At 46.9% G+C, this 72089-nt stretch overlaps 1 protein-coding gene across 1 annotated transcript; it reads left to right on the top strand.

Moving 5' to 3' along the window:
* The first annotated feature begins 16882 nt into the window (after positions 1-16882).
* Positions 16883-43259, top strand: LOC8029361 (ATP-binding cassette sub-family G member 1). Its single transcript, XM_042294799.1, has 11 exons — positions 16883-16992; positions 22899-23085; positions 24015-24160; positions 24935-25058; positions 27605-27719; positions 29287-29426; positions 29870-29971; positions 33823-33991; positions 34863-34967; positions 36229-36380; positions 42763-43259. Exons 1-11 carry the CDS (start codon positions 16898-16900, stop codon positions 43105-43107), a joined length of 1680 nt encoding a protein of 559 aa, XP_042150733.1. The 5' UTR covers positions 16883-16897; the 3' UTR covers positions 43108-43259.
* Positions 43260-72089: the final 28830 nt, after the last annotated feature.

The raw sequence follows: 72089 nt of genomic DNA, 5'->3' as shown, positions 1-72089 counted from the left end.
GGTCTGCATTGGCATTGCGACCGCAGCATTAGCCTGTATATATCCTCTCGCGTCCCGAGGCGATTGCTAGGAGATATTTAGGTATCTGTGTCTGAGGAGCATCCGTCAGGGTTGCTAGTGTATTGAGAAAAAAAAAGCGTGTGCGAAGTCAGGCAAGCACCATAATCATATACCAAATGAAAGTGAAAAACGCAGGCAAGCTGGTGGACTTACTCCGTACTGATAATCTCGAAACGTTTATCGCCTCGAAACAGAGCAAAGCAAAGCAGCTCGAGACACAGCTCGATTTCACTTGCTGTACTTCGCTTCTTTCTCTTTTTGATTTTTATTTGACAAAAGAGTTGTTTTTTTAGATGATTTATGCGGTTGTCAGTTTTTTATTTGTTCCCAGTCTCGAATTTATCAATATAGCATTGTTATCATCATCGCTAGCGTTGGGAAAAAAGGATGCCGATGCTGATGCCCGTGCAACTTCGCTATGGTAGGCTAGAAGGGGGAGGAGGGGGGAGGTGTGACGATCGCGCTTGCGGAAGTGACTCAGTGATTCAGCATGCGGAGATGCTATGGTTATAGCGGAGCGGAGCCATCGATAAGTGGATATCTGCGCCACCCTGCACTACAGGGAATAGATTATGAAAGAAGAAATACATCGAGGGACTTCACAAGCCCACCATAACTTCACTGTGTCCTGTTTTCATTGCGTCGAGCTCAACGTGCCGTGCTCAATTTCGTTATGGCTAACAAGGAAATATTAAATGTGCGACACTTTACGACAGTTATCAACGGTCTTCTTCTTTAGTGATCACAGTGCAGCGAAGTGCCGTTGTCGCCCTTTTGCGGGTATACCTATGCCAATGCTTCCTGCTGAACACCCGTGCCATTTGCTCCCGCTGGACGAAGCGAGCGATTGTCACACCTCGCCTTCTAGCAAACCAAAACTTCGCGCACGCTCTTTTGTCGAGAAACAAAATGAAGCGCAGTAAGTGAAATGTTTTTTAATCTCCATAGGGATTAGTTTTGATTTCTCCTGGCGGTAAAAGCGAACATCTTATTTGAGAATGACTTGCACATATTGTTGCCGATACACGCTGACACACAGTCCTTTATGGAGTGTACAAATGCGGCGTCAAAGGCAGTACAGTTTTGCTTCTCCACAACTACTGCAACTTCCCGGCAAAATCTACCAGTGCAAGATAAGGCATCACGAGCTTTCAGCAATGTATCTTGAGACAGTGAACTGGCCAGATAACGAGGACGCGCGTGCTTCGAAATAATTCAAATTCCTACGCACGTAAATTGTCGCGAGCGAGCGGACGTGCTTCGAATTTTCCTAGTTGCTTGACCTCCACCTCTCTTCTGGAAGAGTATCGCCGTCAGCGGGAGCCTCGTGCGTCACTGGAACTTCCTCGGAAAACGAAGATAGTCGATCAGCCCACGTAATTAGTTGTATTTTTGAAGCCAGGCATCGTTCACCAATCACTCTTTCTTGTGTCTCGTTCACTGATTTTAATCGAGTCAGTCGGCCCAAGGGGTTCTCCGAAAAGCGCGCCAGAAGCAACAGAAGCTATCCCCAAGTGCGCACTGCACCGCCTTGCACTTGGGACATCAATAGTTAGTTTTTCTTGTATGAATCCAACCACTGAGAATGGAGAAATTAATCAGCCTTTTTTTACCACTGAGATTGCATCACGCGCGCGCAATATTGGCGTCGTCTGCCGGAAGGTGAATGAGAACTGGTTTAGGGCGATCGTTTTAGAAAGGACGAAAGCTCAGTACATAGGTTCCCGTTACTTTCAGTGTAAAGCGGATTGAGACTAAATAGGTGTATATCGGGAGAGCTTTTATTGGGGAAACTTCAGAGAGAGTTCAGGACCCCTTCGTCCGTAGACTTGTACAAGGAAAATGAGGCGAACCCGCATACTGCGTGACTTCTTAGGAGCTTTGAAATATTTGACCCGAAAGCAGCCAGTTTGTTTCGCGGGGGGAGTGCGCGCTAAAAAAAACTGTGTCGTTGGAAACATATTCAGGTTGCCAAATGTATTTGTTTTCGGGGATTTATCGATCGTGCGCTGGAACTAAATAAGCTAAAGTGTTGCAATGCTAGAACGGTGAGGTAAAAGCGGTTTGTAGGTTTGTTTACGCTGAGTAGTACGCGTCCGAACTTTCGCTTGGCAGGAGACTAAAGGGCTTCCGCTGAGATAGAATGTAAAATCTACGACGATCTTTTTGGTCACCGAAGGCACGTGTGAGGCATCCTAATTAATAATAAAGCTTGTTAACATTAATTATTATCCAACGCCGAAAATAACGTGGTTAAGCTGCGGATAAATGATCTGCTTTATTATTAGAAAAAATATGCCAATGCTACCTTACTGCCTCCGGCATGGTTATCGCTTACTGGTTTACTAACGGTTACTTATTTATTTTGCATAAAAACCTAGAGAAGCCTCATTTTTATTATGCTGTGCACCTTAAAATCAGAAGCACGCATTTAGAATAAGAAGATTACACATTTTTCTCCCAACCGACGTAAATAAACTCTCTCACTAAATCCGCATTGGCGCGACGACGCCAACGCGCAGTTGCAAACTGGGTGCTGGGCAAGAGCAGGAACCATATTTGCGTAACGTAAAGCGATTGCTCATGCGACATGCCGACAGCAGCACCACCGCAGTGACGTGACATCGAAGCCGCGCGTTGGTCTAGAACTCTAGATCAACGAGGTAGAGGGATTTAGAGCGATAAACTGGAACCTGAAAGTGACCCCCACCCGGCCGTCGCCATGTTGCACATCTTTGACCACCAGACACGTGCCCTTATAGTTTTACGTCTAGATTTTAACGAAGTACCACGAACAAATAATTGCTTATTGAGCTTTAGTAACAGTACCGACGAGCAAAGTTGTCTCGTTTGCTTTAAGCCCAAAATGTGCTTTGACGACAAACACTCGGGCGGCTTCGCAATGCCTCCGCAAGATGCCGTCAGCCTCGGTGCTGTATTTCAGGTTTTTATCGAAGCTATACACTGATTTCTGGGGCTAACAGTATTAAAAAAAAAAGGGGTTATGTTTTTTAGTTATCGCAATATAAATCTCGGCTCAGTTTTGCGTAAAAGCCTCAGGATTTGGTACGGTCACGTGCCTAGTATTCACAATTGTACAACATGGCGGAAGACAAGGGGGAGGGGGGATCACATTTGCCTGGTGAACGGGATACCAGTTTATCACTCTAAGCCCCTCTACCTCGTTGGTCTACATATACTGCATTTTTACTGCAATCGAGACAGCTTTATTCAGTCTTGCAAATGAGAAGGACGAGCTGTGTCGCGCTCCAATAGGCATGTCGTCCTATAGTGGCAGAAGGACGTCCAGACACTTTTGCGACTGAAACCCCATTACCCTTGGACCATAGCACCGATCCTTTTTCTCATTGCTTGAACCGATAAAGGGAAGCTAAATAATGGTGCTTTGAGTGCTCCGTGGGGCAGTTTGCACTGGAGGACATTTGGAAGCCTAGTACAGCTTTTTGCTTAGAAAGAAACGACGCATTCGAGGGTAGAGCAGCGCGTTTGGTTGATGTAGAAACAACGCCCGAAATCCCCTGGTTTATTGCGCTTTCTTTTCTGCATAAGCCCGGGGCCATTCATTTTGTTCGACTTTTAGGATTTTCTTTAACGACTCTATTTCCTTCCGCTCGTACTTTTCCCCGAAGATATACAGTCTCGACCCATACGGAGATGAACAGGTGATCGTAGACTGCTTCGTACTGACAGCGTGATAAAGCGGCGGCCGTGCTAGTCTGCGCGCTTCGCGAACCAAGCGTGGAAAGTTGCGAGATAAGCCACGCAAGCCGCCACTGCCGCCGCTTGACGACGTTGCCAGCACTGAGCTGTAGGCGATCGCGTGTTCGCTTTCCTATGAATTGCGTCCAGACACGTGGGCGTCCAGTTCATGTAGTGATCGGTCATGGCCGTTTGCTAAACACGTGCCACGTTGTACGTTATTACTGAGGTCGGATTGCGACGCTGTTTTGATACAATCGGCGCTATAAAGTAAGCATTTTTATTAGTTCATTCGAATCCGCAGCCTTGGCTGGAGGCTACGTGTAGGGATGCAGGAAAGAATGGAGGAAATAATGTACTAAAATAGCGGGGAGTTTTAAGAACGCCAATAGTTCGCTCGTTTTGTGTTGACGCATTACATATAAAACAACAATGACGCTATCTTGCGTGTAAATTTCTTCACATACTGGCACTACGATTGAAGATACCATAGAAATCCGCGCGCAGCGGCGCCAAGAAATCTTGTACCGTTGCTTTCCCAGCAATGTTTTACGCTAAACAGGGAACGTCCGATTATCATTATGCATTGCAATATTTCGCACCAAGACCTCTGGGTTGTTCCTGGGCGCTGTATAATAAAGATTGATTGATTGATTGATTGATCTTCGTATCGGAAGCTCTAACGCTCAACATTCCCTGCGTCAACACAATTGTGCGACGGATATATTTTTTCTACACCAGAAGCCACCCGCGTCACAGCTTTCCATGGGAATCTGGAATCTTCAAATATTACTTACTTAGCCATTCACTTCAAATACCTCCTTACTGCATCATGAACCAACTAGGCCAACAACAAGTTTTAATTCAGAGAGTGGTGGCCTGTGCTATCTGAAAGTTAACCATGTTGAATTAACCTGAGACTGGGGCAGAGAGGGAACGTCAAAACGTGGAAGAGACTGAAAATCGACAGGACGACGTCTCAAACTCAACTAACTCGTTTATTTAGTCCACATCATTATATAGTTTCAATCTCAAGGTCGTCTCCATCAAAACAGAAACATGAAGTCCGTACAGTTCAAGCCTCATAGCCCTCATCACACAATGCATGAATGTGTACACCCTTACAAGTTGGCGCGGTAAGGCAACATCCATTCAAACTTGAACAAAAAGATATCTTCTCTTCCTATTCTGAACACAATTCGCACTTCTGACTCAAAAGAGAAAAAAAAAATGCCCTCTCCACAGACCAGGCCCCCCCCCCTCCCCCCCCCCCCCCCCCGCAAAAAAAAAAAAAGAAAACAATTTTAGCACCGGAACAATTTTTGGGTCAACACACGTCAACAAAAAAGTGTGTTTTACAGTTATTTTGAACAGTCACAGTCCAGGTCGCGCTTCAAACAACCAAGGTTTCACAGGGAAAAAAAGAGATTGACATTACATTTTTAGAAAGTTTCTTTGATTGCTTCCGAACTGTAGCAAAGCCTGACTTATACAGTTGCCTCGACGTTTTATGCGCACAGTTTGCCCCACTACTCTCTTTGAATGTCGGAGAAAAGCTTACCGGACTGCAGCTCACTCTTTGAATGCGGACAAAAGCTCACCGATGTTTTCTAAGACTCAAACAAAAGCTCATCAAAAAAAAAAAATCTTGTTGGTATTAACACGAGTGCGGATAACTTAGGTGAATGTGTGCGACACTTATATACAACGATAAATGAAATCGAACACGCGAACGTTTTTTATTAGAATGTAAACAAGTTTATTTATCGATTGGTTAGAAGCATATGTAATCCCCTACTACCTCCAGCAGTCTTGGTAGAGCTCGGTGTACCGGGAACCCTTCGCAAATCTTTTTCAGACGATTATGCAGGTACAGAGCGCTTTTTTCGCACCCGCTTCACTGGGGGCTCACCTCTCCAGGCTTGTGGCAGTGCCGTGGCAACAAGCGCCTGATCTTGCTGTAGCCATTCAATTAGCCTCCAGACGCCTGGATGCTCGTGGCCGAGAAGCTTCTGGATCCCGGAACTCCGTCCTTCGGAGGTGTTGCGCGTCCGGACTTTATCTTGTAGAGTGGCGTCGTGCATATTTCACCGTTCCGGGGCGAACTCCGGTCGCGGTCGGCGCACAGTCAGGCAAAAGGAAGAATTCGCTCTGGGTGCCGCAGCATAAGGAGCACAAGCATAACGGTAGGGGTCTTTGACATACGTGCAATCAATGTAGGCCAGCAGGTCGCCGATGTCAGCGGTAGACTTTCCCCTGATGTACCTTAGTCCTTGGGGCACAAGCTGTGGTGAAAGGAACGCCAGCCTATCCCAATTCCCGCAAAGTTTTCTAAAGTGGTCATCTGTCTTGTAGGTCTCCTAAAAACCAAACTCCCGTTCCTTCAAAATAATTTTTTTTCTAAATTCACAACTCGATGGATTGTATGATACAGCTTTGCTTCCGTCTCCCTTTCACATCACCCTGAGATAATCCTTGATTTCAAATACATTTGCGACGCACAATGACAGAAACAATTTAGTTTTCGTAGCCATTCACTTCAAATATTACCCGGAACCCCAAACAAACCCATGCCTTAAAAATGAAGAGACATCCTGCCTAACTTTTATCTGCGCGTTTAGCGTGACATAAGCCACGGCCAGTCTCCATGACGCGCGCGCTCAGCGAGCGCGCGCGTCGAGACCGGCTGTGCATAAGCAAAATCAAAAAGCGAGGTCACCAAAGGGTGTCTTCGCTTCTTCGGTCACTCCCGGGTTCAAAAACCTCGGTTCACGAAGTTTCTTGGACGGGCACAAGGGTGCTCTGGCATGCCTTTAGTCAAGCAAGTTTGAGCTTATAAGCTCCACTTAATTTAGATAACCTAAAGTTTGAAACCAAATCGTTGCATCTCTGCCTGTTGTTGCTTATCTCTCCACACCTTTGCATGGGATGAGGTACCAGTTTTCTTAAAAATAGTGCAATGTCCATCACATCCGCACTTTATCCCAGCCAGTGTTCTGCTCGGGTAGCCCCAAAAATGAGATGAGCTTTTGTCCGTGTCTGAAAAAACGGTGAGCTTTTGTCCGGTTACCGTTTTCTTCAGATCGCTCTTCTGCTTGTGCATGATTACAGTCTCCGACCACTGCAGGGCGCCGTGCAGTTGTTACATTCATGAATATGTTTCGCGATTTCCGAGTTTTGTGCGTTGTTCTTCAAATTTCTTTTAAGTTCGTTTAATATGTCATTGATGCAGCTGGATGTCGGTCCTACATACTTAAATCCACAGCCCAAATGTATTTCATACGCAACACCAGTCTCGCAACAAACCGTTTTTTCCCGATGGGCCTTTTTGCACCCACTCACACCTGTTTGAAATGGCGTCAATTTACCTAACCTAAAATCTGAACTAAAAACTGTGTCCATTCCAAACTGTCTAGCACGTGCCTTCAAGTTGTGGGAATTTCATGAAAATATGGGATTACAGCAAAGCGGTTCCTTGATTTTTGTTCCGTTTCTCTCCAGCCTTTGATTAACATTTCTAATTGCCGTTTGATAAAACTGTCATGATATCCTACACTAATCAACCTTTTCCACTGACTTCCTGCCGATTCAGTGATATGATGGAGCCACGACCTTTCCGATGCATTCCTAACCGATGACTTTACAATCCCAGCCTTTGCGGTCTTCGAATGACGACTCACTCTTGGCCAAACCGGTTTCGAATTTCTTTTTTCCGCATTCCAATTTCCAACATAACCCTCGATTCACGAGAATGCGTAAATCTAGATATTGTAGAACATTTTCCTCCGGTTTTTCCACTGTAATCTTTAATTCTGGAGCGGTTGATCTTATCACACCTTCTATGCTATCTGATATACCGTACATACTAGGATGTCATCTAAATATCTTCTCATTATTGCCATACCCGGGGACAACCCCTGTAGGTTATAGTGCACTGCAAAATCCGAAGTGTTTAAGTAAACTTTGGCTAAGATCGGTGCTACTGATGACCCCATACAAACACCTTCCTTTTGTGTATACTTCCTTTCTTCGTACTGTACTACCGTTGACTTCAGATAAAACTCCAGAAAGTTTCTCAACAATTCCGGAGTTTTGTCTAAAGTCAACGATAGTAGAGTACGGAAGAAGGAAGTATACATTGGGTGGACTGAACAATCGATCTGCCATGTCTGAAAATGTAGTTAGAAAATAGCTCTTTCTTAGAATAGTATAATTTAAAACAAATAAATCTGATTTATTTTATTTTTTTTAAACAATCATTATTTTATTTACCCTGAGGGCAAGTGAAGGCGCGCGCGTGCGGTTTCCCAGTTGCCAAACCTAAAAGACAGAAATCGACCTTGAGACACTTCTTGCACCATTTCTTCTTCAATCGCAAACGACCGTTCGTATGTTAATGGCGACCTTACGCGTCGCTCTAACAGATGAACTACATAGATGGTGCAATTTTTGCCTCGTCCTTATCCTTGTTTCTTTCCACGAACTCTAGCTGTCGAAAAGCCGTTGCCCGGAAACAGTCCTTAAAAAACTCATCGGCACTGCTGATTTCTCTTCTTTATCCTATCCGTAGCCATTGGCGCAACTGGGTTGTAAATACGCACACAGAAAAATGACCTTGCACGTCTGCTTTATTGCAAATAACTTGGAAGGCGAATAACTTCCTGGTGAAATGTTGTATAGCTTCCCGATCCTTCTAAAAGTCATAGTATAAGTTAATTCTATAAAGATAAGAAATATCTAACTCCTATCCGGTCCAACTAATAAGAAATACAAACAGTATTGCGCTTTAATGACCATGTGGCCTCTCGTTAAAAAGGGTGGACACATATTTTTCACTGCGACAATTTAGGCTTTGGTCATTGTTAAAGGTTAAAGTGATTACAGGAGAATTGGTGCTTCAAATAAATCGTGGAATAGAGTAAAAGCAGGAATTTCTCAGAGTGTAGTTGTGGCCAAAGCAGTGGGCATGACAGTTTATATACGGAGGAAAAAAAAACAGCGGCGAGAACTTTTTCTTATTCGGACGTTTTAAGGTACAACGAATAGGCAACCAAGTGAGCATTCAATTTAGCTTAGTAAAAAAAAGGTGCAAATGCCGTTAAGACATTTAGCAGAGACCTTATGCTATGGAGAAATTCATAAACACTTGTTCACACACCTGCGGCTACTTACGACCGAGTGCGTTACGACCTCTTGTGACCTAGCTTACGACCAAATAACACACTGGCGCCATTTATCGGGTAACCATGAAACACGCAATTTCCGTATATTTCCTATTTCTTCGAAACACAATACTTTCACTCTTGAGTTATAAAAGCTTTTGACAATGTTAGACAAAAAAATTGTCATGATAGTATAGGTGCGTTTGATCTCGCAAACACTGCAAAACCTTCGCTTTGGTGAAATTCAGTTACACGGGCACCTCATAGACGGCATCTGCGTACCAATGTATTCTCTCGTCGTAAGGTATCACAATAGGTCGTAATGCACTCGTCAGAAGCGGTCGCAAGTGCAGTAACCCTCCATAAAAAAGAAAAGGACCCCTTTTTAATTTTTTGTTCTCGTTTAATGCTTTTGTAAACTGATATAAAAAGTTTTGTATCCCTCTCCTCGCCAGTTTCGTGCAGCAGCGTTAAGTGCGAAGAGATGCGGCCGCAGCTCAGCAAAATGCATTATTTGCACGAGCACTTTCACGAGGAAAGCAGAGCACTTCCTCTCAATGCAGGTGCCGCCTTCGTGCGTTTCACAACACCTCACGAAACCCTTGAGGTGGAATTAAACACGCCAACTAAAATGATAAAATAATTATCAAAGCGAAATATGCGCTTCTGTGTGTCATCGCATTAAAAAAGGTAGGAACAAAACCAGTATACTGTAAACGACTGCCGTGTGTCATAGTAGTCGGTAAGGTGGAACCTGGTGCACTTACGCCGCATTCACACTGGCAGCTGAACCGCATTCGGAAAGCAGTTGCGAACGCGGTTGCTTAAAGAAGCGGTACAAATACACGCACATTTGATGATGAACTAGAGCGTGTCCGCTTCGCGGTTGCGATTCGAACGCCATTGTGAGTGCAGCATTAGAAAGGGCGTTAAAGAACGGGAATGACGAATTGTAATTTGTTGGAAGACATTGTCATCTTCTAGTTTATTTTGCGGTGTTATGTTATCTCCTTTCTAATACCTGCACCGTCACGCAAATCAGTACGTTACGAAGAAGGTCGCTATGGTAAGAGGCAGGGAAAGCGCAATCGATCAATATAGGGTGCCCCAGACAGACATTTCGCTGTAAAACGAGCCGGACAAAGCGGCGCCTGCACAGAAAACTCAAACTTTCACCGTATGTGCAATGAATAGGTCAGTTTTGCCTTGTGGCAATTTAAAGCGTAGTTCTCTCTCTGTAAAAATAAAATTAGCAATAAGCTTGTCAAAGTCAAGGTTTGGCGCGTTCGTAGACGACCTAGTTAGCGAAGATATTATCTTGTGGAGCCATCATGCGATAGGTGCAACAAGCAGTCGAGGCACTGTTGTTGACTGCTCGCTGCACCTATCGGCCGATGGCGCCCCAAATAAAATACGTCGCTAACTAGGTCGTTGGCGAAGGTGTCTAATCTTGACTTTGGCAGGCTTTTTGCACTCATTGCTTGTTACAAGAAGATAACCGTGCCCAGAAATTGCGCACTGTAAACCTCGCCTTCCCAGTGTACATTTGATGAAAGTTCAAGCTTTCTACGACCAGGAGCCGATTTTTCCGGCTCGTTTTACATCGGAATTTTCGTTTGGGACACCCTATACTTCATTTTATCATAAGCCAGAGCGCAGTCGAGAGCCCGACCACGTGCAATCAGACACATGTACTACAAGTGCAAGTCACGGGGCAGTCAACGCACCTTAAGCAACCACAAGAACAAGAAATTGAACGATAGGGGGCGTCAACCAACTGGGCCAAATTTAACGTGGTGACAGCGTTTATCGTTAAACACGTACAAAAAAATAAGGAACATAATTTTTTTTTCTGCAGGTTCTCTATTTGTGTCGCGCTTTTGATGTTGTTCAATTGGTCCTATCGGCTCGAAGCGTCAACTTAAGTTAAAAATAGATGTCCACCTTGCAAGCGCTTATCACTTATGCGAGAAATCATGTCTAGCGTCAATATTCAGAAAAAAAGAGCTAAAGCATGCGCTCAGAACGCGTTTGAAAGCCCAGCAGATAAAAATGCCAGCGCGCAAAAGGCGATTATTGGAATGGTGTATGGGAGCTTATGTTCGGTGCTTTCCTCTAGGCTGTGTACAGCGTGCGGTTTGTTGTTCACGACATGTTTTGTCGCATAGCTTTTACGAAAAATTAAAAAAAAAAAAATTATATTGTGTTGCAAATAACACTATGAAAGCGACTTTCTAGTAGTGTATGCTGCTAAAGGGGAAATTCTCAAACTATCGTATCGCAACGGCCAGGATGGGCATAGACGCTAAATAAACTCCTTCAAGATTTTTTTTTAATAGCATATTGTGGTATTGGTTTGTCCTTCCCACTTACGTTTCTTTATACCCGCGTCCTCAAAAACTCGTTTTCGGTGACATTCGCTAGATTTTTCCACTGGGTCACCGTCAAAGGGTGGAAGTTTGCCGCCTTCGAATAGCTGTGGAGGGGAGAAAAGGATTAAGAGAGAGAGAGAGAAGGAAGCGCTTTCAGGCTAGAACGGCTGAAGGGTATGAAAGATACCAAATCGTTTCTGTCTGTAATGGTCTCCTTCTGAGAAGGGAGCTGTCCTTTCCGGCGGTTAACAAATAAAGGACTTAAATCGATGTAGTAAAAGTAAAAATATATATATATATATATTGAGGTTGATTACTTTCAGCTAGACATTAAGTTCGCGTTAGTGGTCGTCGTCACGTCCCATGCCTGCTCCCAACTTCCATCGCAGTCTGTGAACTTCATTGGGAGGAACCGGCTGAACATACATTTACAGGAAGACTCTACAGTTGAGAGGAGATTGAGAAATTCACAAACCAACGATGGACTATCTAACTGTTTTTGTGATAAACGTCTTCTTCAACTAGTTTTTTCTCCTTCTTTTTTCTGCTTTATTTGTTTCTGAATCATTACCTATACGCCTCCTTCTTGTATTTCTAATCACTAAAATGGCCGTAGCCTTGCAGGAATGTTTTAGTTGTTGTTTAGCGAGCCTTATGAGTAGCTAGCGAAATTTTATTTCTTCTCTTTTATGGCTAGGGCTAGAGCCACTAAATGAGCAGCGCTTAGACTATCGGCGCTCTGTTCCCGGACATCGTTGTGGGCGCCACCATTTTGGTGCTTGTGCAGAGCAGACGCAACTGCCGATCGTCATGATTCAAAAGTGCGACTTCCTCCGCATTAATTAGATTCCGTGTTCAAAAGCTCATCTGATTATTTTGCAGCGAGCTTTTTGAACAGTTGTGGAGGACGGAACAGCGTTTTCTGTGATTTCAGACAAACCTTGAGATAACTGGGAATCACGATTTGAAGACACAATATGGACAAGTGTCGTTACTCTGAAGCGTAGCTTATTTAGTGGCACTAGCTAGGGCCTCCAACATCTTCCGTGCGACAATGTTTCTGTGGCGTCCTAAGATGGGGACTTGATTGAGCTCGGCATTGCACGTGCATTCACGACAATGAGCTGCCAAGTGTCCTGTTGTTGTGAAGCTTTTACGGTTATTTTAATGTTTCGTGTTCTTTCGTTGATGCACCGCCCCGTTTTTGTGACGTAGCAATGTCCGCATGTTAAGCGAATGTTGTAGATCACTTCCTTATTGGACGGGGCGTATTTTGTCCCATGATTTGTGCCGCATTCATTTTTATTGTTGATTCGTGCCTGGTTCGCCTTGCGGCACATCGAATATGCTTTATTAGGCGCCGAGCACACCACTTGCGCATCTTGTTGGCTCGCAATCTTCGTTTTCAATTTGTCGGTGATCCCGTGCATATGTGAGACCACCACAAAAGGTTTTCGTGTCTTTTTTTGTGTTGCGGGGTCTTAATCATCATTTGTCCTTTTGACGTTGTGGCGTAATCTTTCACCTATGGAGGCCGGTACGTATCTTGGGTAGCCAACTTCTTGAAGTCTGATACTTGTGTCTCGAAGCTTCGTGTAATTTGATGTACATATGATTTGTTTATGCTGAATGACAGGGCTGTAATGGCAACGAGTCTACTTAATAATTTCAGAACGTACACATTTATAGGAGATTAAACTTTTACCTAATCGGGCTTGGTACCTCCAACAAATGTTTTTTTTTTTTTTATCTAAAGCTAAATTAAGAAATTTGATGGTTTTCTTGATGGGAAGTTTATATGTGAAGGTGAGCCATTTAACTTTGTTGGAAAGTTCGAGGATGGTATTGAGGCACCCTACAGCTTGTGTGTCAACCTCCGTAGTACACAGAATTAGGAAATCAGTTATATACCTGAATATTGCTGCGATTTTCGTGTTTTTTGTGCTATCTTGAATGGCTAGTTTACACGCACTGAAAAACATTTGCGGGCATGAATACTCTTGAGAGTTATACTTTTTCCAGAGCCACATACTCGCCACTCTCGATATTGCGCCTTCTCTTGCACTTAAGACAACTTGAGACTTTTGCAAGTAATATATGGGGTGAGTGAAATTATCAGGCTCTAACTAATATGGGCCGTAAAAAGCGGATCCCCCACATAGCTATCTAAATTTTTCTTCAAAAGTACATTTCACCGGTCGGTTTTCTCTCGTAAAATTAAAAAGCGTAGCTCCCTTTCTGTAAAAAAGATGGTGCCAAAAAACTTGTCAGGGTCAACGGCAGACGGCGACGAAGAGTCGGGCGGCAAGCGCGTTTGGCGCACGTATTGATAGATGGCGCTACCTCCTTATCGAGACTGCTCGCGACGATGGTGATCTACTAAAATGAACAAAATCTCCTTTGGTTTAAAAATAAATGAGGACAATAAAAACAAAACCTGAAGTTGAAAAAAAAAAAAAACGCGGTTGCACAATAACGGCGTTCCTGCTCCTTGGGGACGGATTTCATCTGCGTGTCGTCTGCTTTCTTTCGCTGGTCGGCTACAACTTCCGACGCTGCTCTCGACGCCATCTATCAATACGTGCGCCAAACGCACCCCGCCACTCGACTCGGTCGTCTGCGTCGCCGTCTGCCGTTGACCCTGGCAAGGTGTATCGCCCTATTTTTTACAGACAGGGAGCTACGCTTTGTAGTTTTACAAGAAAAAATCGACCTGTGAAATACACCTTTGACGAAAAGGATAGACTGCTAGGTGCAGGCAGCGATTTTTACGACCAATTGTAGATCGAGCGTGTTTAAGTCACACTATATATTGGTCCCACAATAGACCCTTTCCAAAAGTCCGCATCATCGCCTCTCCGCCATTGCTTGCTCACACACTCTGACCCTATATTGGACACGAGGGATGCCTCAGCATTCTGCGTTAGTTCCCCATCAGTTTCGCTAAACCACAGAAACAGAATATTTTTGCAAAGCTGCAGCCCTTTTAATTATTCGAAATACGAGCAGAATAATTAAATATTATAAAGAAACGCATGAAGCAGAAGAAAAAGCAAAAATACACGAAGAAGTTTATTATCAAAACAGTTGGTAGTCCAGCGGTTGTTTGCGCATTTCTCTATCTCCTCTCATCTTTATAAACCTTCCTGTAAATGTATGTTCAGCTGGTTCTTCCCATGGTATAAGCAAGTAGCTCAGCTTGTCCCCCTCGTAAACTTTAACAACGTCATGTTTTCGTCTCGTTCATACTTGTTTCCGTGGATAAGTCTTCTGATCGAAAGTGTGATGCGCAAAAAACGTCTATGACCGAGAAAAAAAAAAAAAACGTAAACATTTAAGTGTTTTAGATATCGAGAGTCGGATCAATCAGGAGGGATATCCTTGCGAACAAGCAATTTCGTCACTCCCTGTTCGAAGTTTCAAACGATGTAGTTCGTCGTGTTGCGGAATTTACGCAAACTACTCCCAGAGGTTGTCGCGACAGGCGCTTTATTGTAACTGACTAATCGTCTCTTTTACTCCTCCAGGTCGCTATGTTTATTTCGTTAAAAAATACGTGAAGCTCCGTTTAAGCTTAACTTGGCAAAATGTGATCGCTACGGGCTCCTTGAGCCAATCAGAGAGACAGATCGAAACATCTGAGAGCTTCCTACGTGAATTGTGCACACTGAAGCTACACTGTCACGAGGCTCTCTTCTATGCTCTGATTGGTTCGGTGAAAATCAAGCTTCCACCCAGTCTCAGGTGGTCTAAAAAATGGTAAACGCTAGACAAGCTTTTTTTGTGTTTTATTTTCTGAACCGCGCCTTTTCCAACACAGTAGTAAACTCGTACTCATTTCACAACTAAAGAATTTTACGCGGGACACGGGGAGAGCCGCTATTGAAGATTTCCATTATGTGTTCCTGAACTGTACTTTCACGACTTCGCGTTTTGCCCGCCAGACGCAGTGAATATTTTATTCGCCCGAAAAGACCGGAAAACGAACCCGCCACAGCTTTCTGCTCTTGCCTCTAGGTGCCGTCGATTTCGCTAGTGTCGTCAATAGATGTACGGGGATCTCTGCAACATTGCGTTCCTATACGCTGCAAACTGTACGGCCTGAGCAAAACCTCATTTTACTTCGAACAGAGCTCGCTTTCTTTTCTCTATGCATATCATGCCCAGTAACACGACATTAAAGAAAGGAGTTGTCCAACAATTCTGAAGTGAGCTAAAAGAGATTTTGCCTGGATATCCTAGTTTTTATTTTCAAAAATGAAAAAGATCCAGGTTTTTGCCACTCCTCAACTCGTACATCGTCTTCCGGGTCACGTGCGCAGTGACGTCGATGGGGTAGGCGCGGGGTTCCGGTAACGTTCTCTCTCTAGAGCGATCCGTGAGTAGCAAGAACTCATCCGCTCGCGACCGCGTCACCACGTGCTGGCGAGCGCAGTGCGAAGAGTACGGTGGAAGGAGGAAAGTCTCATCCGGGTCCGGCCATACCCGTTAGGCCCTGTCCCCCTCCACCTCCGGCTTCTGGCGGCTGTTCGCGGTAGCAGATATGGCAGATAGAGCTGACGGTTTTGTGGACCTAGGATAGATGGCGCTACTAAAACTCCATTTAATAAACGCTTTGTCGATGATACCAGGTTTTTGACGGATTTATATTTATGTTGGAACGAGAAGATTTATAGAAAAGTTACCTTTTATAGAGCAGCTAGTCGCACAACTTGCTATCTTTCTCTAAGACCCTCATTGACGTCATGTCGCGTGTTTCTCATGGCCGCCGCTCGCGGCTGCAGGTCAAGGAATATTCTAATTTTGCCTCGCTAGTACGCTGCGGGATCGCAACATTTCGATGAAAGGAGGTGTGTTTTCTGTCATTTGTGACAAGCTGAACAATGTCAAAAATAGAAGATGCCAATTCTTTCAACGTTAAAATCGTTGCACAGCTTCTTTAATGTGTTTAAAATACCTGGCCGTAAAACATAGCTGCCATTAAGAGTTCATTGCCTGATTTTGTGCTCCCAAAGAAGAAAAAAGAAAGGTGTGCTCGTTAAATGACAGCGTTTTTTTATCTTTTTTTTATATGTATATACACTCACTGTTGGTAAGCTTATGATAAATCTCAGCGAACACCAAAGCTGCAGTCCCAATGGTCGAACATCATGCTGCAGACATAATGATAGACTTACCTGCGGCCATGCCTCAAGCGCGTTTCAAGTACGTTTGCTTCATACAAATGTCATTTTCTAACATGTCTGCCGACAGTTTTTTGTACGACCATTGTGATCGTAATAGAAGGAAGAAACGCTCCTCGAAAAGTGTCTGGGGTCTCTCTTTTTGTACGATATGGGACTGCGGCCTGAGGGCCATCGGAGGCAATCCAGTGCCGTGAGAGTGTCAGGAGATCTTCCAGAGTTGTGACCCTCGAAGCGCCAAGTCACGTGACACTCTCACAGCGCTGGGCTAGGGGGATGGCTGGTCCGCTGCGGTTCAACGAAAGGTTAGATGGAGTATAATCACTGTAAAGCGCCATCGGTTGCACTGTTTCTGAAGGGGCACCATGTCTGTGCAGAGACCAAGACGTTGGTGAACAACATGAGCGGCATCGCGAAGCCCGGCACCCTGACCGCCATCATGGGACCGTCGGGAGCGGGAAAGACGACGCTCCTGAACCTGCTCAGCGGATTCTAGTGAGTGGTCCCAGCGGGCTGCGCATTTTTAACGACACTCATGCCACGAGCATACTATATTGGACTCATTAGAGCCACTAAAGAAGCTAGGATTAGGGTACCGGCATTTCCTACCGCGATTTTCTCGCGGGCGTCGCCATCTTGGTTCATAGTGCAGAGTGGGCGCAATAGACCATTTTCAGAAACCCGTCGAGTAACATTGGAGGTCGCCATCTTTTTAACACGAAGCGCGTGCGCCGAACGTTGACGCATAGCTCACTGTCCAATACACACTCTGAGTACGTGCTCAAACAATGGCAGACTCGGATATGTTTTGCACAGCAGGCTTTAGATGGCGCGAGCTTTTGACAAGGGTATATTATGCCATCTTTAGGATTTGAAAATTCAACTTGAGCTTTAAGTACGCTGCCAGCAGAGCCGTGTGTAGAGAGAGTCAGGTAAATGGGAGGAGCGGCTCCTCCCATTTACCTGACTCCTGCTCCTGAGGAGCCGGCGGGAGCCGGGGTGGAGCGCCGAAAGCGGCGGCGCCGCCAGCGACGCATATTCCCCCCGTGATGAAGTTAGGAAGTAAGAATGTGCTGGGATGACCTTGAAGGCAGGTATTTTCTTGCTTCTGGATGATGCTAAAAGTACATGAATGTACAATAGTAAGATATCGGCGGAAAAGGGGAGTTCCAAGGTGCTGAGTGCGTTAACTGAGACAAGAAAAGTGACATTGACAAGAAGCATTTTTTTTAAACATGAGGCGCAACTGCGAATGTGGGGAGCGCGTTTGGGGTTCAGGTCAAAACTCCCATGGAGCCGAATCCGCATTTTTTTTTTATCGTCCACTTCATCGTGGCCGTGGTAGCGGCCGCGGCCGCGAGTGCGATCGAAAGAAAGATTATGTTGTAAATTCTGGCGTGACGAATGCATTCCCAAACTCGGGAGGCAGACGATGAAGGCCTGTACTCGTCGCCAGTTACCTGTGCAGTAAAGTGAAATTAAGATGTCAGTATTATTACATAAGATAAAGAGGATGCGGATGCGTGGATGTCAGAATAACGCCCACTTCAAGTGAATAAAGTGTTTTCAGTAGAGCGTTAAAGACCTAGCGGCGGCGTCTCACACCGTTGACGCCTTGTTGGCGAACGCCGGAGTGCGTGGCGTACAATGTGGGCGTCTGGAGGCATGGTCGGAAAGGTTCCTTTAAAAAAAGAAAACATATATTTCTTAGCAATAACAAGTACTTTTCTAATTGTTTGATATGTTGAAGAGATTAGGTGGATTAAACTTTTGGGTATTTTGGAAGTTGCGGGCACCGATGCCCACATTGCTTTTTCTGGCCCTCAATCTATAGGGTCGTTTCTGCATAAACTAGAGAATGTTTCATTTAATTAAAACCCAACAAAACGTGGCTTTAAAAATGTAACACGTGCAATTTAAGTAATAGTTTTATGAAAACAAACAAAAACGTATGGTAGCTAACACCCAACTTCAAGTTGACTAAGAGAAAAAATAAAGAAATATCATAAGGTGTCCTCTTCTTGGTGCTCCTGCTTGGACTCAACACGGCGTCTTTAATATTTTGTATTTTCTAGAACCATAGGGAATGTTATTAGGAAGTTAGTATACATGGGTAAATTACTCCCAAAATGTAATTTAATTACAATTACAATTACTTGGCTTCAAAAGTAGTTTAACTACAATTACAATTACTACTACATGAAAACTAATTAATTACATTCACAAATTATTTTTTTAAAAATTAACGCAATTACTTTACAATTACTTACTTCTAAGAGCGACCCGACTCGGGCCATATAACTTTAAACGGGTTGTATAGGGTGCAACACATTTGTTTATTCCTTGCCCCAATGTTTGATGAGGCTTAAGCATCGCTGCATAAATGTCACGTATTACACTTTCTTTTTATTAATTTTGCTAAATTCTTTATAGAAATTGACAGTTTGAGGCAATGAAGTACTACGTTTCTATATTTTTAATAAATAATAATAAATTAGTTCATGTGCTGGAAGACGCCAGATCGCTAAAGAAAATAATTGGGTTGACAGACTTTTGTTAGCCAGGCAAAGAGAAATGCGACAATTAGTCATATATGAATATTTTACAAGTGTTAAAATAAAACTAAATCCACGCGCGCTAATATGACCGTATTCACGTACAAACATCGTGGTATTGCAATTATTTACATTGAGCAGAACTTATAATGGATCAGAAGTATATAAGAACCAAAGCGGGGCTCCCGAATGACTTGTGTCAATATTCACAGGTGGAAGGTCAGTCTCCCGAATGCGTATGCAAATAATATCCGAAGTGAAACCAAAAGAAAATAAACTTGAGAATAATACAAAGATACAAATATGCGACAGTGCTGGAAGAGGGACTGCCAAAAAAGAAAGACAGTAACTCCATAGATAATTAAAATGCTCAACCTCAGCTGAAAGCTGAAGCTAAATTTTTTATCTTTCAATATTTTGGCATGTTTACGCTATTGTTTGCTGCTCGAACCGTAGACGGCGCTACAGGGCGCCGCTGAGGTAGGCTCCAAAGAGGATTGCCTCTCAGCCCGCAGTGCAAGCAACAAAACAACAAACATTGCTACGCTATTCGTGTTGTGCCTGTGTGTGAGTGTGTGACTTTGTGCGAGTGTTTCACCGAGAGCTAGGCCGCTTGTGCGAACACTGAGGCTTTCAGACAGGTTCTGTCGGCGCCACGAAGTTTTGCAAAAGCAATTGTAAATGCGCCTGAAATTTTGCAATTACTGACGCCAGAAAGTAATTAAATTACAATTACAATTTACTTTAGCCGAAAGTAATTAGAGTTACAAGTTACCAAGAAAAGCAACTAAATTACAGTAATTCAATTACTGTAATTGATTTACTACCTAATTATGGTACTAGGCACCCACCTAAATTGTGTGGTAGCCAACCGTTTCTTCAATATGTTATTTTCTAACTACACGGATTTTTTTTTGCAAATTCTAGACATTTAGAACATGCTATCAGCAAAAATAAAATTAAGTGTTTCACAAAAACAATTTTTCTTTTTTTTTTCTTTGGGGGGGGGGGGGGGGTGAAATTTCGAACGCTCCTTCAACAATATTAATTGTTTAGTCCAAGTCCGACACACAAAAATTTGCTGCGTTTCCTTTCGCATAGAATGCCCGCTTGTGTAAATATTAATTTTGGGCTCTAAAATTTGCTAACCGCGATTAAGGAGTCGCCCTTTGAGAGCTATAACTGTTTCTTTTTTTTGCATTTCTATCACGCAGGTTTCAACATATAAAGGCGAGCAACAAAAAAACATATTCCCAAGAATTCCATTCGGAAATAAAAAAAAAATTATAAAAGACAGTTTTGTGAGGAAAAAGCGCCAAAGGAGTGTTGATAATTGGCTACTTATTAAAGCGCTGCATGTACCCTGTCTTGCTGGCGCTAGTGTTTTCGTGCGTTTTTTTTTTCTTTTTATTGTGGCCTTGTTTACTTTTTATTATGGACTGCCTCATAATAGTTTCCTGACAAACTAGATTAGAAAATTTCTTATACATCATAGAAAACATAGTTATAATTCCTTACGTTCTTTATCAAGATATGTCATTTACTCATTAATATAATACGATGAATATTTATAAATTATCCGCACAAACAATTTGGTATTCATCTCGCAGAAACATTTTTAAAGCTTTGTGGCGGATTAGGTCCAGGCACAATTTCAAAGGCAATTGGGTCTTGATTGATTTGCAAAAGATTTGCCGCATCGTCATCTGCCACTCTTCTATCCGAAAGAATCAGTTCACGCTCATTATTGTCATCAGTCGTAGATGCGCAAGGAGTTCGGCTCCTTCTTCATAGCTGACAATTTTACTTCTTCGCGACGAAACATTTTCTTCATATTGTGCGGAAAATATTAAAACCAGACACACCCTCAGACTACAAGAAACGCATCGCTGCACACTGCTTTTTCTTCGTGCAAATCATAAGAGGGGCAGTCATTGTCGTTCACACGGCTGTCACATCTGAACTTTCGTAACTGGTTCAGACCTGCACAGCAGTGAGTACAGAGACAGCGACCTCATACGAGAAGCGACCTTCGGCCAACAGAAGATTTCACAGAACCGGAGGGTGGATAATTTGTAATCACCTATGTACTTGCGTACAAAACATCCACCATCTTGCATAAAGACATTTTTTAGGTAAGATATGATCATTGCGAGCCCTGTCAAACGTGGACCTTCTAACAGTAATTCGTGTGACTAATCCTTGTGGACCATTCCGGAAAAAAAGTAGCGGGTTTTAATTCGAATGCTCGAAATTTGTGAAAAAAAACCTAAGGTGTATTTTGCACTAAAACTGCTGTAACATCCCTTCCCCTCGCCCACTTTCTAATTTTGTAAACATATGTTCCATGCCGCTTAGTCTTGGTTAGTTTGTTCGGTGCATCGCATTCGTGGTTAAAACTGTCAAAAATATAACGCTTACAGAGGCAATTGAGGTTATTTATTGTTGAAGACCTGAGCTAAACACCCTTGCACACTTCTGGTAGATGCCCCCTATTCAGAAAATGTAGTTTAAAACAAGTATCAACTGAATGTTTTTTTGTTTTTTTTTTCTTTCTGCGGTCTCGATTTTGTGTGAAATAAAATAAATAATCTTCAGAAAAACAAGTACAGATGGGCTACCGACGGGTGTCAATTAACAATGAAACAACGCAGGAAAAAACCTTGGACCCGTCCTGTTTCTTTCGTCCTTTAGGCTATTCTGAAGTTTTCACAAGTGCTCCTCCTTTTTATCAGAACTTTGTGAGACTCAGAATAGGTATATTTGATGAGGTGATAGCGGTTTGTGGAAAGATGGTGGCGTCACTAAACTTGGCTGAGTCTTCTACTTTTTCCTTTTGGTTCGTTTTGATCGGTGGTCCGAACCTGGTGAAACAGGGGCGCCCTTCTTGTTGGTGGCGGAGATCCGTCGAATTATTCGGTTTGGCCCCTGGTACGCTTTGAGCAGTTCGCCACAAATACGAGGCAAGCGAGACGATGTCCACGGGAGTACCTCCTCATCCACCTTATCCTGAACTGGGATGTCATAATGGGACTATCGGAGGAGCGGAGAACTTGCTTTTGTCGGGATCTCAAGATGCCGACGCGTGGGTCTCGGCGGGCATCTCCTGCATGGCACAATATTTCTCCAGCATAACTATCAAGAGAGTTGTCCCCATTGTGGTAAAAGTGGCCAAAGTTGACAAGGAGGACGTTTCACTGGGGTGTAAAGATATGGAGAATGAGTGGTAGCTTGGCGACTTTGTTGTACGAGTGATAGCTTGGCGACTTTGTTGTACGAGTGGTCACGTCGGGTCAGATGGCGTCTCAACTATCGTAATTTTCTACAATGTCATAGAAAATATGTCAGCCAATGCATCATGTAGCCACTCGGTGAGAACAATTGTTTGGTGGTGGTTGCTGATCAAGTATAAACAGAACTCAAAAGGCCACAAAGTTCAGTGGGGACTCTAGCGACAAAGGGAGTAGCGCGGTCGCTAGTGGTGGCCTGGGGATCCATCCGGTAGCAGAATGTAGGTGTAAAAAGTCAGCCACTTCGAAAGCTGTGGAAGCAGATATTGCTTCAATTTTAGCGTATCGGACGAAATAGTAAGACAGCTGAATATTCCCCTTACTTTCCATCGATATTTTATTAGGTAATGCACAGCTTTGGAATTTACTGCGAGCTGCTGAGACAAATTGTCATAGTTGTAAGGCTATGGTATTTTTTTTCCTATGTCACTTTCCACCCTAAAAGAGCAGACAGGTTTTCGTCGTACCTCTAGCTCAGTCAGCTATCAAAGCCACGATGGCAGTGGATTGTTTCGCGACGGTAGATCAACCCCCGAATCCCTTTACTCTATTGCAGTGACACGGGCTACGAGGGCGAAGTGCAGATCAACGGCTACGTGCGAGACCAGCAGCTGTTCAATAAGCAGAGCTGCTACGTCATGCAGGAGGACAGACTACTGCCAGAGCTCACGGTCGAGGAGGCTATAACCATGAGCGTCGAGTTGCGCATGCCCATGCTCGACAAGGACGACAAGAGGGACAAGGTGGAGTGCCTTAACACCTTCGCTTCCTCCGAGAGCGTCTACAACCCAGTCCATTCGAGCCTCGAGGCTTATACCTTTCCCCCGTCAACAGAGAGCAGTAACGAAGCGCATTTAGCGTCAAAGGAGGCGAACACTCTCTCTTTCACCTGTTGCGTAACTCCGTCTTTGCGCTATACCGTGTCGCGGCCGTCGTGGTGGCGGCGAGAAGAATAAAGATACATCATCAATTTAACGGCCGACGCAACCTTGACGAATGTAATTGCTGCCTCCCGGTCTCGCGTAATCTTTTTTTTTTTTTTGGCTCTTTCCCTTTGCATGCGCCGCTCTTATGCTATCAATATTTTCCTTGTCATTCTTTGGCTCCAACGCGACCTGCGGTCGCGTTGAAGAACAGCGTCATTTGTAGCGTCCTGTTACTTTTTCTAAAAGAAAAAGAAATGGCAATAATAAGAAAAGACAACTCGAAACTTTTGTTAACATGGGCCTAACATTCAAGCAACTCATCCTAACATTAATTGTAATTATAATTGTAATTGTACTTTATTTTCGCAGGATATTTTGTGCTCATGTCAGTGTGCGTGGATAAGCAGAACGATTACAACCCTTACGCTTGTGCGCCTGCTAGCCGGCCACCACATACACAGCTGTATTGAAAAAGAAGACAATCAAGAACAATTAAGAAAAAAGAACATAAAACAACAGTTTACGTGAAGACAGTCCAAGAGGATCCCGACGCCTCTCGACGGGAGAAGTGAAAACCCTCAAACACAAATCATTTGTATTGCGGCTAACGTAGACTGTTCGTATGCCTTTTATATCTGCCAGTGCTGTGAAACTAATGGGATTTTTTTAAAGACCGCTTACTTTAGTAAGTTAAACTTAAATCAAATAAGCTTCATTTTGTTTCTTCTATTCATTTGGGACTGCAGGTTGAACAGTCTATTCAAGAGTGGGGTCTAGATGAATGCAGGAAAACCCGAACCAGCTCCCTCTCCGGCGGCCAGAGGCGGCGCCTCGCCATTGCTCAGGAACTTGTGAATAATCCTCCAGTCGTGTTCCTCGACGAGCCAACGAGGTCTGGTTCCCATTGGTTCCCTTTTTCCGCGCATGCGGGAAAGCCATAAAGCGCCCGCATCCGACGGCAACGGCGCTTGTTCTCCGTGTCGGTTTGCTATCACCTGCCTCGTTCTCCCCGTGTTATCCGTGTTAAAGTCCCCTAAGGTGACCCCGTTGTAGAGGGTCCGATGCTGTTTCCGTCCCTTGTGTCAAACAAAAGTGGTGTGAGTGGTTAAGAGTCTTCCCCTTTCTTGCAGTTGCTTTAACCCTTACATAAAAGGTTCTGTTCGCCATAAATTGTCAGCTCTCTTTGACACGTTCTCCTTCTCTTGGTGTCAACTTTGGTATTTTCTTAGTCTAGGGTGGCTTCAAATGTATAGTATATACCAGCTCACTTTTGCGTCTTGCGTTCCGTTCATTGTTATGTTTAGGGATCGCTGGATTTCTCCTTTTTAAAGTCGAGCGCCTAATTTAATGGTAAAAAATGGTTTTCTTAAATTGCTTTGTAGAGTTACACTAATTTCGTCATAGTTTAGTGTCACTGTATTTAATTATTTTAGGGGAATATATTGCTTTTTATTGCCAACTATAGTCATGTCTTACCTTTCGCCCTCAGCACACGATAAATCAATAAATGTCTGGCGACACTCATTTTCTAGTATGGGTTCTCATGTGTCAATTTGCGTGTCCAATAAGTAAAACGTGCCCCGTAGAAAGATACTCAGGAAGTTCTGATTACCTTTTTTTTATTGACTTCTTACACAAAACTAATTTTATTTTGTTTTATTTCTAGTGGTTTGGACAACGTTTCTAGTCTGATGTGCGTCCAGATCATGAAAGAGATGGCCGAAAATGGACACACCGTCATCTGCTCTATTCACACGCCGAGTGCGAAGATTTTTTCACATTTCGACAAAGTACGTATGTTAAAAAAGTCGCTCTCTCTAAGGCATGTCGATGGCAAGTGACTACGTACGTACACAGCGGCCAGCATGAACACAGTATCGGCACCTCATTCCCGTGGTTAGGATTTACTGATATAACATATATATGTTATATCAGTAAATCCTAACCAGGGAATTTATAAGAATAAGAATATTCTTATAAACGTCAGCATTTACCACGCAAGTTGATAACAAGCCCAGTTAGTGGCACTCCCACCCGTATTCTCGAGCAGTGAGCAACGCCTGTTTGCGCGATAATTAAATGGGTTACCGACTTTAATGACGTGGGGAGCGATATTCGCAATACGGCTATTCTCCCCCCCCCCCCCCCCCTGTTCGTTTTAAGGCGTGACGTAGGTAGTTACAGGTTAAACAGGATGTAAGGGATGTGCCCTTGCTTTATTAAATTCTCCATTAAAAAGAAAAGGTAAAAGAAACAGGCAATCGGTACTTCGTTTTGATTTAGTCACGCTTTGTACGTTCCAAAAAACGCCTGCCAGCCTATTTTTTGGGGGGCGCACGTTGACAGCCAGTTAAACGACGCGGCCTACGGAGGTTAATTAATTAAATGACAAGGTGCAGAGGTACATATTGGCTGGAAACATAAATATACCTACGATCAATAGGCGTGCCGATGTGCAAGCTTACTGTCCCTGCGTCTAGCGTGATTCCCAGTCCAGTCTGTATTTGTTTCTTTGTTGTTGTTTCTTGCACACTTCGTGGGTGGTAGTGGTTGGCTTTTTGAGCGCTCTGAGGATAACTAAACGCGTAGACATTATTTTAAATAGTATTTGCATTTCTGCAATGTTATTTATTATCTTGTGTGTCAAAATGGTTCTTATTTAAAAAAAATCTAAATGCCTCATGGAGTTGCATAATTTTAAAACAAGAGTAACATAATAAGAACTCATTTATTTTGGGGTGTCTTAATTTTTTTTTTTTGCGGGTGAAAAAAAAAAGTTATGAAGGCACCAAACAAACTAATAAGAACATATATTAACTTATTGTATACACCTTATATACTTTATAAAAATTCTGATATACTTACCAGACAAATCATTTGTGAAATTTGTTTTCTTTTCCAGAGCGCTCATAAGTTATGAAACAATAATCGCTGATATGTATGGGTGTCTATATTTTAGTTATTAAGGTAATATAATATCCCTTGCCAAGTTTGTAATGTTATGTATTGCGGCGATATGTGCACCTTTCACAATAACGGACTGGAATAGCCTGCCTAACAGTATCGTGACCCAGACAGATTATAATACTTTCATATCCCAACTGACCATCCATCTGCATTTACACTAATAGCAAAGTCAACTCGTGTTTATAGAAATGTTTTATTTGGGTATTTTTCTGTTTCATCAGCTGTTTTTCCCTAAAAATGTTTTAAGTGTTTTTTTTTCTTCTGTTTTTGCTGCTTTATATAACAATGTTTTCCAGCATGTAACCCACTTTTTTGTTTGTTCCTGTATATGTTTCTTCAGCAGTTACACCCACCTTGTGTAATGCCAGCAATGGCCTTCAAGGTTTTAATAAATGATGATGAATGATGATGATATTTACGACGATATGTCCAATATGTTCAGCAGTGTTTGGAACTTTGTGTTGTCCGTCCCGTCTTTTCCCACGCCCCTGGACTACCATGTCACTATACTTATTTGCTAAAAATACGAAAGGAAATTTATATTGGGGAATCAGTGGGCTTAAATTATATCTAAAATATTCATCAACACTTCTTTCTAACCTCTCCAAGAATACAAATTGACAAAAGCGTGACCACACGTTTTTCATTCTTGGATTACGTCTTTATACTATATTCCTACAGTGCAAAGCAAAACCCCAAATGATCTCCTCCTGTGTTCGGTCACCGATTCTGCTCAAACTTTCTCCCAGCTATCCTTACTCATAGTTTGACGTACATTCTAAAAATCATCTGGGACTGCTTTTCAACCTTGCGATTAAAAGCGAGAAGTAGTTACCCTTCATAAAGCTGGTGACAAACACCCGCCTAAAAATTTCATGCCCATCTAACAACCTGGCTTTCCATTTAAACTTTAGAACACTTGATCAAAGTGATATTCTTAACTTTATTAAAACATTCTGATTTCTGATCAACATAGCTTTACAAAACGTTTTTCTTCCAAACAGAATTATGCTCTGCATTAGGAACAAATGTCACACTTATATTGGTCGGAGGTACCAGCTGTGAACCCCTAAAGCTCTTTTACAAATTATAACATCAACTTCTACATCATAAGCCAATAAAACATAACATTGGCTCATATCTCTATAACTGAGTGGTATCATTTTTAAGGGGTACTTCTGTCTTTGTGAACTGCAATGGTATAAACTATTTCGCATTTGCTGCTTCTAGGGTGCTTCTGGGCTTTAGGTTCACTCATGTTTTACTTTATATTGACGACTTGCCAAACGTGCTAATCTTTGTCACTCAGCCCGTGTGCATGTAAGTAGTGTGGACGTTCTCTGATTCGAACCTCTAAACTTGCTTGCAGTTGTACATGGTATCCCATGGTCGTTGCATTTACAACGGTCACGTGGACGACCTTTTAGGGTTCCTCTCACGGCATGAGCTCCACTGCCCGAACTACCACAATCCCGCAGACTTTGGTGAGTATTTTTGTTTTCCTTCTAGTGGTACACATGTATCTGCTGCAGAAAGCATGATTTCCAAAAATAAAAAAAGCTTGAGCTGAGAAAGAGGGAGCTAGAGGTACAAATCATGATTTATTCAACAAAGATTTTAACCATATATTACAGTTGGTTTGCTATATCACGAAAAGAAGGTTAAAAACAAAACGAAATAAGAAATAAAAAATAAAGTACATCACAGAGGGAGAGAAAAAAAAATAGGGAGAGGTGCAAATACTTTAAGTGCACCAGAGTACTTCTTGTAGGCAGTCATCGTACATTCAGTATTACCATCGTACATCCAGTGTTTACTTCAATGAAAAATAGCCTTGGTTTACCCACACTAATGAACCGTAGACGCATTTTTCGCCTGGCTTTATTTCATAAGATTTACCAAAATAACCCTTTCATGCGCCGTGAACTTCTAGCGACACCTACTTATGTTTCATCCCGCGTAGATCACCAGTACATAGTCGTTATTCCCAATTACAAAACTAACACTTATTATAACTCCTTTGTTTCTCGCACTAGCTCTGATTGGAATAGCCTTTCCGCTTACATAGCCTCCATAACCAGTATTATTGATTTTAAAAATGCCTTGTTTTTTAGTTTTTAATAAACCATTTTCTAGTTGGTATTACTGTTATAACATTGTGTAAATATTTTTGAAGTGTCTGAGCAAGCGTGCATTAAATACTGTAATGCCCCATTACAGTAATTCTGTAATGGAGCATTACAGGGCACTGACAAGCACCAATATATAACGCTCAAGTGTGTGCCTCGTATCACCCCATTAGACTTTACCAGTTGATGTAATAACAACCTTTCAGTTAAACTATACATATATTATAGCGCTTTTTTGCACTCAAACGTCCCGCACACAGAATGCAATAACGACGTACCTATATGTACGTTTAGGCGGCGTGGCAACGTGACATCAGGCGACCCTAAGGTGTGTTGTGTTTCCACTTCATGTATTCAAGTCATCATGTCACACCACGTTGCTTGCTACATTCTCGTGACGCTGTGACGTCACATTACATCGCAGCGTAAAGTCGTGGTTAGGTCGGTAAATTCAGCAGGACGTTAGCCCGCTCAATCAAGCTGAACGTTAGCCTGCTGAGTTCAGCTGAGGCTGTAGCGCGGTACGGCAACTCTAGACAACAGAAATCACCGACGCATTATATGGTTCACGGCTAAACGGGTACAATCGAAGCACAAGGTAGCACGCAAATTATGTTCTTTCTATATATAAGTGTTTTTATGTCATTTCTTCATTTGCATCTCCCCTCCTGTAATGCCTTCATGGGTCCTGCAGGATATATGAAATAAATAAATAAACATAAAGTAGGGGAGAATCCACGTGCGCGTGTGGCAAAAACATGGATGGTTAGGCTTGATGCCTTATACGCTAATCTGCATGATAAAGAACAGTGAAACTTTCGTGCTGTCTTGTCCGCCGTGCTGTCTTGTCCGCCGTGCCTATGTATACGCACGTACATCAACGCAGACAATGGACCAAATACAAGCGTCGTTTCTTTCGCAGTCTCCGAGATTGCGGCGGGCGACTACGGTGACTACACTGAGGAACTTTCCAAGGAGTTCCTGATGGCGGTTCCCGTAGAAAACGGCAGCGTCCACTCGAAGCGGAGAACAACCTACGGGGGAAAGATAATGAGCGAACAGGTAGTGACACTTCACACATGTATGAGGTACATTAAAAGTTATATCTATAGTCTGTTGCGGCGTACAAAATTCAAGAGCTGACAAAAATAAAATAAATATTCGATTGCTGTCTAATGCACGAAAGTGCGTTAGTTACCATGCGGAGCTTTCTTTTAGCGGGCGCTGATATTAAAAAAAAAAAGAAAAGAAAAAAAAAAGAGCTCTGGATCCATGATGGGAGACATATGGTGAGGTTTGTGCTCAGTAGCGTACAGTGGAGCCATTTCTCTTCGGAATTGTAGGAGCGAAGCCCGTGGAGCCACGTCGACGTAAACGTAGCTATGCTGTAGTCTGGACATTTTTTTGTGAGCCGTGCTGAGGATAAACATGAAGTGTTTTAGGGGTTTGCAGATGTCTTCCTCTGATACAAAGCCAATACCAACGCAGTGATTTTCTCTTTGCAGACCAAGGCGGAAGCCATGAAACTTTATTCCTTCAAGACAAACAGTTTCCACCAGTTCGGCGTTCTGCTCAAGCGGTGCTGGTTATCGGTTGCCAGAAACAAGGTGGGCACGGTGCAAAGCGTCATCACTCGGCCAAATAAGTTTATCTATTTTTATCATCAGGCCACGTAGTCGCATATTGCCGCGGTCATCCACATATAAGTGCATTGTCATGGTACTTGTCGTTCTTGTACCTTTGCCTATCGCCGGCTAAACCAATTACAAACAGTGAATGCGGCATGATCCTCTGCTTTTTTTGTGTGTGCTTAATTGGTTTATCCGGAGACAGCGAACCAACGTTATTAAAACGCTGAGTTGGGAAACTCACGCTAAAAACCCGGAACGCTCGCGTCCACCGAGACCAAACTAAATACAGTGACAGCGCCACCCTTTAGCGACGACTTAAGATATAAAAGTTAATTTATGTAGCTACTGCAACTTGGCACTGCGAGATGGCGCCACCCGTCCTTGCGCGACTCGACCTGAACCAATACGTGCAGCCATGTGGTTCTCGGGGTGACCCCCGAGGGAGAAATGGCGGCGTTGCGATCGCCTTTAGCTTGGTTTTTGAGTACAGATCGGAGTCACTTTTTCAAAGCAGGCTTTATGGCAGTTCTCCGACTGAGTTGTTCTAGTAACGTTACAGCAAAAGCGCAACGACAAGGATTGCCATGACGATGCAGTTTTGCCGCTGTTTTATTAACTCTATCGGATGGTACCGTTGGCGGCGGTCGGGCTTTATGTGAACCTAAGTATAAGCCTTCAAAAATTTCTTATTATAGGTGTGCGAATATTATGTTGAACTGAATAGCGCGGGGTCATTCGTGACCTTCACTTTAGGGAGAACCACGACATAGCCGCCCTTTTGGGGGTTGAAGCTGGGAATGACGCTGCTCCATTCAATTCGAAACAGTAATCGCACAGCCCTATTTTCTGTGTGGATATTCTCGCGAAATATTGCGAATGCCGGTCTCTGGCATTCCTTTGATTAGCCTAACAAGTCGTCACCCCCTCTCAGTAGGAAAAGAAAAAAACTAGTTCACCCCGTTTACCAGAAAACTCCAGTATCATAATCTCTCCCATCGCCTTCGTTTAGGGGTGAAGTTGACTTACAAAAACTTTAGTACCTGCATGGTGTGACCAGTGCGTCGTGGTGCAACACGCACCAATAGAGTTTTCAAAACAAAAATATGAACGTATGTTGTTTTTTTTTTTTTTTTTCTCATATGATGTTTTAAGAATGTCTCAATAAATATAAAATTTCTGGGGAAAGCGCCTTATATTGTTAAAATACGGGTAGAATAAGCTATCTTAGAATACGGTTTTCTGCACTATTATGACGCAAATTATTTTTCAAAAAGAAATTCGCCAACGAAAAAAAGCTTTCGTTCGAGCAGCTTGTAACCTGTAAATTGCTTCTTGTCTCGTTTGCAAATTTTGTATTACTATGTAACTGAGTACGCAGGGGCCCATGAGCTCTATTATAGCATTATATTATAGTGTAGTATCATAGTATACTAATAAAAATAGCATCCTTCATGACAAAGGTACACGGATTGAAACTGAGGGAGAGAGGAAGAAGAGGAGATGAGAGCCTCGCGCGGATCGCTTTTATCTCCTCCTCTCTCTTAGTTTGTATCTGTAACGTCTAAGACACGCCCCCTTTTATCAGTGTTTGTGGTAACGCGTTACATGCAACGCATTATATATTTTTTTAATAAAGTAACGTACTCGTTACATTTTAAAAAGGTAACGCATAACGTGCTTATGTTGCTTATTTCGAGTAATGAGTAACGTAGTCACGTTACTTGTTACATCTTCCTATGACTTTACTTCAGGTTTTTTTTTCTTTTTTTGTTGGCGCCAAGTGGGATGGGGTTGAGTGCCAATAATTATTGCACTCATCCCACATACCTTCAAAAAATCTGCCTTTTTTACCCACGCAAACACAAGAAAAGTTTACTTATAACTGAAAAGTAACGCAAAAGTAGTCTGTGTTACTTTTTATGAGCCACGGTAACGCCTTACTTTTATTTAAGGCAACGTAGGTTGGTAACGCGTTTCTTTTATTTTCAAGTTACAAGAAACGCAGATTCGTTCTTTTTTTTTATTTTCGGTAGCGCCTACAACGTACACTGCCATTAATGCACCAAGCGGGCATTGCATTTGTTTGCTTGTGTATTTAGGACATAGTACAAACCTTTTTTGTAGTCCCATTCGGGTGTAGGGTACAAGACCTAGAAGAGATAACAGGAAAGCATAAAGCAAAAAATCTGTTTGAAGAGCGTTTGGACTTCTCCTTGTGGATATCGGCGTCCTTACATCATTATCTACTGCCTCAATATAGCACGAGCTCCCAACGGCATTTTGTGGAACAAAAACCCCCGCAGGTATATGATCGACGTTTTCTTTTTTCCTGTTGACGAGAGATTCGTACCATAATACCCTTCTGGAGATGTCGTGGGCCGAAGATCGGAGCTGGCGAACAAAAAGAAGCTACCTTCCTCAGTTTTTTATAAGTATATGCAGGGGCACCTGGCTCATAACCATTTTGTTGACAACAAAAATGACGCTTCCACGCAGTTTTTTTTTTTTTTTTTATTCGTCGCAAATGGTTTCAGGCGTTGGCAGACATACGCGAGTGCACAATGGCTGCCTTAGGTGCATTTACATAAGGAAGTGTCGTTGGCTCACGGTGCCTTTCCTTAAGCCACGGAAACAAATGTTGTCTTCACATAAAATTGCGAGGTCGTTAAATATTTAAGAGTTTATGATATTTTAAGCTAGATTATTGTTATGCGCGACTTGATTGGTTTTAGGGTGCTTCCAAAAATAAAATTCGTGCAGACTGTTCCTACCAATAAGGTTGCAAAAAGAAGCTATAACAATAACACCGTGCAAGTGCGCCCTCAGATGTTCCTGAGTGCACACAACACTGCCTCGCACTCGGAACACGAACCAGTAGTCTTTCGTTTTTTTAATCAGTTCAACCAATGATAAGGGCGATCAGTATCGTGTTTTAATGGTAACTCAGTTCCAGTGGCGGAAGTAGGACATTTTCGTAACTGATATCATCGATTTGCAATACCTGTGGTACGTGTTTGCGATTATGGATGTTCAGAGTGCATCACGGAGCAGTACACGCGGAGGAGCTATCGCAAGTATGATAAACGTAGAACAATCAATCATGCAATATGACACGTGAGCTGTTCGAAACATGTAGAAACTATAATTCTATCTTTAATCTGACGAATAAAGTCGTAACTCAGTCATTAAGACTATAATTTTGTTTCAGGCTTGCTTAGTACAGGGAATAGTGTATGAAAAATATGAGGGATATGAGGACAATGAAGAATGTACTAAGTGCTGTCCTGAAGGCCCGCATCCTGCACAAAGCCAAGAAGGGTTACAATCAAAAGAGAGGGAATGTGCAGCGCGTTTTGAGTTCCGCTTGGTGTTCATTTACGAGCGTTTTTTTTTTTTTTTTTTTTTGTGAAAAACACACATTTTGTTTTTGTACGCTTTGTTTTGTCAGTGTTAGTGGTTAGACAAAGCAAAAATAGAATGTGCACTTTTGTTTGGTTGATTCTTTGTTATATCAGCTCAAAAGTAGGTCCTGTCTGTGTTGTACGTGTAACCTTTTCGCCCGTGCCTACCTCGTGCTTTTTAGTTCTAGACCACGCCAATTCCGATTTTAAGACATATGGGTGTTCGGGTTTTATTCAAAGCTAATATTCACAATATTTCTCACTTAACAAGCATTAACTGTTAATTCCGCACTTACTGGTGGGCGGGCATGTTTGTGATGATGAGACATGCCAGAAATGTATGATTATCGCATATATTGATATCCCTTAAAACTCGTTGGAAATATATACACTGGTGTATGATTGCAATCATCGCTCTATCCATAGGTGGCAACGCCCTTGAGGTTCGTGGCGTACGCTGCCTTCGCCATCATGATGATCATGCTCTACTACGACATTGGAAGGAGAGCCTCTACAGTTATCAACAATGCCAACATGTTCTTCGGCATGTGCTGCATCGTCATGTTTCAGTCCATTCTGCCCACTGTCATTGTATGTGAGTAGGAAGAATCCCCCATGAAAACAATTTCCAGCGAAGAAATCGCTAGACCAAAACGTCGACCCAATTACTGCGGTTTATCAGTAAAAGCTAGCAAATTTATATGAAAAAATGGATGCTCACGATTTTCATTTGAAGAAAAATTTTGTTTGTTCTGTAATAGGGCGTCCGGGGAATGAATATAAAACTGGTAGTTCTAAAAGTTCTTGCGAGGATGCCATCGCGCTCTCGAAGTCGCGTGAGCAAAATAAATGACTGATTGCGTTTTTTGCCCCTTGCGATACCACCATTATAGCTAAACGTCTCGACCAATGTAGGTGTAACGTCCAGAGCATTCATTTAAGACGGCAAGCGCTAGCACTATAGTTCGTTTCACATTACCTCTAGTTGCGGCTAACGCTACGAGCTGTTGGTAGCAACCAGACAGCGTCAAATGCCCACCATAATGGGTTTCGTTTGTTCATACTTTCTTGTATATCAAACAATTTGCGAAACTCTTATTTATGTGTATAAGGTTGTGCACCAGCGATTTTAATGACGCCAGAATAAGTCTCATCATTCCTTTGCGAAAGTTCTGAACATCTAGCAAAATTTGCCCTTCGCCATGGCTGGACACTTACAAGAGCAACACAGTTCAGTTTTATGTATATGGCTATATTACAGTGGCAGACACAAGCCATTTTTTTGCACGCTTAACTTCATAACTTCAGAAGGCCAATTAGTAAACACACTTAAAATGCAGAGGTTGGACGATCGCGGACATTATGTACCACACACAAATTGTGGCATTGAACAAGCTGTTTGAATTTGAGTAGTTTGATCAACCTAGCTTTGTTTTATTGAGATTTTTTTCTTGTTTCGCTTACAGTTCCCATTGAGCTGTCTGTCCTGCTTAGGGAAAACAGAAACTGCTGGTACAGCGTCCGAATGTACTACCTCGCTCATTACATCACAGAAATTCCGTTCCTGGTAAGTTACGCAATACAAAAATTGAATTATTTCTTACGCTTCGCCCTAAATGTTCTTTTTTTTTTCTTTAACATTAAACATCGTAAGCGGGCTCTAAGGTGATGCTAGGGTGTTTCTTCGAACACTGAGAAAAGAGCGAACATTTTTATAGATCGAAAACTTCCTGATGTCAAATTGAGTCCAGACAGCAAAAGAAGCGATTTTACCAGAACCTTGACAATTGTGTACAGTAAATATCAGTCTCAGCAATATTTGCAGCAATAAAAATAACATGTAAGCTGGTTGTTTTTCATCTAGCCAGACTTAGTGACGTGAGGCCGGAGGGTTAGACATTCTGCACTATGCCGCGCGAACTCACCGGGAACTAAAGTCTCCTTATCGAAAGCCCACCCACTGCTTCTTAGGCGCGTATAGTCATTATTTTCAGCATCAAAATAATAAAATAAAAAATTCTCTGTTTTTGTTTTACATGTTCGCTTTGCTTTGGGTATTGTTCGTCGTCACTTGTGAAAAAAATGTGCTAGCGAGTTCCGAGATTTTTTTTTCCGGCGCTAACCGGTGTAGAATAAGGTTTGTTATTCATTCCTTGTAAGATACAGTGCAGGTGTGAAGAGTCTGAAAGATTTAGTGAGCCAGGGTGACCCATGCGGGGTTTTCATCACTCTTAACAACGCTACTTTGGATGTCTATGTCGGACATTACAACTAAATTTCACGTGTAGAAAATAAACAAAATGTGCAACAAACTGAGAAAGCGATTTCTCAAGCCTCTAGAAACCTAAAGAAATTTTGAAAACAAAATTTAATTTGTCTTATTTTTTTGTTTGCAAGCGCACAGGGCATAAAGTCATTAACAGGCGTTGTGCTTGACCGCTAATATAATTGTTCAATTGTTACAGTCAAGGTACAGCTTTTTTTTTTTTACTAAACTGGAATTCGTAATTTATGCGTTACATAGTGGAGATGAAGACATTGCAACGAACCAGCACCCATTTGCACTTCAATCTATTATTCATAGGTAGTGGTTCGAATGAAATAACGCTGCTTCCAAGTGAAAGAGAAACCCTAGGCATTCCAGCTGTCCTCATGGTCTAAAGCTAAGAATAACACTAGGCCATTCATTTCTTAGCACAATTCGCAACCATTTTTAAGCTAATTTACGTATAAATCGCTACTGAACATGCGTCTCTTTCTGAATAGATGTTCTAATTGATCCAAAGTTCTCAACATAGCGTTTTGTGTTTGTTTTTTCTACCACGCAGACAGTACCGGTAATCATGCTCATAGCGCTCATCTACTACCCGACCTCTCAGCCCTTGGACATGTGGCGTGTGGCCGGACTGGCCTTGTTCAGCATTCAGCTGTGTTCTGTGACGCAAGCATTTGGACTGATCGTCTCGGCCGTCACCAAGTTGCAGGTAGGACTCTTAGCTTGGAATTGAATTTTAAATTGCCGCCGAATCTTCGTGGAGTAAGGTTTCACGCGCAATCTCTGGAGCTCCTTACACAACGAAATTCAAAAAAAAAATGAGAAAGTCCTAATTCCCTTTTGAAATAATAGTTCATTCAGGTATAATAATATTAATAGTGTTTATTTCCGTCAAGGGTATGAGGGGAGACGTCTGAGGAAAAAAGCTGTATGCAGACACAACTTGACGAGTCATCAGCCACCATCCTTACAAGTGGCAGCAGGGCAGAGAACACACACACACACACACAAAACAAAATCAAATGAAATTCTTGCGCTATCTCGAATTATCAGACAAAACGAAAAAATTTAACAAGTCATTTTAAAATTTGTATTCAAGAAGTCTAATAAAAAAAATAGCACTGCACGTTCAAGATTCAACAGCTTTCAGAGCATTGCTCCTCACAAAATTATGTATAAATCAATTGAGAGCCCCGACATATGTAACTCATTAAATAAACTCTACAAAAAAGTGACTCATTTTTCAATCTAACTGCAATAGCCATATTTTCAATAAAAATATCTCATAAAAATGCTGTTTTTATGATATTAGAGCTAGAATAGTTTGGCTGCGGTCCCACGGCAGCCATCTTGAACAAGGCGTTAGTTTAACCAATAGATGGCGACACGCACCCGTGGAGTGGCCGAAACATTGGTTCACAGTGGGATGGCTCGTGAACCATCACGTTGTCCTCGTGGCCTTGCTCGCACCGCTGCCAGCTGTGCTCAGCTAGCTCAAGTAGCGTGGTCCAGCAAACGGATGTATGCGAGAATGTCAAACTGGGTATAAATTGTTCTCTGATATAGGGACATGCGGTTCGGCGGTTGTAACGGGCTTTCGCAATAAATCTTACCAAGAAGGAATCAAATGTTGATTGACGTGTTAATATTCTATCAATGAAAATTTCTTCTGCAGGAATGCACGCTCAGTAGACTCAATCTTCCAAGACACCAGTGGAAACGGACGTCAAGTAAACTGCTTCGCGATTTGCGGTACTTCCCTCACCATTTTAATGACGACTAAAATAACGGTCACGAAATATTGTGTTTCACGGTGTCCGGAAGATGTTGTAAAGGTAGTTGCATTATAGGGGGTTCCCAGAAAACAAACGCCGTTGCAATATTTTTGGAAGTACCGACACACATAATGTTGTAAGTACAGCTTAGGAGGAATATGATGAAAACCATCAGAAGAAATAGGAAGACGTTTATTTGCAATGCTGACGCTATGAATGAACGGCGTTTAGCAACGGCAAGTTATGAGCGCTCGGGTATTTATAAGTTCACGTGATACTAAATTTCGGACATGCGTTTTTGTCGGGAGATGGTGTTGCGGTGATGACCTGATATCGGACGACTCGTGGCAGACGAACAAGCAAGTTTCTTCTTAGCGAATGGTAAGTGTCCAGTGTCAAGCACAACACGTGGCTACCGACGTTGTCGACGTTTCGAACACTTACCGCTTTCGACAAAAGTCCTGGCACCAGGGCTAACTTTCTGGAAAGACTCGAAGTCTTCCTTGAGTCCAACGCCATCATGAACAGTAACTGAAAACGATCCACTATTCAATCGGTGGGTGGCGAAACGTATCCGCATCTGCGGAGTCATGGGCGATGCGCACTCTAAGTGACTGGAAGTTTACACGATGCCTGCCACGACGTCCAAACACGTCATTGACGTTCTACGGTCTCTTTTACCTACTTTTGCCCTACCGAAAATACTTCTCTCTGATAACGCGCCAAATCTTGCTTCAAACAAAATAAACAAGTTTTTGAAGAAAAAAAAACCGGCATCAGGCATCACATTAGTGCACCATACCATCCTGCAACTAACGGGCATGCAGAACAGATATGTGCCAAGCAAAAAAACAAAAACAACAACAAAAAAAAACCCTTTGAAGCTTACGGAAGAAGCAGTTTAGTGAAGAATCACCAGGTTGTTGTTCCAGCAGCACGCGACGGTCTCATCTTACACGGTAAAAACACCCGCCGAAGCAATATTCGGCGGACGAAGAGCCACACCCCTCGATCTCATAATACTATCTATGGCTTACGAACGAAGATCGAGAGATTCCCAGATCGGGAGTAATTGCAGTTTATTCGGTCGGACAACTCGTCTACGTAAGGAATTTCAGCGGAAGTCGGGCCTTCCATGTAAAACTTGAGTAGAAAAGGCTCTATGTCGGTAGACCAGAAGGTGTCATCTCTCTGAATACGTTGGATATCAATGCCCTTGAGTGTAAATATAACTAAATCACAAAACTCTCTTTGTGTATTGTGTAACTGCCCTTGTATTTGATAGTAGAAGCTATGGTGGTGATTTGGACCTTTTACACCAGGCTCCTTTTTCTTATTTTTCGCCTCATACTCCATTGCGGTTTAAGTATGCTTCAAGAATCTTTTGGAACGGGGACACTTTACGTCAACAAGGCCATTTGTTCCAAGTAGTCACTCAGGGGATGCTGCTAGAAATCCGTCCCTCATATTAACGAATAAGCCGCACTTCTGCACAGTGCAGTTTTCCTGTTCTCCGTGCAGTTGTAAAGCAGCATCCTCATTGATTCTACCATATTCTGTTGCATGTGAAGAAAGTCTTTGGGTACACGATACTTGAAACAAGTCTGGCACTGTACGTTGTGGTTCGACACCCACTAATGTCGTCGTCCTTATAGAGCCTCATCATTTAATCATTACCTCGTCACCTCATATTGCTCTTCATCAACAGTAAGTACAATACGCTACCGACATATTACAACCCAAGAATTGAAAAATTTAGTCGTTCAGTCCTTCAACAAGCTTATTATTTATTTAATGTTATTACGTTACATTACCTCGAGACGATCGACGTCCATCGTCGATCTTCAAATACTTATACCTGTATATAAATTAGACGCACAAGTGGGGGGGGGGGGGGGGCGGTGGCGGAGTGCATGGTCTAGCGCACTTAGAGCGAAAGCTCGCGCTGCAGAAGCCACCCCGCCCCTGCCCGTTTCGATCTGGAAGAGCATTGTACCGGCGTGCGGTCGTGTATCACTACTGCGTGGTGCATGTTAAAGTGGTTGCACCGCACTGGCTAAATTGCTCATCTACAGCTGAGAGTCAGACGCCCACTAAGGCGGACTACCTTCCGGCTGTATAAACATACACACAACAATTTGCATCTAGACGCATAATAACAAAGAGCACAGCGTGCCGCCTCTTTTCTTTGGATGCCTTTTTTTTAAACCAGCACAAGCTCGCGCGTTCTCTCTATTGAGACGGTTAGAACGGTCGCACATAAAACCCGCGTTTCTCCTACCCGGCCGGTTCCTCCTCTCATTATGTGTAGTTGGTTATAACTAAATAAGCTATAATAATGGTGCATTATTCATATTTACTTTCAGTTTCAGTCAGGGAAAAGGAGTTTCGCGGGAACTAGAGCAAATAAATTAGCTGCGCTTAGAGTATCGGCACTCTCTTCCCCGACAGTGTTGTGAACGCCGCCATTCTGGTGCTTGAGCAGAGCAGGCGCAACTGCCGATCGTGTTGATTCAAAAATGCGACATCTTCAGCATTAGATTCGGTGTTAGGAAGCTCATGTAATGTTGCTTTGCTTTGTCGCACACTGTTTGAAGTGGAGGACGGAAAAGCGTTTCTTGTGATTTCAGATAAAGCTTCAAATAACTGGCAACCATAATTTTAAGCCACAATATGGCCAAGTGTCGCTACTCTGACGCGTAGCTTATTTAATGACACTATTCATGCTCTTGTTCAAGAGGCTCGCAATACCTGGAGGGGCTATGACGTAAGCCCCGTGGATTCCACAAAACCACTACCTTTTTACACCTGCCTCTTCTTCATTGTTCCCGCTTGTGCCAGTAAATTAGCTACGGTTCAGAGTAACGACACTTGGCCATATTGTGGTTTAAAATCATGGTTGCCAGTTACCTGAAGCTTTATCTAAAATCACAAGAAACGCTTTTCCGTCCCCCACAAATGTTTAAACAACCCGTGACAGAGCATTGCAATATTGCATCAGCTTCCTAGCACCGCATCTAATCCTGAGAATGTCGCACTTTTGGATCATGACGATCGGCAGTTGCGTTTGCTCTGAACAAGACCCAAAATGGCGGCGCCCAAAACAATTTCGGTGAACGGAGTGCCGATACTTGCAAGCTCATGTAGTGACTCTAGGCATGAAGTGAACTCGGGTGTATTATTTTCTTCTTCGAGTTCATTGTTTATTGATTTCAATCATATCGAATAATTAACACATTATATCACGCTACGCGTGTGTAATTATTTGTCTTAGATTTATTAACCTGACCCAGTACTTATACCCTTCATTTATCGATAGTAAATCTTCCAATATATTTCTTAAATGTGAAGGTAAAAAGACACGGAGATTGATGATGATACAGACGCCAACGCCGCCCTCGGAAATTTTTTGAACACTAGAAATCAGCAGTTTGTCTGCCATCCGCCAGGTAGCGCAACAAAACACCCAAAAAGTTTTTAATTGTTCTTAAATTAGCTAAGCTCTACACCTATTAAGAAACCAAAGCAAAATCATTGTGAAAATTTAATACATCACAATGTATGTCTATTCCAAACAATAAATGTTATTAAATGCCTATAAATCTGTTTGATGTCCAAAAAAGATATGCGTCAAAAACAGATAAGTTTGAAGGGCTCCTGGAGCATTATTACTTTGAAAATGAAAAAAAGCCATCGTCCACCTCTTAGGCAACCATTGTAGCTCTAAATGTTATAAAAGATTTTATCATAGTTCAATTATTTCCTCAGCGGCATTTGAAGTACCATGACTCGAAGCACAAAAAAGTGTCACGTTTGATATAAAATATCTAAACAAAAAAAAATTTACACAACATTAAATTTTTTTCTGCATATTACCAATTATAAGCACTACATCTGTAGCTAATTTCATTGCCCTAACATTTGTCATTAAAAACATATTTGTGCTGAAAAATATCAATTTTAGGGCAATATTTGGAGGGATGAAAAAAACAAAGTAGTGCAAATACCAAAAAAGTGTATCGTTACATTCTGCTCCGACATCATCTTAACAAAACGGCTATATTGGAACCGTGCTATCTTTAATGGATCGTTCATAAAACATGAACTAGCGGAGCAAGTGAGGGTCCGCGCCATCATATTCGCAACGCTACAAACGCGCATGAACAGTAAAAACCAACACATACATAATATAAATAAAAGAGGATTGCATTGCCTTTCGAAAGACATAAGTCCCACAAAACAGCATTCAAAAGGAGATGAGTAATGACCTGCCAAAAAGTACCTAAATTGCCACATTCAGTGGGACCGTGGCCTTAAGATAACTTAGAACCTTGGGAAGTTTGTATGATAGCATCTAGTCATCATATGCTGTTGTGGAAGTAGAAACCTTTCAGGTTTCTGTGCTTCGGGTGCAGTATATCGGCAGTTTTTTTCAAGAAGCATAGTTCACCGAGACCCAATGACTGATATCTACGGAGTGCATACAGTTAATGATGAGGCGCAATAAAGGGTTCAGCTTGAAACCGCGATCTGCACAGAAAATACGAGCAAATTGGAATTTCATGTTACGCACAGAATTTTCTCAAACTGCGTTTTGCTTCTTAATTTTGCTCGATGCGATCAGTAGATTGCATTAGTTGGACCTACGCTTACGCTGCGAGGAAGCCAATGAGAATGAAATTTCGACAGAGTATATTTCATCGCAGCAGAGCCTTGGGGGTGTCAGAATTGCAGAATTAGTTATGAGTTTGCCAACGTTATTAGGGGATGACTCTGTTTTCGAGCTTCAAACGAGACACAATCATGCCAACTGGCTTATCTTTCTATTCTACTTCAATCCATGTTACCTACCGACGTACTTTGGCTACAAGTGCACTGGAGCACTGCACTGGATTACCTTTCGAGGCCCAACCTGGCGCGGGCCTATTGACTCTCAGTTTTGCCCGGCTGGAGCAATGGGCTGGATGTGCCTCGACTCGAGAGAGGGAGATAAAGCATGTCTCGGGCCCGAGAACCATGCGAGAATCAAGAAAGTTCTCCCCGCCGTTCTCATCTTGTCAGTGACTATAGACGAACGCAAAAGGCGTGGAGACTGTGCTTGCGTAGAAACTAGATTCGCGTGAGGGAAGCGTCTGCGCTTACGGACGGATGGATTGATACAGCTGAACTTTTTTAATCGGGCGGCGGCTTGCGCCATCTAGCCAAAACACCGCATCGATAGCCAGCAGCGCTACCGCGCGTTAGTGAATAGGAACCTTAAAGTAAACAAATAAAGTTACCATACCGGCCTCCAACCGTTTTTGCTTTTCCTTCCAGACGGCGGTGTTCGTGGCGCTGCCGGCGGTGTCTCCGTCTTTCTTCTTCAGCGGCTTCTTCGTCCAGGCGCACCTGGTCAGCCCGTACGTGCGCTGGCTCACCTACCTTTCCCCGATGCACTACGCGTACCACGGGATGCTTCTCTCGGTGTACGGCTACGACAGGCCTCCGCTGGCCTGCGACGAGTTCATCTGCCTCTACGAGAACCCCGCCGAGTTCCTCCAGTTCACCGGGACCTCGGACAAGAAGTTCTACGTGCTCGTGCTCTCGCTGGTCGCGTTCGAGGTGGTGTTCAGGATCATCGCCTTCATCCTCCTCAAGTACAGGCTCACCAAGAAAGAGTGATGGGCGAGTCGGTTCGCTGGGCTGGACTGGTTAGTTCCATTATCCGGGAGGGTGCATCAGAATCCTCAGTCTTTCGGTGGAGTCGCTCTTGGTGTTGTGCCCGACGCCGACAAAACAAAATCAAGGGAAAACAGAGAAACAAAGCAGCGCGAAGCACTGGCCTAATTTAAGAGCTCGAGCCATAACACGCTCTTTCACTTCCCTTGATTTTAGTTTTGTTTACAACTGAATTAGCTCATTGTACGTGCAAGGCACGGAGTGGATATCGTAACGACGTTCCGTTGACATTCTCGTTCAGGTTGTATAGCGATTGCTTCAACAAGAACCTGGTGATGCTTATATGATTCATTAAAACCACAAGTAATATTAAAATTCTTGGGAAAAAATACTCATCCCGTCACATATCACATGTGACGGGATAAGTATTTTTTCCCAAGAATTTTAATAAACATTATTTGTGGTTTTAATAAATCATATAAGCATAACCAGGTTCTTTTTATTGCTCTAAGGCCTATACAATAAAAAGCGCTCAAAGCTTTTTTTTTATTTTGTTTTTATTTTTATTTTGACGAAGTGCTGTTAACAACGAGCCAATAAAATACATAAACACATAAAGACGAGCATAGAAGTGTGGACTACGTGAAATTAAATGTGAATATTTGGAAGTAAGTCACTCGTAGCTTCTCGAGGCCGCAGGAGCTCCGTTTTTTTCACTAAAGTGATTTGATGGTTTCGGTGATTTCGGACCGGAACATGGGAAGGCGTCGATCGCGCTTGCCTCCCCGTGCGCTAGAACGAATATTTTTTTCGGGGACACGTCTCCGAAGTTTCATTGACGTTGCATAATGCCCACACGTCAAAGTATCATCGAAATATGTATTTTATACGTCACCGAATCCGGCAAGATATCGAGAAACCAACGATGCCGCATTTCGTCTCAGTTGCTCTTTAGCCTCTATACAGCGTTAACACTGTGTGCATACAACCAGATAAAATCGGTCGCCTTCATTGTAAATAGATAGACTTCCGGAAGGAATGCCTCTGACCATACGACTGCAGTCGAAAGTGAACTCTTATTATTTCGCGTATTTTCATGCATTTTTGTCTTTTTTTTTTTTTCTCTATCCTTGAGTTTGTGGGTCTTTGATTTTGTTGTCACGAGTAATTAAAGAATGTTTTTGCATGTGAAGAGAGATCACTCACTTTCCTTGTGGTGTTCATTTTCGCGTAATCAATGCGCAACCCAGGTGGCTGAACAAAATCTTCGTCATCTTGTTGATGAGACCGTGATGAAGATTAAACGCGCCAATCGACACAAGATTTAAAAAAAAAAAAAACGGTTACTTTGAGACAAAATCTAACGCATGAAATGCCCGGATTTGTTTTGCACAGAGGGAGTGCACATCGGCCGCGGCATACCCCGACGGACGCTTTGCCTCCACCGCCACCGAAGTTGGGTAGACCGGGTCCGCTTACCCTCGGATACGTAGCCGGGAGGCGATAAGTCTGAAATCGCCCATACCCGGAGCAGTACGTACGTCTCGCGCGGTGGGACGAGCTGGTGGTGTGATTTACTCGTTAGCCTTTAGACAGCTACCAGATTTGATTACGCAATAGGCGTAAGCAAGTCTAGGAGGAGATTGACGGCTAGTGAGGGAATCATTAATGCGTGTTTACCTAAACCGCAGCCCCCTCTTTCTCTTTCCCCGGAAAGCAGACAATTTGACGTCCATGAAAACGCGCAAGTTACAGTGCCCAAAATTTGCCCATTTACTTAATTTCCGATTTGTTTGTTGTTCTTTTTTTTTTTGCGAGTACGCAGCCCCGTGTTCGGCAAAAGACAGAGTAAGCCCTCACCGCTTGCGGTGGAGCACTTTTGGGGCCGAAGCGCCAAGGCACACTTGCAGCCGTTCGGTTACTTTGAAGACAGTACACTCTTGGAAAAAAGAGTATGGATAGTCCTCCCTTAGGGGAGGAACGGTCTTGTAGCCTATGTTCCTTTAGAAAGGGAGAAACGTTCGTCCCTGAAGCAGGGGAGTAAAGTTCCTCCGTCGCTTGCATCTCAGTATGGCGGCCCCGAATCAAGCAAATCAAGCCCAATAAGGCTTGACGAGGACGCTAGGTCTCTTGTACGGGACGTGACGAGCAGCAAATAAAAGCGTAACACGAGCTTTCCGCGAACTGTGTTTATTTCCGAAGCCAGATTCCCCTCACAGGTACAGAAACTTGCGTTTCAAAAGCAGTAACTCAGTCTTCTCGTCGACAGCACTGCGATGTTAAACGGAGACAACCGATACCCAGATACATGTTCTACGAAAAATAATTTGATTTTCTGAGGCTACCATGGCGCTTGGGGATCCTCTACTATACACACATTAAGCATAGTACAAGCATCAGGTGAACATACATTGAGCACATACACGGCGCACACAAATATCAATACAACGGTACACCGCACTGACCCGAACACCAGTGCTACACCAGTGCTCTGCGTTTCCGTCTTTTATACTGGTCGTTTCGAACAGACGGAATTTCTCGGTGACTGAATAAGCAATAAAAAATGTTCCCAGCATGTTGATTTTTTTTTTCCGGCAGTGTCATACCTCTGAGAGTATTTTGAATGGCTCAGGGGATGAATCTCTTATTAAAAAGCAAACGCTCGGTCATTCCGTAATTATTTGAAAGCCATTAAATTAAGCCGCTCCAATGCGGTTCGAAGCCATGAGTTTGTTTCCCCGCAAGGCACGTCCTTGCCTGTATTTTGTGGGGATTGTGATCCCTCAACATTCTGTCGCGTCAGCGTTTTGGCACGCCGTGGCGGCCGCGCCGACGTAGCGAGAGGTGGCGCTGCTTACCACTGTGAGTGGCTTCCTCCTCTCCCCCTTGGGCGATTTCCGTGACGAACCCCTGCACAAAGGAGATCGACGTGTCGCTCTTTGATTGGCCACTTCGCCCCCGCCGTTATCTTAAAACCAGCGGACAGCAGTCTCGCTGGTCTCTTCTTCCTGGGATTCGGCGGCGGCGACAACGGGGACCCTTCCGGCGCACCGGTGAGCGTTTACCCCGTACTTTGTACCTTTGTGAACGACCGTTCGGCCGTGGGCGATCTCCACACCGACGGCGTTCACCAGCTTATAGCCGCTGTGTTGTTGTTATTTGTTTCATTGTAAATAAACAGTTTATCACCGTTACCAACGTGACTGGTGTCTGTTTGCGCTCAACGAGCAGCATGCCACGCGAGTACGAACCCGCTTCGCGGTAGAGCGTCTCGCCGCGAACGTGGAACTCCCAAAGGCAGTGGCCCTAAGGAGAACCACAATTTGGCGCCCAACGTGGGGCTGACGACCAGAACCCAGGTACGTCTCTGTGGCGACTGCTGCCGAGTGACGAGTCCTCGCGCAACCAGCGCTTACCGTGACAATGCAGACCGACTTCTCGGATTTGCTCACGCTGGCGACCGCGGCCGATGCATTCGCTTGGTCCCCACTTCAACGGGAAGCCGAAATGCCAACCCTCCAACGAGAAGCGCCCTACGGCGCACCCCTGGAGCCGAGCGTGGTTCTGACGCCATTGCGAACGGGCGCCATCGCTCCCGGATCTTCCCTGAACACGCGTGCTCCGCCGCCGGCACAAAGCGAAGCCTATCGGTCTCCCCACGGAGAAACCGCTGCGGCGCATCATCACACCTTGCTCGAAAACGCGGCACGTGTGATTGAGAGTCTGACAGGTGCGTTGCGAACGACAACACTCGCACCACAGACCCAACGACCTCCGGTCCAAATTCCCGTCCCGACTTATCGGGCTTACGCAGACAAAGCGAGCGCTACGGACTTCCTTGACGATTTACGGAAGTACCAACGCGCGATGGGAATGTCCGATCGTGAAATACTTGAGCGCATTCTGCCAATCGCTCTCGTCGACGAAGCCGCCCGCTGGTTCCGACTTGTCGGTGACCAACCCGGAACGCTCGATCAGTTCCGAGAGGCGTTCCGCCGCGAATTCCTTCCCGCCGACTACGAGAGAAGGATGCGGCGGGAGCTCGAACAGCGAACCCAGCATCCGGACGAGTCCCTGCTGGAGTTTGTACGAGCCATGCAAGAGCTCTTCGAGCTCGCGGAACCCTCAGCTCCCCATGCAGAGCGAGTGGAACGCGTAATACGCCAAAGCCACCCGACTTTCGCTGCGTATCTTCGAGGCAGCCGTTTCCGCGACCTGAACGAGCTCGCCTCCGAGGCCCGGCGCCTTCAGGGTGACATTCTCGCTGCCCGTGCGTACCGGCCTCCGCCTCCAGCGTCAGCGGCCCTCGAACCGCGCTGCGCGTGGAGCGGGGACACGCCATCCCGAGCACCAAGGCGCTACGATTCCGCAAACTATGCGGAAGATCGGGGCCGAGACACGTACGCAATCTCAGATCGTGCGCTCGACCCGTACTCCTACGGTAGACGAACAAGCCGGCCGACGCCGCAGTTCAGAACCACCGACTCGCGCCCCAACGAGGCAGCGAGGCAGGAGGAAACGAGGATCCCTCAATCTCAGCGAGCCGATGCACGCTACGACAGAGCCGGCGAAAACCAAAACGCACGGCGGAACCCCCAGCGAGGCGACGACAGAAGATGTTTTCGGTGCAATCGCCCCGGTCATCTCGCTCGCCAGTGCCCGGAGCGGCCGAACACGGAATCGCACCGTGCGGGAAACGAGCAAAGCCACCGGTAAACGGCCCTTGGACGGACGGACCGGTGGCTAACAAAGAATCAGAGGGTCCCATGGCCACTCTTTTGCCGACCGCCTACAGAATAGGCTTCCCGACCGGCACGCCGGCCCCGTTCATTTCTGTAACGATCGCCGGCAAGCCATTCAAGGCACTCCTCGACACCGGAGCAAGCGCTTCGATGTTCGGCGACGAAGTGTTGACTCACCTCCGACAGAATTCTGTCCGACTCCGAGAATGCAACACTGTCTTTCGCCTAGCCTGCGGAACCGCCGTTTCGGCTGGTACCGCGCGGCTGGTCGCGAGATGGGAGAATCGAGTAAGACGACAACGCTTCGTTCATCTCCCTGGCCTATCGGTGCCCATTATTTTGGGCAGAGACTTCCTTGCCGAAACAGGCATCGTAATCGACGTCAGCAGCGCAGGCTATCGGGAGGGCACGTTTGCACCCCTGAAACCCTTCTGCGAACCCCCGGCCGTACCGCCAACGCCACCATTAGCGCACGCAACGAGCCGTCGAGAGGAAGCGAGGGACTCCCTAAACCGGGTCATTGACCCCAAGACACCGAGTCCAGCGCCGATGGCATCAAGCGCCGCCCCCATCGGGGAAATGACGCACCCACTGCTCACGCAATCATGCAGCGTGTCAGGGCGAGAAAAAGCCCGACTGTCGTCGTTGTTGCGCCGCTATGACGCAATGTTCACGGACCGACCGGGCTGCACAAACGAAGTGCGACATCGCATTGACACGGGCGACGAACTGCCAAGAAGGCAGAACGCGCGACCCGTAAGCTTGGCTAAACGAAAAGCCATCGACCGTGCCCTGGACGAAATGATCGACACCGGAGTCGTCCGGCGATCTAACAGCCCCTGGGCATTGGCCCCGAAGAAAGACGGCAGCTCACGTCTTTGCGTGGACTACCGCCGTCTGAACGACGTCACACGAAAGGACGCCTACCCGCTACCGAGCATCGACTCGATTCTGTCCAACTTGGGCAGCGCGCGGTACTTCACCACCCTGGACGCTAGCCGAGGCTACCTCCAGGTTCGGATGGAGCCAGGTGACGAGGCAAAAACAGCCTTCTGTTGTCACCGCGGGCTTTCCGAATTCACGCGAATGCCCTTCGGTCTGTGCGGAGCACCTATGACGTTCCAGCGATTGATCGACCGAGTACTGGGAGAAGCCAAATGGAAACACGCAATGGCCTATCTCGACGACATTGTCGTCTACTCCAACACCTTCGAAGATCACCTACGTCATCTCGAGGACGTACTCGACCGGCTAAAAGCCGCGGGAATGACCCTGAACCCCGAAAAGGCTCAAATAGCCGAAACCCGCATCGCCTTGCTCGGGTTCGAGCTTGATCGCGGGCGCCTTGCGCCACATCCCGACAAACTATAGGCAATCCTGGAGTTTCCTGCGCCAACCGACGTGAGCTCCCTCCGTCGCTACCTGGGAATGGTGAACTTCTATCGCCAATTCATCCCAAACTGCGCGACGCTTCAAGAACCACTGACACGCCTATTGCGAAAGTCCGTGAGTTGGACCTGGGGTCCCGAGCAGGAAGCGGCCTTTCGCCGCACCTCCCGAGCGCTCGCGGACACAGCTGAACTCAAGCTACCCGACTTGAACAAGCCCTTTCTGATCCAAACAGATGCCAGCAATCTTGGCTTGGGCGCGGTCCTGCTCCAACAGCACGAAGGTGTACTCCGACCGGTGGCCTTCGCCAGCCGCTCGTTGACGCCAGCTGAAAGGAACTACAGCACATGCGAACAAGAGTGCTTGGCCATCGTCTTTGCACTCCGGCGTTTCGACATTTATGTCGACGGGACCACTTTCGTGATCGAAACAGATCACCAAAGCCTAATATGGCTCTCCCGACTTCGCGAACCCGCTGGTCGCTTGGCAAGATGGGCTTTGATGCTGCAAAAATACGACTACGTCGTGCGGTACCGGAAAGGCAGCACAAACGTGGTGGCGGACGCATTGTCACGAGCCCCCGTAGACTGCACACAGATTTCCGCAAAGACCCAGGCCGAGCCAACGACACTCACAGTGCCAGGCGAATCCGCGACTCAGTCCCAAAGGGAGGCAGCAGATCTGACCACCCCGGACGAGACGATCAACCACCTAGACGCAGTGAGCGCAGTGGGAATCGTGTTCAGCAAAGAAGAGCTTCTGAAAGCCCAGCAGAATGAACCGTTTTGTCGAAAGATGATCGACGGACTCGCAGAAGAGTCGGACGCCGTGGAGGCGGGCGGTGCGACCGCCGGGCGCAACACTACTGGTATTGTAGTAGGCGCCGAGTGCCGGGACGTATCTGGTATTGGTGCGGGCACGGAGGATTCATATCTGCTGAGCAATGACGGGCTCTTGCTGAGGTACATACCCTCCGAGAACGACTCCGACGAGGCGTTCAAGGTAGTGGTACCCCGCAGTCTGAGAAACGCAGTTTTGCGCTACTATCACGACTCGCACTTGGCCGGACACGCGAGCGGCTCCAAGACTTACACAAAGTTATGTCGCATCGCCACCTGGCCGGGCATGAAACGGGACGTTTTCCGTTATGCCCGCACCTGCCACTCGTGCCAAAGCTTCAAACCAAGAGGCGGCAAACCGCCGGGCCTAATGCAACCGATTCCGAGCCAGCAATCATGGTCTCTGGCAGCCTGCGACGTGGTCGGCCCCCTACCGAGGAGCCCTAAAGGACACCAGTATTTGCTGGTTGTAACTGACCACTTCAGCAAATGGACGGAACTTTTTCCACTCCGTAAGCTGACAGCCCGAGCGATCACGGAGAAGCTCATGGAGGTTTTCACCCGTTTTGGGTTCCCCGAAGCTCTTTTGACTGATCGAGCGAGCTACTTCGTCGGGAAGGTATTCGTGGACGCGTGCAAGGCCCTTGGCATGAAGCACAGAACAACCACGCCCTACCACCCGCAGTCGAACATCACGGAGCGATGTAACAGAAACATCAAACCAATGCTGGCCGCCTTCACGGAAAGGCACCGTGACTGGGACGCATATATCCCCGAGATCGGGTTCGCACTTCGGACCACTCTCAACCGTTCGACGGGCTTCACCCCCGCTTTCCTCACATTCGGGAGAGAGCTTCCGAACCCCATGGACCGTGTCCTAGGGGCGAGCGCCGGGGTGGACAACGCGCAGCCGACGCAAACGGACCACGCGCGGCAGCTACAAACTCGGATGACGGAAGCCTTCTCGGAGGCGCGTCGCAATCTCGGGGTAGCGCGAGCGAAACAGAAAGCTCAGTACGACCGCTCGCATCGAGATCTCCGCTACAAAGTGGGCGATCTCGTCCTCAGACGCAACCATGTTCTGAGTGATGCCAGCAAAGGCTTCTCGGCTGCTTTGGCTCCGAAGTGGTGTGGCCCGTACCGAGTGCAGGAACTTCTCTCCCCACTCGTGTACAAGCTGACAAACTTGCAATCAAGAAAAGTCGGTGGGCCGGTACATGTGTGCGATCTGAAACCCTACCATGAGAAAGAAAACGGGGCCAACGAGCAAACTCAGCCCCCGCAGAAACATGCACGCGCAGCGCGAGATAACGCCGACGATGAACAACGGGCGTCTCGCTACAATCTGCGTAGACGGAGGAACTGTTATCCGAAGTTTTCGTAGAGGCAGCCCCATTAAGTGGCGAAATGTCACATTAAGGGAAGTGCAAAGCACAAAACACCTGCTGCCTTCGCGAACTTGCCAGACACCATTGTTTACTGGCAATTGCAGTGACCTAGATACGTCACCTCAACGTTCGCTCCCGAATGAACCCGTAGGGGAATCCCCCAAACACGGCTTCCGAGGGAAAGGGTACGCGTAACTGCCATTGGTCAGTTATTGCCACCTACGCTCACGTGTGCCACATGTCAACGCGAGAGCGCGGTGCGAGCGTCGTCACAAGCGGTCGGAGACCAAGTGGTCATTCTACCGCAGTACGTTCCGCACCTACGAAGAGGACCTCCAGTCTTTGCTTCGCGTCGTTCGGGAGCTGCTGTCTCCTGGCTACGGCAGTTCCGCGGTGTCCAGGGTCCAGAGCTGCGCGTGATTCGTCAGGCTGTCCCGCTACCCCAGCCGGCCGCGGGCCAAACCAGCAACCCGTCGTTTTCGTGGGCCGTCGGGATCGACATCCGGCCAGGGACTGCCCGCTCATCATCTTCGGGACCGCCGGTGCGGTCGGAAAGCTCGCCGACCAGGAACCAGCTGTTCCCGTTCGTCCCGTAACAAGTCCCAAGGGCCCCGGGACCTGGCGCAGTTCGCCCAGCAGAGCTCGTAGGGCACGCACTACATCGGCAGCCGAGGGATAATCCACCGGGACCTGGCCGCCCGGAACGTGCTCGTCGACGAACACGGCTGCTACAAGGTCGCCGACTTCGCACTCTCCAGGAGCACTGGAACCCCGAGACGGACGCGTACCACCAGAAGCCCAAGGGCGCCCTCCCAGTGCGGTGGATGGCTCCGGAGTGCGTGCAACTCCAGGTATTCCCCTTCAAGTTGAGGCTGTGCCTGGGCGTTCGGAATGCTGCTGTGGGACAATCGTCACTTTGGGCTCGACGCCCTACCCCGGCCTGGGCGCTCAGGAGGTGACTTGCTACGTGCGCGACCGTCACGGGATGACGCAGCCGACCGACTGCCGCTGGGGAGCTACCGCTGGACGAAGTTTTGGACCATGAACGTATAGCCGGGCTGTTTCCCGTGTAGTTGCAGCAGCTGGCGGCCTTTTTTCTTTTTTTTATTATTTTAGTCTTGTGTGTTTGTGTTGGTCCACCCGTTTGCGGGTGACTATTGGCTAAGGAGGGGGGAGTGTGGGGATTGTGATCCCTCAACATTCTGTCGCGTCAGCGTTTTGGCACGCCGTGGCGGCCGCGCCGACGTAGCGAGAGGTGGCGCTGCTTACCACTGTGAGTGGCTTCCTCCTCTCCCCCTTGGGGCGATTTCCGTGACGAACCCCTGCACAAAGGAGATCGACGTGTCGCTCCTTGATTGGCCACTTCGCCCCCGCCGTTATCTTAAAACCAGCTGACAGCAGTCTCGCTGGTCTCTTCTTCCTGGGATTCGGCGGCGGCGACAACGGGGACCCTTCCGGCGCACCGGTGAGCGTTTACCCCGTACTTTATACCTTTGTGAACGACCGTTCGGCCGTGGGCGATCTCCACACCGACGGCGTTCACCAGCTTATAGCCGCTGTGTTGTTGTTATTTGTTTCATTGTAAATAAACAGTTTATCACCGTTACCAACGTGACTGGTGTCTGTTTGCGCTCAACGAGCAGCATGCCACGCGAGTACGAACCCGCTTCGCGGTAGAGCGTCCCGCCGCGAACGTGGAACTCCCAAAGGCAGTGGCCCTAAGGAGAACCACAATTTCTATTGTAGTGTTTGTTTTTTTATTTGTGCTGTTCGCGCAAAGCTGCAATTGCCGTCTTGAATTAATCTCTGTAGAGCGGATATTCACTCAGCTGGGAGTGATGCTTCACGGGCTGAGAAATCGCTTTTCGATCAACTTGAATGCAGTCAAAGCCGCGACTTGCGGCAGGTGCTAAGTGTACGGAGCTACGCCGTGGCGAGCTCGAAAACTTCTAGTGCTCATCCCAGCGCGCCACTTGGGGGGCAGTTTCTCCAGGAACCGTAGTATATTTAAACAGCAAAATTTTACCTACTATTGTTTTTTTAATGCTAAAATTCCACACTGTAGATATGCGTGCTTTCCGTCACGACTTCGTACTGTTGTCCTTGCCCCAGAGCGCTATCGCTCTAGGGGACGAGACAACCGTCAGTCACGTTGGTACGAGAGGAGCTTACTGTTCAGACCAGCGTTCCAGCTTGACTATCCGCATGTCGATCGGTTGCACCTAATCCCTCAAGTGGTATTAAACTTTTTTAATGTAAAGCGGAATGTCAACCTGCGACACCCCGCCCCCTCCGATCAAGGCCCGACCAGCGGCATCAATGCCCGACAGTTTACGGTCTCATCTTGTTGTTACACCACTGATACGCGAACAGACGGTCACATCGGCGATAATTCCAGTCTTCTATTCACAACCCACAACACTGCCATCACGATGTTGCTGCTATGTTGCTGACACGCACAAATACAGAACCACGTTGAACGCCGGTTGCACACGGCATCGGAAAACAGAACCGAACTCAGCACGGAAGGCACCCAGGCAGCCGGCAGCAAAATTTGCCTGTCTTGGACGCAGTTCCTGCGATTCCCATAACGTCGAAAACGTCGACACTGTTCCGCGTGGTTTCGCTACTGTAGTTCCGTGCCGCGTGAGCGCGTGAGTCCCTCAATCCGGAGACGGCCACCTTACCTAGTGTACTTGGCGCTGCTGGCGCTGCTCCGGAACTTCGCTGTTTCTAGCGGCTTCGTTTGCTCGTTTGATAAAATTAGTGATAAAAACGTCATTGCAACCGAAATGTTTTCTCCCGTCTGCCTGGAGAAGGAGAAAAACATTTCGTTCCTCCCCTTTTCTCGTGTCCCCTTGGGGGCGCGTCAGTAGAAGAGAGGAAGACGCGCCGTTGCTACTTTTTTTCTCCATTTTTTCTTAGAGGGTAGAAGAGCATTTCCTCTTAGATATTTTTTTTTCTTGTAAATATCTTATTGTTTAACCGTTCGGTTCGATTTTGAGCGTCATCCTTGACGACTTTCCGATTTCTGAGAAGCAGCATCCATCCAACCAGAAGAGCGTCCTAAGGTCGCCTGGCACTCAATCGAGAACTCCAGCGACCGGGATAGAACCGCACCAACACAAATTAACTATTCCCCATGTTACAGGTATGGTTCTCTGCTTTCGGATAAATATTGTAGGGACTGGACGGACCAACAAGCGAGTCCAGTCTCGGCACAGGAAAAAAGAGAAAAAGACGCGCGCGCAAGCTATACGCTCACGCGCTCACGAAGAGCACACTGTTAGCAGGTCCCGTGTATTTGGCGAATATTTGGGGTGAAAAACACGCAATTTACACAAATTACCATAAAGTTACACGATGAGTAACGGATAATTCGTTCACAAATCATGCGAGGTTGTAAAAAACGTGTTTTGGTTTGGTCATACACGCATAACCGTGTAGCCGACCTCGATAACACGCATCGCCCCCGGCGACGACCGCGGCATTGCCGGCTATCGAAGCCCCGGAATGCTTGGGGACACACTTAGAAAGGACCGTCGAGACAAATGCCGCGGAAAGAAACATGTCTTGGAGACAGATATGCATCAAAAGCAATTGCGCCATGTCGCAGGACGTTGGCGAAACCCGCGCTTACCGAGCTCGCCGCCATCTTCTGGTCGATGGCAATGCGGCTTCCCTCGTGTCGCCCATGTTTGAATTTAGTTTAGGGGTTCTGATAACAGTTTCTCACCGCCGAATTCAGAAACCTCACTCAAACTACACTCAAACTGAAGGGCCCCTCCACTTCTTCGAGGAAGGCGCGAGGGCCGGCGCTGGCCAATCGCGAGGACGGATCCGCCGTCGCGATTGGCCAGCGCCGGCCCTCGCACCTTCCTCGAGGAAGTGAAGGGGCCCTTCAGTTTGAGTGTAGTTTGAGTGAGGTTTCTGAATTCGGCGGTTAGACACCACAAATAAAGTCATGAGTAATTATTCGTTCCAAACAGTTAAAATGGATATAAAAAGCGTGTCCTCGATGTGAACACGTGACATTGCAGTTGGTTTCGTTTTTGCTTCAACCTTCAACTGCAAGCGATTTGGCCACGGCGCAAGCGCAACGCCGATGTACGCTGGAAGCAAGCGCCAGTTGGCTTTCGTTGTTTTTGTTTTGCCGGAGAAAATCTGGCAAGTACGCATGGCGCCGCTACTGTTTTGGCTTGACAGGACGCGAGAAGCTTCGCATAGAGCTTCGGAGTTTGCGAGCACATGTGAAGACGTGACCGGAGAAGTGCCCCTGTGGTGTTCCTGGAAGACGGAAAGTAGCATTCGTAATCGTCGTGTGTGCTTTGAAAGCGAAGGGAGTCACAGGGTCCACGAGTTCGCAACCACAAGCCAAGGTTCACGACAGCGCGGCGTTGACTTCGGCGATCTCGTTCTGTTTGGTGCAACCCGGCGATGCGAAAAAGAGCTGAAACATTCGTCGTGTGTGGTGCGGTGCTTTGTATTCCGGGTCTGTTTGAACCACGATTTTAACACGGAGCGCAAATTGTTTGTTGCGTGGTGGAGGTTCAACGGGTACAGTCCCGTTGTCGTCAGCTGATCCGGTCCAGCTAGTCCGGGAGGACGCAGCGAGCGTTTTTAAAAGTAAATCTTCCTTCGTTCCGTTTCAAACTGTGGAAGTATCCCGACACATACCGTGAGTAAGAAGCAGCGGGCGTTTTCAACAAAATTACGTTGTTTTAATTGAATAATGTACTCCGGATTGTTGTCTTAAATCTGCCGTTTTTTATGTTTCGTGTTGGACTGCGTTTGCATGGCGACGCACACCGCTCGAGTAGATGATTCTGTCCTGCAACGAGTTTGATGCGCCAATCATGCGGCGTGAATAAATTAGGGCAAGGTTTCCCACCTGCCCACAGATGCATGTACTGAGACCATTTTTTATGTTGTGAACATAGTGCTCTTTCTTTATTTTGGAAGACGCGTTGGTGCATTTATTATGGTACAATCACTTGAGAGTTGAGAAATTGGAGAGCGAGCCAGCTTTCTCAACTTTGTCTCCTTCTCTCTGGCACTGCCCTGTTTCAGTTTCAGTAGGCATATCTACTAGCAGGTACAAACTGCTCTAAAGCAGGTAAAAAACTGGAAGCTTAGGACGGTGCGGACTCCGTGTTTCGCGCTTTTCGCAAGGTGACAGGGTAAATACTTTTGTGAGATATGCGGAATATGCAAGCGATTTTGTTATGCCCGTCTTTTGCGTCTCTCCAGCAAAACGAATACGATGATCTACTACAAAGGCGCAATCACAAGCCAAGATTTAAGATAGCAGTCGTTTGCTTCGGCGATCCGTGTAGCTGTATTTTACCCTGCTCTCTGCAACACCGTGTCATGACGAAGAGCTGGAACAGTCACGGTTTGTGCTGGCCTCCCGGTTGACAGAAACCCGCGTCGCCCGCATCGGCACCGAGTGCGCTTGGGCTGTTGATGCTCAAGCCTTTCATCCGCGGCTTGTCGCCAGCTCATCCTGCTGCTCAACGGTGAGGAAGCAACGAGAGTACCCTCGGAAGTGAATGAAAATCCTCGTTCATTCAGTTATCCGGTGTCAAAGTGTGGAAGATGTTCAACGTGTACTGAGGGCGGGAACTACGAGCGTTTTGCCTTGCTTTTATAAACGAAACCAGACCAACGAGATAACTGCCTTGCGTACTCTAAAATGACGGAAGCAATAAGTTTCAACAGGTCGAGTACGTCACCGGGGATGTAGGCGAGACGGTGCACACTGTTTAAACGCTTGCAGTATCCACGAGTGGTACCAGGAAAGCGACGTCAACAGAGAAGGAGCTCGCGATTCAGCATAATGCACTGCTACGGGCCCGTGTATCTTCAAAGTTCGGGGTGGTGACAGTATAAAAAAAAGACGCATCAGCGCCCCACATCAGTGTTCACGAATAACACCGGTCACAAACTCCCAAGCCTTACCGCTCTTCTCGACACCGACACGACATACGACAACAAACTGCATCAAAACGCCCCAAAAGTGAAGGCGTCTGCTCCCGTACTGCAACTGCTGCAACTAGCGGAAGTGAAGTGTTGGGCGGATGTCCGGATGTCCTTCACAACAATATATAAAAAATGCTTTGCGCAAGGATCATTTTCATTTATTAGTGTATACGTAATGACAAAATCCCAATAATTTGTTTTCCTATGTGATTCAAGCTAGTCGGACTGCTCATAACACTGGTCAAGCAAGAAAATAACAAAAATTTGAACTTTTTCATGACCGGTTTAAGATTTATTGTTAACATATAGTTATTTATTGCAACAGACTAACATTATAGATTTTGCCTCCATACTTTTTTAAATGCAAACGTTCTAACACACGGCTGTCCATTGTGCCGTGTTTTGTGTATTCTTCTATAAATCTGTAATGGTCAGCGACCAAAGAGCTCACCCGCACATGTCAAGCTTATATGCGCCGCGGGGAGAAACTAGCCCAAGTATCCACCATTTTGGAGAAATGGATATCGAGTAGGAAGTGTCGGGCGTAGTGTCGGTTGTTGTGTTTGTGTAAATGTCGGTGCTGTGTAGCTGTGTGCTGTGTTGCCTCCGTTGTATGTAGGGTTGCTGTGTAGTCGTGGTCGTTCGCAGTGTTAACGGACTCGTCTTTTTTTTAAAACAGGCTGCTAGAAATCTCGATAGATGGCGCAAGTTACCGCCCGATTCTAAATAGTTTGCTCAAGTTACTTATCCATGCGAATAGACCGATGTCACCAAGCGAACTGCGCAGGCGCGCGCATTCCGGAAGTGGTGCCGCCGCCATGCTACTTGTAGTCATCCCTTCCTGGCTTCCCGGCTACATACGGCTGCGCGTACGTACATCATCATAGATTATCATTTGGCACGCCCCGGTATCACCTTGATTCTCTTGCATGTTTTTACTTCATAAGATTGTGTTGTTTGTGATGCCTTACTTTCCTCACTAAGTGCAGAAAAGCAGTTTCGGTCGTCTTATCGCTTTCGAATCGCTTTGTTGTCTGCTTCGTCGTCGTCTTCGTGAACGCGTGAACTCACTGCCGTTCACGGGGTAATCCCACTGCGACCGCGGAAAAAAACAAAACAAAACAAAAAAACTACTCGAGCATTCCGAGTCCTCGGACGTCTCAATTACCTTGTAAACAAGTGAACATCTAGTGCAATAGCAAAGAACAAGAAAATTCAAGGGACCATCGGCTAGGTGAAGCACCACGGAACAGCATCAAATGTGATGAAAAACAGAGCTTGGTGGTGCTCAGTGTTGTGCATAACGTTTAATCAGTCATCAAGTAAGAGGAGCTAAATAGACTTTCTCGGTCAGGGGGAGTTTTCTAAAAGTTGTTTCATTCTGGTTGACAGCCTGTGCGACAGAGTACAGATGAACAGCGGGAGAAGCCTGCACACAAAGAACTGATCTACAGAAAGGCCATGCCTGACGGGCCGTATTGGCATCTATCAAAAAAAAAAAAGCAACCGTGCCAGATACCTGAAAGCTTGGGGTGGAGATGATTTTTCGTGCACAGTTTCTATTCAGTTTAATTTTGTTTGCGCAAGATGCGAACGCTAACAATTGCCCGACGGGGGAAGCTTTTTTCTGCGGTCTCGACTGGTGCTAGTGCAGAATAAACCAGTAACACCAGCCTAATAGACCACCACAAAATGGATGAGGTTCGTTTGTTATATTTTTGGTGGTAAGTACGTGTTGCACTTCTAAATTGCATGATGTAATCTTTTCGCGTTGGTATGGAAAAAAAATGAAGGCTGCTTCCGAAAAGAAGTTGTTTTATATCAAATGGTGCATATTGGGAATCGCTGCTCTTTTTTAGTGATTGTCCTGATCTTTTGAAGAACAGTTGTGCTTGAAATATGTAGTCGCAATAACAGTTATAAACACCAAAATACACCGAGTAAGAAGTGTATTAAAAACGGCCTCCGCAAATCAGTGCGGAGGTCCTATTCGAGGTAGACCAACGAATAGGCCGCTACGGAGCAAAGGTTCAGAGAGATTCCAGCTTACGGAACACTTCGGCACGGTCTATGTCTCGTGCCCTGTAATCTTACATATTTTAGCTGACGAGCAATAATTGGATATAAATTATGAAGCAAATCGCGAAAGAAATCGTAAAACGCTATTTTTCCTGCCGCTCTGTGCGGCTCTTCCGCTTTGTCCGGGAAGACATAATATCCGAGGCCTTTTTGCCTGGTGCTGTTATTATAGCTCCGTGGCATACACCATGTGAAGCCACCGATTGAAAACCATGACTCAACACCTGGCTAAAAGTCTCGTGCTAACCCGAAAATTTCCAAACGCCCGGCGTACAATGCGCACCGACGCGGCCGGAAAACTGGGGAGAACTACAGGTACCAGAATGCACCGCGGCAGCGGTGGCGTCGCGCAACTCCTCGTGAGATCGGTCTATTCGGCATTCGTTTCTTTTTTTTTTTTTTTTTTTGTCTAGCGGTTTGTTGAAGCTACCGACGCCGCCGACCCGGCCGACCGCCGACAACGCACGTACGTACCTTTGCAAGTAGCTACGTCCGCCGCTTGGAGACTTTACTGTGTATAAAAGACATCGAACGAGAACTAACGCGCCCTCTGTGCTTTCAATTCGGCTGAAAGGCGCGCGGCTCGCTGGGCTCGTCTCTCGCCTGTTCTCGGCCGCTGGCCGCCATGTTTCATAAGGAACACGCTCGAAACGGTTTTGCGGAAGGCAGACACGGTGTAGCGTGTTAAGTTTACACAGCACCTCATGTGTAGACCAAAAACACAGATGGCCTCGTGTAAAACGAACACGTTTCGACGTGTCCGCTATGGGACAACGGTTTACACGTCTGGGCGTGTTATTTTTGCTAACAGTGCAGTTCCTGACGAGACACCACTGAAATAGAACATTGTTTTGGAACGTCCGTCTCCTGCCTGTTTCTTTCACCACATTTGGTGACCCGGACGTGATCGCCAACTAGAACGGGTGAAATGCAGCAAGGAGAGCCTTCGGACCCGCCACCAGCCACTGTTGCAGCAGCCGCAGTCCGCCTTCCACCATATTGGGACCGCAATCCGCGAGTTTGGTTCCTGCAAGCGGAATCACAATTCCACCTCGCTGGGGTAACCACACAAGGTCGGAAGTACCACCACGTCGTCTCGGCTCTTTCACCAGCTGCCGCCGACGAAGTCTACGGCGTTCTGGCAAATCCCTCTCCAGCAACACCGTATGACCAACTGAAGAATGATCTGCTCCAGCGCACCGAGGTCTCGGAACGCTCCCGCGTGCAGCACCTTCTCTCGGCGGAAGAGCTCGGTGACTGGCGGCCAAGCCAGTTGCTGCGACGCATAACCCAGCTTCTTGGAGGGCGCGCTAACAATCTGGACAACGTATTCCTCCGCGAGCTGTTCTTACAAAGGCTACCTTCCAATGTTCAGATGGTTTTGGCGAAAGCAACAACGCTGGACCTCACCGGACTTGCCGCGTTGGCCGACGCCGTGATGGAGGTGACCACTCCATCGGTCGCCAGTGTTATGGCGCGTTCACACTGGAAGCGGATCCGCGTTCGCGAAGCGGATCCGCGCGTTCTCAACCGCAAAGCGGCTAGAATGGAGCGGTTGGAGCGCGTTTTTGCCAACCGCTTCGGCACCGATTTCTCCCAACCGCTTTCACGAACCGCAAAGCGGCAACCAATCACAACGCGACGCTGACATGACGTCAGTGACTTTCCAAACAAGATGGCACCTGTCGCTGGTGAGGCGTCCAAGGCGCTGTAGTCCTAGCACTGTAGTCTTAGCTTTCGACAAATCTTCGGAGAAACTTGATGTTCACGTTCGTCATTTGAATCCACCGCGAAAATAATTGACTCGTAATTTTAATGGGCTTCGCAACGGTGATCTGGTTCGGGTAAGAGTTTGTTTATTATTCCGGGTGCCACAGCCCAAGCTCGCTGCCTTGTTAATCTCTGCCTGTAGAACGTCGGAACTTGCCCCTGATCGACCGAAATGTCAGCTTTTCTACCCACTAGGATAGTCGCGTGAACTATTGAAAGCTTTCGACACCGTGCATGACCACCACGAAGGCCGATAGAGACGTCGTGAGCTTGATTGCGTAGCCAACGCACTACCGCGGAGGGGCGGGGTACCTGCGCTAGCTCGACCTGTAACATCTACTAATAAAATAAATAAAGGGAACCTACTCAAGGACTAAAGTGTACGTACCAGACAATGCAGAGGTAATCGATACGGCGTTTATTTGAGCTTAATGTCAAACAAACAGTAGACTCGATCGACGAGCGAGTGACGAAAGGAGAGTCCGCCACCAACGAAGCCACGACCGGCTAGCACCGAACACATTCCCCCGCACCACGGTCCACCCCACCGCTCACAACTTCGAAAATGATAAGAGCGAAAAACGAAGGGGGAAAACTGGCCCTCTATCCCGAGAACAAGGTGAGCTTTTCATGCGGGAAAGGTCCACTTTCGAAGAAAAGGTAGGGGGCATCCTGTTCTGAGTCAGCCAGGCGCGCCTAGCTGGGCTTTGCTTGTGGACGAAGTCGAGGGAATCACAGGAGAGTTTGGCGGGTCCATGCTTCTTTTTTCGCTGCCTGAACTCGAGATGCGCGCGAACATCCCGGAGAAAATATTCCGAGTGCCAAAATAGCAAGACTTTGGCTTTGGATCTTGAATTAAAGTGGATTTTGGATTGTAAAACAGGGTGGCCAAACGCAAGGCTCAAAAGATCACGCGTGATCGCCGAGAAACCGCCATCCGCCTTTCGGTGTGTCTGAACGGGGTCGCTCGCGAACCGCATCCGCGACCGCTTCGTGAACGCGGATCCGCTTCCAGTGTGAATGCGCCATTACCGTGGCTCCACAGCAACCAACAGCCCGGACTCTGGATCGGCCGCCAACAGCCAGCCTCCCCACGCCAGCATCGAGCAGCTCTGCCAACGTTTGGAGGAGATCGTCGTCGCAACTACACAAGGCCGCACCCCCCAGCCTCGTGAGTCACATCGCAGACGTTCCACGTCTCGTCGGGCACGCGGCGAATCGACGTCTCGTCAGACACGCGGCGAAAACACGCGATCACCGAGCCCTTCCGGGGTCTGCTACTACCACCGCCGCTTCGGTGCCAACGCCCAGCATTGCCGCCGCCCCTGTTCATGGCAGGGAAACAGGCCGGCCGACCTCTAGAGGCGACGAGTGGTCAGGGCCTCGACGAAAGTCGCCTTTTCTACGTGTGTGACCGAGCCACCAAGAACCGGTACCTCGTCGACACCGGAGCCGAGATCAGCGCAGTTCCAGCAACGCGTGCCGACCGTTCCTTGACACCGATCTATTTTCTGCGCGCAGTGAACAACAGCGCCATCCCAGTCTACCGAGAACGGTCGATCACCCTTAACCTCGGCCTCCGGCGGGTTTTCCGGTGGATCTTCCTGGTGGCCCACGTCAGTCAAGAAATCCTCGGCGCGAACTTTCTCAACCACTAGAAACTCCTCGTGGATGTTAGAAGCAGGCGATTGATAGACTCCACCACGCGACTTTCCATCCATGGTATCGCAACGGACGGCAATGCAGTCTACGCCTCTGCCTGCAAGATCCCGGAAGAAGCGTTCAAGACTTCGCTGAATAAGTTTTCGAGCCTTACTCAGTCACCTGATTGGACCAAACCCGTCTCGCACGACGTACAACACCAGATCGTGATGACAGGACCACCTGTTTACTGTCGTCCCCGCCGTCTAGCCCCAGAGAAACTCCGCGATGCTCGCCAAGAGTTTGAACACATGTTGGACCTTGGCATCATCCGACCCTCGTCTAGCAGCTGGGCGTCTCCATTACACATGGTGTCGAAGAAAAAAAGTGAAAGCTGCTTACAACTCCCTGTAACGCCGAATTAGAGCGCAGCTCTTGAGGAGGAGGAGGGAAGGGTACTGGGGGGGGTTAAACTAACCAGGGGGGTCACGTGACCCCCAATGTCATCACTGAGGTCACTGATGACGTCATCATTGACGATGACGATGCGGGTACCGATGACGTCATTAGTGACGTCACTGATGACTTCACCAGTGATGATAACGATGACGATGCGAATGTCGGTGACGTCATCAGTGACGTCGCTGATGACGTCATCAGTGATGATGACGATGACGATGCGGATGTCGGTAACGTCATCAGTGATGATGACGATGACGATGCGGATGCCGGTGACGTCATCAGTGATGATGACGATGACGATGCGGATGCCGGTGACGTCATCAGTGACGATGACGATGTGGATGCGGTGACGACACCAGTGACGTCACTGATGACGTCATCAGTGATGATGACGATGACGATGCGGATGTCGGTAACGTCATCAGTGATGATGACGATGACGATGCGGATGCCGGTGACGTCATCAGTGATGATGACGATGACGATGTGGATGCCGGTGACGTCATCAGTGATGATGACGATGACGATGTGGATGCCGGTGACGTCATCAGTGATGATGATGTGGATGCCGGTGACGTCATCAGTGACGATGACGTCATTGGGGGTCACGCGACATCGGCGGGGGTCACGTGACCTCAGAGGAGTCACGTGACTTCGGGGGGTCACGTGACCTCGGGGGGACACGTGCCCCCACGAGGTCACGTGACCCCGGTGGGGGCTCGCGCGGTGCATTATGGGACATTTCCCATGATGCACCGGGGTCACGTGGCCTCGGAGGGTCAGGTGCCCCCCCCACGAGGTCACGTGACCCCGATGGGGGGCTCGCGCGGTGCATTATAGGACATTTCCCATGATGCACCGCGCGGTTACGCCGACGCCGACGGCGACGGCGACGCCGACGGCGACGCCGACGCCGCTCAAACCGGAAACGGCCCCCTAAGAGCTGCGCTCTAAAATGGAGATTGGCGGCCGTGTGGCGATTATCGTGCCCTAAATAAGAACACTGTACCGGACAGGTACCCTCCACCTAACATCCAGGATATAACGGTGAACCTACAAGGCGCGAAGATCTTCTCGAAGATTGATCTGAGGCGGACCTACCACCAAATTCCCGTGGCCGAAGAAGACATCCCGAAAACGGCGATCACGACACCGTTTGGACTTTTTGAATTTCTCCGCATGCCCTTTGGCCTCGGAAATGCGGCTCAGTCATTCCAACGGTTCATCGACGCTGTCACACGAGGGTTACCTTTCGTCTTCGCATACGTGGACGATTTTCTCATAGCCAGCAAGTCACCGGAAGAGCACACGACCCACTTAGATCTCCTCTTCGAACGACTGCGCAGCCACGGCATTGTCATCAACGCCGCGAAAAGTGTGTTCGGAGTTCCGGAATTGGAATTTCTTGGTCATCGGCTTCACACCTCGGGCATCCGTTCATTGCCATCAAAGGCACAAGCCATCAAAGATTTCCCGAGGCCGACTTCGACCACCAAACTTCGCCAGTTTCTCGGTTTTGTAAATTTTTACCGACGTTTCGTTCCGAACTGCGCCAAACTGCTAGAACATCTTGAGCCTAACGAAACAAGAGCGAAAAACGTCGTCCCTTCCTTGGAACGAAGATGCGGAACGCGCTTTCGGTGAGGTAAAGAACTCACTTGCAGAAGCAACAATGCTAGTACATCCTAAGCATGATGCCCCAACATCGCTGATGACTGACGCATCTGCCACAGCCGTAGGAGCGGTGCTACAACAAAAAGTCGACGGAGAGTGGCGGCCGATTGGTTTCTTTTCTAAGAAGCTCAAGCCAGCGCAAACGCGCTACAGCGTTTTCGGACGTGAGCTATTGGCTGCCTACTTGGCTGCACGACACTTTCGACATTTCGTCGAGGGACGGCCATTTACCATATGGACTGACCACAAGCCCCTAACTTACGCCATCAGCAATTCCGGGTCTCATTACACACCACGTGAGATTCGCCAGCTAGACTTCTTGGCCGAATTCACAACGGACATTCGGCACGTTAAAGGGGTTGACAACCTCCCCGCTGATGTCCTGAGCCGGATTGACGCCGTGAACAGCCCAGCCTGTTCTGCTGTAGACTTTGAGTTGCTGGCCCGTCTACAGACCACCGACGGAGAATTGCGTGCCTTGCGCAGTTCATCCACATCACTGCAACTGCGGGGTGTAAGCTTTCCAGAAGGCACCACCGTGGTGTGCGACCTGTCAACGGGAACGCCGATGCCTTTTGTACCACGTGAACTGCGACGACGGCTTTTCGAAGCGATTCACAGCTTGTCGCACCCGAATGTACGAGCATCCCAGAAGCTCCTGTGCGACCGCTACGTGTGGCCCCGGATAAAATCCGACGTTCGTGAATGGGCGCGTTCCTGCATCGCAGGCCAGTGCGCGAAAGTACAGCGGCATCCGGTACCACAAAGGCGACAATTCCTACAGCCTGACAGTCGTTTCAACAAGATACATCTGGACCTGGTAGGACCCCTACCAATTTCTCAGGGACAGCGCTACATCCTAACGCGTGTCGACAGATTCACACGATGGCCAGAGGCAACCCCACTGCCCGATATCACCGCCGCCACCGTCGCTGAGGCGTTTATCGTTACGTGGGCATCCCGGTTTGGCTGCCCCTCAGAGATCGTCACCGACAGGGGTCGACAATTTGAATCGGCACTCTTTGCCGAGCTCACTCGACTGCTCGGAATCAACCGCTTGAGAACGACTGCCTACCACCCACAGTCAAACGGGATGGTAGAACGATTTCATCGACATTTGAAATCGGCCCTTGCAGCTCAGGGTGGTCCCTCGGATTGGGTTCGTCATCTTCCCCTTGCGCTTCTTGGAATCCGGACAGCCTTGAAGGCGGACATCGGATGCTCCACCGCCGAACTTGTGTACGGCACTGGACTTTGCTTGCCATCAGATTTTTTTTAAATGGAACTGCCTCAACAACAAAGGCAATTGGACTATGTAGAAAAACTGAAGCAAATTTTTATCAATTTGCGTCCGGTGCCTACACGGCAAAGAACTTCAAAGTCTCCCTACGTGACCCAGGACCTCCAAGACGCCACTCATGTTTTCGTACGACAGTCGCAAAAGAAGCCATTGCGCCCACATTACATCGGACCTTTTCCAGTGATCGAAAAGAGAAGCGACACGTTTGACCTGCGTGTCAACGGCAAGAATGACACCGTTGCATTGGAGAGACTAAAGCCGGCACATATTGAGCAAGCGCATGTGCAGGAAATAGCGCTACGTGACATCTACCAGACAACAGAAAAAAGCCAACTTCGTTGGCACTCGAATGTTTGTGTGCTTTGATCGTTCGTCCTACCTCCTCTCTAAGGGGGTGCATATCTGTAGGGACTGGACGCACCGACAAGCGAGTCCAGTCTCGGCACAGGAAAAAAGAGAAAAAGACGCGCGCGCTAGCTATACGCTCACGCGCTCACGCGCTCACGAAGAGCAGTTCCTCACGAGACACCACTGAAATAGAGCCTTATTTTGTAACGTCCGTCTCCTACCTGTTTCTTTCACCACACTATAAAGTCTGAAAAATAACACTCGCCTCTAAACATATTCTTACAGATGGAACAAAGATAGACAAGCGTAAAACTGAAAATAGAGGTTCAATCAATTAACTTGAGCCAGAAACAAAAAGAACGAGCTTCGAGAAAACAGCAGCGATCGTCGAAGGCTGCAGCAGCGAGCGTCGTCGCGCCGGCGTGGCAGCTCGCTAGCGCCAGGGTGTGACAGTGAGTTGGCGAGGCCACTCAGGTCTCTATCTATAACTCTCGGTATTTCGAACATTCGGTCTACACTGTACGAGTGTCGAATACTTGGGAGACTGACTATAGGCAAGATTCTGTTGGCCTCCTTACCTATTACATCGGAATAAGAGTAATGCACGCGGCATTCTCCCTCCCCTTCACCCCCCCCCCCCCACGCACACACAAAAAAGCGCATCGCCCAGATGGAATTTTCAATAAAATAACACTTTGCTAAACCATGCTAAACAAAACAACCGTACATAGTTTCAAGTTTATTTGTTTCCCATTGTACAAAAAGAGAGGGAAGAGGAGAAAAAAGCATTAAAAAATTTGCTTGACAAAGCCCCCCTCCGCTACAGCAACAGCGGTAGCAGCCCTTTATTATTATAGGCAACCTGCAATGCAGTTTGGCGCTACACGTTGCGCCATCTAGCGGCTGCAAAATAAAGAAACTGGGTAGGCCAGGCCTGCGCGGGTCGCGGGTGCAGCGGGCGGGCGCATCCATAAACCACGTGTGAACGTTGCATTCCGGGTCGGCGTGAGCTTTTTTTGGAACCGTTTTTCATAAAAGTAAGTCCCAACTTCACGTCTCTACGACCTCACGGGTTCCTGTAACATCTCGCCTACTCTTAGAGTTCCCCAAAAAAATAAACGCTGCTACTGCTGCGTGAAAGACGACCGCAGTCGCGAAGGTGACTCAAGCGTCAAACTTCACCGCTTCCCTTCGAGATCTTGGGAAGCGACACGACGACAGAAGTGGATTACTGCAGTGCGACGCATCAAGTAAGTGAATTTTACAGAAACTATTTGGGGGGAAGTGAACGAAAATATATGTGCAGGCTCGGAAAGTGGTCGGACGAACTCGTTTTGCAGACGACTCGGCAAAATAACATATTACAAGTTGTATTACGAGTCGCTTTGACAGCCACATAGGGAAATACGATAGGAACAATCGGGCCGATTGTTGCGTCGCTGTGACGTCGAGAATCGGGCGATCAGGTCTTCAAGCGAAAGGCCCGTCGGCCCGTTCCGGCACCGGTAATGCCGTTCGGCATGCGTGGTCGCAACCAAAACCTTCCAAACCTGCGACAGTGGATTTTCGTAGCACAAAGCTTTGTTTGTTTCAGCAGCCAAATTTAATGCTGAGTCTAGTAACAAATGTGCCGGCGTGCAGAAAGCAGGCTGCTAATGTTTTTGTTTGGAAAAAGCTCGTGCGAAGCGTAAATATCCTTCCACGTACACTTCGTTGCCTGTCGCCTTTTTACACCAGGCTTTGCGATGTGCGTACGGTTATGTAGCATGCTGAGTTCCAAATTTTATTCTAGTGTGTGTGGCCTTCGGGAGGAGAGGACGGCCGAGCGAGGCGCGAGCGGGGCCAGCCGGCGAAGAAAGAGGAAGAGCGTGCTGCACGAGGCTGGGACCGGGCAGGAACGATAGAGCTGTTCTGGATGGTCTGGCCCATGGCGATTCCCGGGAGCATTCCATCAGCGAAGTTCGGGTCAGGACTGTCGGAAGCGGTGAGCCCTGGCCATACTGGCCTGGGCTATGACGATCCCGTAGTGGTTCCGCAGCGAGACTGACTGTGATAACCCGGAACAGCTAGCCTACGCAGCATTGGCGTGGGAAGGACAATCCGCAGGCCTGGACACGGGCTCCGACTGTGAGTTCTGACCGACGGGCGACAGCTAGGCTCGGTGGGTCCGGACTACCGGCTCTCGAAGACGGGCAACCGGGATGTACAATAAGCTTATTCGCTGCCTGCTCGTTGTATCGTGTCACTTCCTGGGAGACGAGCGAAGCACAGACCGATCGGGCGGCCACAAGTAGTGAAGACAACTCAAACTGGTGTCCAGATGACGACTCTAGAATATTCTCTAAACACTTGGACCTATCAAGGCTCCCAATGGTCTTAAAAAACCGCATGAAAAAACCAGGGACGCACGCAGGTGCACACGAGGACTGCTGAAATCGTGGTCGCCGCCGCTCGCAACGGCCCGGCGGGCAGATAGGCCACCCCATTAACAGAGGCGCCTCCGCTTGTGGCGCTGAATGCAGTACTATTGTGGCGCCGCCTTGCCATTGCCGGCTGCCTATAACAACACAAAATGACTGGTACATATAGCCAACACATATAGTCAACTTACTATACTCTGTTTCCTACTTAGTGTGCAACGCTGTCAAAGCTTTTGGCGCGAGCATGAGGCTTGATCTCGTTGATCATTTGCACGCCTTCTCGCGCAAACAAAACCATAGATGAAGCCACGCGCTCGCGCCAGTAGCTTTGACAGCGTTGCACGCTAAGTGTGAAACGGAATATAGCAAGCTACGCGGTCGTCTGAACAACGACTAGACTTCAGTCCTGTCGAGCATAGTATGGCTTAAGACGAACGACGTGCACCACTTCGGGTCGCGGCTAGCGGATTACTGATGGTTGGGTTCCGTCGGGGAGCACTTTGTAATTCAAGTTCTCAATGAGGCGAATAACCTTGTAGGGTCTGAAGTACCGTTTAGCAGTTTTTCGCTGAGACCACGGCGGCGAATGGGCGTCCACACCCACACCCTGTCTCCTTGTTCGAAGTGGACGTCGCGACAATGAAGGTTGTACCGGCCAGCGTCGAAACGTTGTTGGGCTTAGGTCCGAAGGCGGCCTAACTGGCGTAAGCCTTCTGCTCGCTGGGTGACCAAATGAGCGTCCTCGGTGCTGTGCTCTTGGAAAGGCTGTGGGACAGCATCGCGTCGAGCATCCTCGTCACCTTTTGCCATACGTCAGCCGAACTGGGGTCACTCCGGTTGTTTCTTGGACCGTCGTGTTCTAGGCGAATGTGACGTAGGATAGCACCTCGTCCCACGTCTTGTGTTCTACGTCCACGTACATTGAGTATGCCGGCGATGGTCTTGTTGAGCCGTTCTGTCAGTCCGTTGGTCTCCGGATGGTACGCAGTGGTTAAACGGTGGCTAGTGTGGCATAGCCGAAGAATCTCCTGGGTCAGCTGGGCCATACACGCTGACCCTCGCTCAGTTACCATGACTTCGAGGCACGCGGCGAGGTACGAGCGAAAGAAACCGATGTCGTCAAAGCTACTCGTCGATCTTCCGAGGTAGCACACCGTAGCCTAAGCGTAGATCGTTCGGGTGGAAGCCGCGCAGCCCTAGTTGCAGGTAAGGGCAACGACGGTAGATGTAGTCGGCTTCTTAGCAGTGGTGGTAGCACAGCGGCCGACGGTCGATCGTTATCCACACGTCGGTCTTGAATGGCGCAGGTTATTCCGATCTCGTTTACTGGTCCCGGTCGTCTTGGCGCCGGACATACTCTGGCGTCGGGCTGTCCTGCCGAGGCGGCGTTGAGTGCTGGCGGGGCACTACTGCTGGCCTCCTGGCAATCGCGGAGTACGTCACCGACGGCGCTTCTTCACGGGCTGTTGCTGCGTGGATGGAAGACTCCAGTTGAATGGATCGCTAGGAATTCCCCGGGTACTCTTTCGCTGGCGGAGAGTGAAGCCGAGCAATCGGCAGCAGGAAGAAATTTCCTGAGCTATTCCCAAAGGACGTTGCTCATAATTCCTCGAATCCCCGGAAGGGAGGCCGGTGCTGGCTTTGCGATAGTCAACGCAGGTTCAGCGACGTTAGGCAGTCACTGGTAGTGGGCGGCTCGCTCTTGGAGGGCTCGCTTGATGTTTGTGGCCTTTTTCAAGGGTGCCGCGACGGTCCCAGACGGGTTTTAGACGAGGCACCTGAAGATTCTTTTCTTTACTCCTCGCATGAAGATTTCGAGCTTTTCGGTTCCTGCGCTTGGGGATCCGCGTCTTCGACTAAACTGACGAGGCTTTCATTCGGTCTTGAATTTTGAACCGGAGTAGTTCTTCAGCGCGTTCACGACGCTGCTTGATCGCAAAGGCATAACGGAGCTGCGCTTTGAACGTTTCCCAGGAGGCGATGGACGCTTCGTGGTTTTCGAACCAGAGCCGTGCCGTTCCATCCCGTGAGAACTCGATGTTCTGGACACTCTGCTCTGGTGTCCATCGGTTTTGGCGTGCCATCTGTTCGTACTGTTCTATTCAGTCGCCGACGTCTTTGTAAACTTCGTCGTGGAAGGCGTCGGCGTACGAAATGCGACGGGTAGGAAGACGACGGGGGATAGGGCAGCAGGGGTGTCGGTCGGCAGGGCTTTTGGAAACATCTCTGGGTTCGTCGACTTCTTTCTTTACTGTTTCACCAGTTGACCGAATTCCGGTGGCTGGCCTTCAGTACAGCTGATTGCTCGGATTTTGCCTGGCTCCACAGAAGAAAGTTCTCCGGGGCTTGAAGTCACTCTGGTCCGGCGGCTCCTCGGGGGCTTACAAGGAAGGGGCATAGAAAGTTACCCCGCAGCACTACGAGAAATGTCATGGATAGAACAAGATCGACAATTGTAAAACTAAAAATAAAGTCTTAATCGTCGAACTTGTGCCTGAAATAAAAGAAAGAACGAGCGTCGAAGGCAACGGCAGAAAGCATCAAGGCGTCGGCGGGAGAGCTGGCTAGTGCGAGGGTTCGAGAGTGAGTCAACGAAGCCGCTCTGGGCTCCCTTTCTACTATGCTCGATATATCTAACATTCGGTCTAGAATGTTCGAGCGTCGAATACTCGGGAAACTGAGTCGGCAAGGTTATGTTGGCCTCCTTATCTATTACACTCGAGGTAAGAGTAAACACTATTCATTTAAAAGTACGGAGAGGTAGTTTCTTCCGGCCGCGCACACGGTAATATTGGTTATTCTAATTTTGCAAGGAAGTTCGAATTTGGGGCTGCTAGTCATAAAAATACGACTTGATTTGACTAAGGCAAGTAGGCAGGCTAGCTGGTTAAGGGTAGACTTAGTAACCCTGGAGCTAGGGGACAAAAAGGAACGGACAGACACGAATCTCC

The sequence above is a fragment of the Ixodes scapularis genome, unplaced genomic scaffold (genome assembly GCF_016920785.2).
Source record: "Ixodes scapularis isolate PalLabHiFi unplaced genomic scaffold, ASM1692078v2 PGA_scaffold0__279_contigs__length_252992795, whole genome shotgun sequence".
Lineage (NCBI taxonomy): Eukaryota > Metazoa > Arthropoda > Arachnida > Ixodida > Ixodidae > Ixodes > Ixodes scapularis.
Note: the sequence above shows the minus strand (reverse complement) of the source record. Positions and strands in the feature narration are given on the sequence as shown.

Bases quoted from the DNA above. Each gene is read 5' to 3' on its own strand.
- LOC8029361 (XM_042294799.1), top strand. From the start codon at position 16,898: ATGAGCGGCATCGCGAAGCCCGGCACCCTGACCGCCATCATGGGACCG. The intron at 23,086-24,014 runs GTGGAGTGCCTT...TTGGGACTGCAG, and splicing joins AGGACGACAAGAGGGACAAG to GTTGAACAGTCTATTCAAGA. The intron at 34,968-36,228 runs GTTACGCAATAC...CCACGCAGACAG, and splicing joins AGAAATTCCGTTCCTGGTAA to TACCGGTAATCATGCTCATA.